We start from the raw sequence: 72,089 nt of genomic DNA, 5'->3' as shown, positions 1-72,089 counted from the left end.
GATACAGATCATGTTTAACCTTCCCCACAATTCCCAAAATTTTGCGCAACTTTTTCAACTCTACTGGCTTCTTGCCTATGATCACATTCATGTCCTCTACCAATCTCTATTGTCCCTCTCTGTACCTCCCTCACCCTGCACCTAGTCACACTTTCGTTCTCTTTACATTTTCGCTCCTTTTCCTTGGAACCAACTCCCACTGCACATAAAACAATAATCTTCACTCACCTGCTTCAATTCCTCCATTAAAACCAACCCTATCTTTTATCCCCTGCCTACTCTACTAATTCTCACTGCTCCAGCCCCTCAGCTACGACCAGGGCTTCCCCAACCCCTACCACTACCCCTATTAATACCTCAACCCCTACCACTGCCCCTATTAATACCCCTACCCCAACCCCTCATTAACCACTCTCACCTGTTATACTTACTTCACCATAACTATACCACCACTTTTAAGAACCCGACTTTTTATTTCAAACACTACTATTTTACGTGTAATTTTATAATTGTTGTAAAGTTGCTAGGAACAAAGTCTTAGAACAAGGTGCTATATAAATAGCGCGGTGTCGTGATGGGTACTGCAAGATTCGACCTTGTCCATCCAGTGCTCGCAGAGCTGCATTGACTTCTGGTTGCCAAACGAATACATTATACGGTTGCACTCATTACCCACAAAGTTATTGCCACAAATTAACCACAATACCTTGTCGTCAAGGAGCATACGCTATCATACAGATTCTAATCATCCTCGCATGAGCATTTGGCTAGCCATTGATCAAGGATGGTCACTGCATCACACGCTTTCAGATGTGCTTCTGCGGCCATCTGGGACAATCTTCATTATAATAGTGTAATGCGAGCGTAAATGGGGTTCGCTGCTGGGCTCTGGCCCAATCATACAGCCCGGGGTATTGGGGGGCGGAGCCCAATATGAGGGCATATGGGAGGGCCTGTCGTTCACCTCGGGTCCAATCGGAAGCGAGGTGAATGGGGGTGGAGCCAGCAGGGCGCTATGGGAAGGCCGGATCTGATGGTCCGGAAGGGGAGGAGACAGGATCACGTGGTAAAGGGGATATAGGTGGGAGCCCGGAAGGGCTCCGGGTCAGTTGTTGGAGTGAAGAAGCTGGACCACGTTGGGTGGCCGGAGGGGATCCGCGCCATCAGCCACGTGGCTGGAGGAGCTTCGGCACACCGTCGGCCAGCGGTGTGCGGAGTGGGGGGGCGGAAGGACTGACGAGGGAGAGCATGCGGGGCGTGCGTGAGGAGATGCTGGTCCACTGTCAGGACCAGCGGGGTGCGAGCAAGAAGCTAAATAAAGAGCAACGGAGACCAGCAGTGTGTGACGAAGTCCTTTATTACATTGGGGTCAGAAGTGCTTCGAGATGTCAAAACATCTCAAGAAGAATAAGTATAACCCGTAAAAACAAAGTTTTTCACTATAAATCCTTTATATGCGTGGCAGCGAACTTAATATAACGGATTTAAAAATATATTCGCCTGTGGAGGACGCGGGGATCGATCCCGCGACCTTTGGCATGGGAAGCGAGGGCGCTACCAACTGCGCTACTCCGTAACCCCTGTGGAGGGGTTACGCTCTGGGCTCTTACACTGTGACGTTCAGCCAAAGCCATGAATGAGTTCTATTTGAATATATGTAAAATAATTTGTTTTTGCCTAAAAAGTGTAAAATTTTGGGAATTTTTTTTTCACGAACATTAATTGTCTCGCACAACGAGTCTGTGTGGAAAATGTCAGCTCGATTGGATCACGGGAAGTGGGTTAAAAAACGACCGAAAGATTTGCACGGTCGTAAGCAAGCAAGCAAGCACGCAAGCAAGCACGCAAGCAAGCAAACTTAATATAAAGGATTTAAAAATCAACCTACGTCTTCTTCAGAGGACGACGAGGACCTTCCTCCAGCGGTGGCGGTCCCGAACACGGAGGGCGCGGGCGGGACGGCGCGAGCGACACGACAGGTGTACAAGTTGTCGTCGCGGGAGCCGGGCCGTCTGCGTCTTCGGGCGCCGAGGACGGCTGGCGGCTCATAGCGGAGCAAATTGATTCGCTACGGGCCGTTTTGCTGGATTTGGTCACTCTGGTTGCGCCAGCAACGATGCCGGGACAACCACGCGTCGGGCCTCTCCGGGGGGAAACTTCGGGTGGGGCCGAGACATCCGCCATTGCGGACTTTGCGAGGCTTCCCGCCTTCCCCAACACGCGGCTGGACGCCGCCATCTTGGGCGCGGCCACGACTGACTGGCGGGAAGCCGCCATCTTGTCATCGCCACGTAGGCTGCCCGCTTCGGGTGACAGCAGCGGGGAGACTCGCAGCCACCGTCTGACGACTATTAAAGAATTTACCGTCGGAGGGGATTGGAGCGCATTCGCTTGGCGCTTTGAATCGGCTGTCCGCTCTGCCAAGTGGACGGATGCCGAGGCCTTGGAGGTTCTGGCAATGCTCCTCGATGACAAGTCCTTAAAATGTTTCCACTCCATCACGGCCGTGAAGAAGGCAACGCTGAAAGGGGCTTTCGACGAGATGGCGGAAGCATACGAGCCTTCGGACGACGCACACCGTAGATTTGTCCAAAGACAACGGGCACCGGAGGAATCACCTGTGGCCTTCCGTGGCGCTGTGGTTGCGCTGGCCATGGCCGCGTATCCCGAGACTGAGCCCGACTTGTTGGAGCCCTTGATACTGGGGAAGATGTTGGAACTGTCCAAGGACCTGGGCATTCCACTGCCCGTGTGCGGCCACGAGCAGCTCACCTCCCGGTTGGCTGCCAAGTGCCTCGATGCGCTGTTTAACTTGCGCCGTTGGGCGCAGATGGCCGCCTGAACAGGCGGTCCGACCATGGAGGGGAAGGCCGTGGGTTGGACACCATCGAAGGCCGTATTCGTCCCGGACGAGGCGGGGCATGGCGATCTCACTGTGGCGGCGGCCCAGTGGGTTCCACGGGGGGGAGCGGTGTCGAGCTCGGGGCCCTCGTCGGTGGATCACCAGGATGCCGGTGGAGCCGGGCGACGGGCCGACATGGCGTGTTATCGCTGCGGACGTCTCGGACATTTCGCACGTGACTACCGGAGTCGCCCTCGTCCACCTCTTCGCCCGAAGTCCCCGACCAGGGATGCGCCATCCACGTCAGACGGTGACCCGTTTCAGGCAAGTCGGTACACATCAGACACCCGGCAAGGCCTGTCATCTCATTCATCATTGTCTGAGTGCGTTCCGGGGGCCTGTTCTAACGGGGGGACTCTAAGTGATCCGCGTCGGACGATGACACAGTGGCGGAAACTGGCTCGCAGGGTCGTTGCGGCCGCCACTGGGTCTTCGACCGTGCCGGGCTCTATACAGGGGATTGACGTGCGAATTTTGATTGATTCAGGCGCGTCCGCCACTATCATCTCGGACGTTATATTCCATCTCCTATCCATTCCGCCGTCGCGGGTATATCCGGTTTTCGATGCGTGTGTTGCCGCTAATGGGGGGAGTATGGGCATCGTGGGTCAGGTGGAAGCACGCATTTCCGTTGGGGATGTGTCGGCTTCGGGGACGGTGTTGATCTCCAGGTCCCTCGCTGTGCCTTGCTTATTGGGGACCGATTTCCTGGCAAAGATGCCGATTCAGATAAGGGTCGATCAGGGTTGCATTGAGTTAACGGCGGGCAGTAAGATTTTCTTTTTGCCGTCGCCATGGGGCCGGTCCACCCCAGACCTCCCGGTACAGGCGCTGTCCGACGTTTCGGTCGACATTCCACCGGGCTCGCAGATGCTCATTCCGCTGCGCTATCGGAAGCCCGTGCCTGGGGTTGAGGGGGCGGCGGGTGTGTTGTTGTCGCCGTCCAACGCTGTTTTGGGCGGCCTGGCGCTGGTCGCAGCCCGGACAATTGTTCGGCCGGGTCAGCCTCCGTTTTAGCAAGTGCTAAACGGAGGCGCGGACAATGTTGTGGTGCCGGCCGGTACGGTCCTGGCCCATGCCACGACCGCTTTCACGGCCCATGATGAAGCGGATCGCCAGGGTCTCGAGGCGGGGGTTTTGGCTTCTACGTCGCAGGACGATCGATGGATCGCCGGGTTGTGTCAGGAAAACACGTCCCTGACTACGTACCAGCGGTCCGCGCTTCGCGCACTGCTGTCCAAATATTCTGACGTCTTTAGCAAAGATTATTTCGATCTGGGACCCACCTCGCTGCTCTCCCATCACATTGATACCGGGGATGCTAGTCCCATTTGTATGAATCTGCATCGGTTGAGCCCAGCGGAGAGGGATCATGTCCGCGGTGCAGTAGATGATATTCTGGCCGCCGACATTATCTCTCCGTCCAACTGCCCATGGGGCACTCCGGTGGTCCTGGTGAAGAAGAAGGATGGTATCCTGCGATTTTGTGTTGATTTTCGGAGGTTAAACAAAGTGTCAGTTGCAGACGCTTACCCCTTTCCGCGTATGGATAATTCCTTCGATGCCTTGTCTGGGGCAAAACATTTTTCGACTCTTGACCTCTCTTCGGGATTCTGGCAGCCCTCCCTGGACGAATCGTCGAGGGAAAAGACGGCTTTCCATACGCCGCAGGGCCTGTTTCAGTTTAATTGTCTCCCCATGGGTTTGAACGCCACTCCTGCTACGTTCCAGAGGTTGATGGAACTCGTGTTGACCGGCCTGCAGTGGGACACGTGCCTGATATATTTGGACGACGTCATTGTTTTCAGCCGCACGTTTGAGGAGCTTCTTCAGAGATTGGATGCTGTTTTTGCTAGGGTGCGTTCCGCTAATTTGAAATTTAAGCCAAAGAAGTGTCACCTTTTGCAACACTCCGTGCGCTATTTGGGTCACATTGTCAGCCCTGATGGTGTGGCCACGGACCCGGACAAAACGGCGTGCGTTCGGGACTGGCCGACTCCGGCCACGGTGGGAGACGTACGTCGATTTGTCGGATTCACGTCCTATTACCGCAGATTCGTTCAAAATTTTGCTAAGATCACTAGGCTGCTACACCTCCTTACGGCATAGAACCAGAGGTTCAGATGGGGGCCGGCGGAGGAGGCAGCGTTTCACGCGATCGCTTGGCATCAGCGCCGACGCTGGATTACCCTGATTTTGCTTTGTTTTTTTATTTTGGATACCGACGCTAGTGACACGGGAATTGGCGCCGGCCTATTGCAGTGTAAAGGAGGCGTCAAGCGCATTGTGGCTTACGGGAGCCGTGTTCTCTCTCCGACGGAGACCCACTATTGCGTCACCCGGCGGAAATTGTTAGCTATTGTGCATTTTGTCCGACAATACTGCCCGTATTTGTATGGCCGGAAATTCATTGTGCACACGGACCATGCGGCTTAACAATATTCCCTGAAAGTTGACCAGCCATCTGGCCAGCTGGCACGATGGCTGGGAACTTTGCAGGAGTTCTCGTTTGATGTTCAATACCGTAAGGGCTCGCGTCACGCTAATGCGGATGAGCTCTCCCGACTGCCGCAGGAGTCCACCTGCGCGTGTGCCTCGGGCACGAATAGGTGCACGCGGGTTCGACAGCCCCCGCGGCCTGTCATGTCCGCTGTGGAGATGCCCGCGGCTTTCACGTGTCCGGAACCGGCTGACGGGGTTTTGAATTTGCCGCGTTCCGTGTGGGTTCGTGAACAATTGCTCGATGACTCGCTTGGGGCCTTGCGGAGTCAGGCTGCGAAGTCGAAGGGGTATCCGTCATCTAATGGGATGCCGGGAGCAGCTCTCCGTGACGGGTTGTTGATGTGGAGAGAGGACTTGCAGGATCGCTGGCGTCTTGTTGTGCCATCGTCGTTGCGATACGAGTTGATTCGGATTCTGCACGCTGAGAAATTGTTACATCTTGGGGTGCAGAAAACCTTGTTGACGTTGCAACGTGATTATTTTTGGCACGTCATGACGACTGACGTCGTCGGGCACATTCGGGCGTGCTCCGACTGTGCCCGGCGGAAGCCGCCCAAACAACCGCATGTTCCCCCAGTGCAGTCAATTAAAGTGACGCGGGTTTACAAATTGGTGGTGTTGGACATTCTGGGGCCCTTTCCCCCGTCCGCTCGGGGGAACACATTTTTGTTGGTCGGGGTCGAATATCTTTCATGAAGGCCAATGGCTTGGCCTTTGCCCGACCAGTCGGCGTCGTCTATCATGGAGGCATTCCTGTTCGGGTACGTGATGGACAAGGGGGCGCCGGAAAGGCTGCTTACGGACCAAGGGCGAAATTTTTCTTCAAACCTATTGCAGAATGTGTGCGACGCACTGGGAACTAAGAAAGTTCGGACCTCTCCCTACCATCCACAAACTGATGGGATGGTTGAACGGTTGAACCGGACCCTGTCGGCCATGCTCTGCCATACGGTTAGCGAGAAGCAGGCTAATTGGGATTTGCATATCCCGGGAGTGCTCTCCACTTACCGGATGGCACCACATGCATCGACGGGGTATTCACCTTTCTTTTTGATGTACGGTCGCAAGAATGTGCTGCCTGTGGAGGTGCAACTTGACACGCGGGCGAAGGGTCCTGTTAAACCCCTCCCCGATTATATTCGCAAATCCGTTCGGCGCGTGGCGGAGGCGCGGGACGCAGCCCGATTGGCTACGGCCAAGACTCAGGCCCGGAACGAACGGTGCGCCCGGCGCTCTCATCGTGGATTCCGTTTCCGCTGCTCCTCAAACTCTGTCGGGACTGCGATCTCCGAGGGCACCGGTTCTCGTGAAGGACGGGCCGGCGACCCGCACCCATTCCAGATCCCTTCCCTTTCGTTGATTGTGTTCGTCGTTATTGTGCTCTCCGTTGTGTCTGTTGTGATTCGTGAATGTGTTGCCGTCGCTCGCATTATTTTATCCTGTTTCAGCCGGGACGGCTGGTCTTTTACATCGGGGGGGGGGGGGGGGGGTCATGTAATGCGAGCGTAAACGGGGTTCGCTGCTTGGCTCTAGCCCAATCATACGGCCCGGGGTATTGGGGGGTGGAGCCCAATATGGGGGCATATGGGAGGGCCCGCCGTTCACCTCGGGTCCAATCAGAAGCGAGGTGAATGGGGGTGTAGCCAGCAAGGCGCTATGGGAAGGCCGGATCTGACGGTCCGGAAGGGGAGGAGACAGGATCACGTGGTAAAGGGGATATAGGTGGGAGCCCGGAAGGGCTCCGGGTCAGTTGTTGGAGTGAAGAAGCTGGACCACGTTGGGTGGCCGGAGGGGATCCGCGCCATCAGCCATGTGGCTGGAGGAGCTTCGGCACACCGTTAGCCAGCGGTGTGCAGGGTGGGGGAGCAGAAGGACTGACGAGGGAGCGCATGTGGGGTGCGCGTGAGGAGACGCTGGTTCGCTGTCAGGACCAGCGGGGTGCGAGCAAGAAGCTAAATAAAGAGCAACGGAGACCAGCAGTGTGTGACAAAGTCATTTATTACAATAGTAAGAAGCAATTGGAGCTATGCACTTTTAACATCGATTGAAAAGCAGTTCTTTATAACTGCTTTTTGTGTTTAGTTTGTCCTTCCCGCGCACTTCTGATTAGCACAGTTGGCTATGTATGGTGCAAAAGATGTTCACCATCTACATATAAAAGTTAGTAGTTCCGTGCGTGTGTCACACGGTACTCCCCTCCAAAATTTAACGCTGTTTCTTTCTGGCCTGTTTTTTGGCCAAAACAATATTTACAATAAGGGATTGGCAGAAACCAATAAAACAGGAAAAATGCATAAAAATCCATTACAACCAAGCATATAAAGCACACAGCAAACGTGGCAGGGGGCATGGAAAGGTGAAATACTTCAGCACATACTGAGTACAGCTTCGGTTTTGCCATCCCCCAGCACCTCACACTAATGTACTGTGGTTACACTTTAATGCTGAGTTTCCCTGATCCTTAACACGTAGCCGGCGTCTTCGGACAATGGCCACGTGCAGTTGAGTGAAATTCGGAATTATAAAAACATAATTGCCCCCCAATACAATACACATCACAATATCTACTGTATACAGCTCAGAAATAATAAACGTGTGTGTAATGTCGTTACATACCCTTACAGTTGTACACAATAAATAATTAGGGTATTTCGAGAAAGTAATAAGTCGTGCCTATCGTCAAAGAAAAGCCACATAGGTGATAATTCGCCTATAGTGAAATAAATTAAAACATTGATGAAGTCAGTTTAACACGTAGGCTTTCGCGACCCAAAAACGTTGATTATGAATGATTATGAATTGATGAAGTGTCAACCATTAATGTTGTGCAACAAAAGTACGATGTGTGAGCATTGCGCATACTCATACGCCCTTTACCACAACGCGGTACAGATACAGTACATGATAAAATGGAGACATGTCGAATCAAATTGTATATTGATCAATCGCTGGACTAAAGAAAAACACACGGTGTATAAAATATCCACTTTCTGCTAATACGCGATTTTAAATGTTGTTTTGGCCAACCAACAGCCAGAAAGAAACAGCGTTACATTTGAGGCGAGTAGCGTATGATAGATGCACACATGCATGCACGCACGAAACTAACGTTTATATATAGATGAGTGCGGTTTATAAAACACACCATTGTAACAAAACACCAGAATTATTTTTACATGAACTATCCAATTGCATACTCACCGTTTGTTTGGAGATCTGATCTTTATTCTCCCGTTCCTTATCTAGGGAAACGTTAAGTTAAGATTAAAAATGACAAAAATCGGAATGCTCACAAGCTCTGTAAAAAATAACCCATTGTGTTGTCAAACTTCATTTGCATGTAATGTAGACGTTTACAACTATTACTTAAATAACTTACTTTTCAGCATTATTTTGCAAAATATTGCCCTAAATTATTATTGTAGTGTTATAATTGTGTTCTTATTTTTTAAAGACGTGGTTGTTTTGCTGTATCAATTAAATTCGTGAAATGTTAATCCATAACATCTATGTGGGGTGAATGGGCGTCCTTCTAGTGTAAACTGAAAACTTAGATGTGTTTTTTTTAAATAATTGTCAGCTTGCAATCACACAATTAAATGTGTGAGCGAGGCTTGCGCTCGGGGCGCTTGCTCGGGGACTGATGAACGACGTGAGGTGGACGACATCGGGGCCGACTACTTCAGATATATACATCTTGTAGACAGATGTGATGCCGTCATAAACACCGTTGTGCTGTACTAATAATCAAATGGCATGGTTACGTGAGAAACCTTACTAATTGGCTGTGTCGGATGGTGGCGGATTTAACAACACATTTATATTTACGCGATATCACCCAATAAACCTCTATTATGGATGATATTGGTCGTGAAAGCCTACGTGTTCAACTGAGGTATACTTGTAACACCTAAATCTCGATGCGAACTAGAATTCAGAAGAATAAAAACCCACCCAAAAAATGTACTTTTGTATGTTCAGAATAAAGTGAAGATTTATTTAACATTTGCATAAAAGGTATGTGGTAAATCGTTGTGTGTTTAGATAAAACAATGCTGCATGCAGTTTGCAAACCTGAATTGATTTCTTTCTTGAGTTGTTGTTTAAGTTCATCAAGTGCAACTGAGTTTCCGTCACAGTTCTTCAGATGATTATATTCATAACACAATTTATATACGGGTATTTTGTTAAATGTATAAATATGTTTTGTGTATTCATGTCCCCAGCATTGTTGAAATACAACAAAGGCAACGATGTTTCCTAAAACAGAATACATTCAAGTCTTATTGTATACATACATATGCAAATATGTGCTGGCTGTAGTTGTAAATAGTTTGAAAACTTTGTCTTGGAAGAAACAGAGAGAATAATGCGTAATTTTGATTCGGAGAGTTAACAGCGTTAACAGGTATACGATTATCATGTAGTTAATGCTTCTGATACTAAACATGGATAAAACATTTCCTGATGTTAAATGCAAAGATAATATAATTCTCTCCTGAAAATGCACTTTAATTGGGCGTGTTACAGCAGAAATATCTTGCAGTCAATATTTTCCCATTGGCAGTATTTTGTTTGAGTTGTCAACTGCAAGCTAAATGGTGATGAATAATTATAAATGTATTATCTATATATTGAAATACATATATTACTAAAAATATGCAGATTTAAAATGTGAACATGGCTGTCCATAGACAATTTTATTCTGAATATTTCACGAGGTTTTTGTTTTGCTTACCATAATTTTGGCTGGCAATTACTAATTCTTCATTATCACGAGAAGATGGATATATGTACACCAATAATTTGAGACTTGTCTGATCGAAGATAATGCCATCATTTTTTAAATCATTTTCAAGCGTATAGTGTGCATTGCCTGATCCTTGAAGAACACCTGGAATCACGAAAAATAAATATTGATGAGTTTAATATTGCCAGCAGATTACAGAAACAACAATCAAAACAAATATTTTCGTAATTCAAAATTCAAGAATAATTTTGAAAAGTATAATGAATTATCCTTATGGCATTTGAATGTATTGTCTGTATACCAGTGCAACATAACATATCAGTCCCTTTAAAATAGTCTTATATGCTTTGGGTCTTTCGGTAAAGTCACGTAAATAGAAAAATAATAAACAATAACACCGTTTCGATCGCAACACAAGCAATCGTTGTCAGGTGAAAAATTACAGCAGGAAAACTGCTGAGGCAGAATAAATATAGCGTGAGAGCTGCTGCTGCAAGAGGTTACATATGTTTGAGATTTGTGCAATCCAAGGGCAAGTGGGCTGGGCGAGACATGGAATTTGCATGTAAATGTAAGATCGGAGAGCCTGATATACCTCACGACTACGGTGCTGAAGAGGCGGCTATTGTATTGCTAAGATTAGCATATCAATGTCAGAGATCCGGGGACAACGAGACATTCCGCCTATTAAACAACAAGATCCACCGCAACATCGAGGAAAAGAGAGCAGCGGTGGCAATATTAGTGATACATTTAGCCTTTTAATGTAAAGGCATTTAACCAGGTAATGTAACTCAGAGAGTCGGAAACATCTGCTAACATTGGCAGGTGCGATAGAAACATCACAGCCAGTTATGACTTTACCTGGTTAATAACATCCTTCCAATGATTGATCAGTTGGTACCCATCTTCTCGGTTGAAATTGTGTCTGCGTTATTATATCTGGATGGCTTCATGAACAAATCTTTGTTGATAGCCAGTGGGTTTGCAGAATACCTTCGTCTTGGAAAAATCCAATTTCGTGTGAGCCCATAGCGTTAATACAATGATCAGCCACGGCCGAGGTTCTGGTCCTACCGTGTTTCAGATCTGCCTTGTGTTCAGGAACACGGTCCGAGACATGTCGCTTAATTTACCCAATGTAACTACTGCCACAGACACAACTTAGTTTGTAGACACCGGGGGATTGCATGTCAGGGATCACATCCTTCACAGATGGGATCAGATCACGAATTTTATGTACTGTGTTGAATCGAACCTGGATCTTGTGTTTGTTCATGATTTTGGAAATATTTTTGGTGACCCTTGCTATGTATGGCAAGGTGATGGTTTTGATTGGGTCCTCAGATGGTTCTCTCCCAACGGTTGGGGTGACAGCTTTACGGATTGTTCAGTCCGAATATCCATTCATCTTGAGGGTTTGGTGTATGTGCTCCAGTTCACTGGCTAGGTGGTGATGGTCGGAAATGCAACGAGCCCTATGGTGTAGAGTTTTGATGAGGGAATTCTTCTGGGCTAGATGGTGGTGGGAGTCAGGTTTTAGATAGGCATCTATGTGGGTGGCTTTCCTGTAGAAAGAGTAATGTGGTGCCAAAGCAACGGTGCAACTCCGTCAGCACTGCCATCCCCTCGCACCCCTCCACACGAACGCACACACCCCCCACTAAACACACACACGCTCCCACGTAGGGTCTCGTGAAGGGTCACCTGGTACCATGGGTTTTTTCCCGAGGGGCCCTAGTGGGGATGTCCCACGGTTTCCCAGTGCCAGGAGATTGGCCGACCCTCCCAGGTCAAATTGCATTGTGGCCCCCGTGAATTAGCTTAAAATTGTATGGGCGCGGCGAAGCTCACCGAGCGAACCGCAATGAGACACTCACAGCACAGGGAGATAGGGCCTCGTGGGCAAACACTCCGCGAGCAGCGCATAAGAGGAGGTGGGAGGGAAATTCCTGGACTGACTGCAGCTATGTATTCCGTGGGACGGCCACCCCGACCAAACCGGTTGTGGCCGGGGTGGGGAGGAAGGGTGCGTAAACAATGGGTGAAGGTGCATTGAAGGGTACCGCTGCGGATAAGGGCGGAGCATCGGTTTAAAATTGAAAGGTAGGCGCCAAATTGGCCATGTAGAATAACACCACGTGACCCTGGATCTTGGGATTCCGAGGGCATAAAAGGAGGGAGGGGAAAAACGTTAGGGGGTTCTCCTCCAGCCGTTCAGCTGCCCGGTCCGACTCCCAGCCGCTTGCAGCTTCCGAGGGACGCTGGCGAGTGCTGCTAGATGTTGCGGTGACTCTTGTTGTTTAATACGCTGAATGTCTCGTTGTGCCGGGATCTCTGACATTGACATGCTAATCTTAGAAATACAATGACCGCCTCTTCAGCACCATAGTCGTGGGGTATATCAGCTCTCCGATCTTACATTGACATGCAAATTCTATCTCTAGCCCAGCCCACTTACCCTAGGGTTGCACCCATCTCAATCCTATATAACCTCTTGCTGCAGCAGCTCTCTCGCTATATTTATCCTGCCTCAGCAGTTCTCCTGCTGTATTTTTTCACCTGAGGGCGATTGCTTGTGTTGCGATCGAAACGTCGTGATTGTTTATTATTTTTCTTTTATTTGACTTCACCGAAAGACCCAAAGAGTATGCATTCCTGCAGTAAGGAAAACTTTAAGTCAAAATAGTCTTAATTAAACATTTGATTTAGCAAATCTGTTAATCTGTCTTAATTAACCCTGTTGTCGAAGTTTTATTCAGTATACTGAGACTTGTTTCATTTCAGTTTTAATTTATTAGGTATAACCCTGTGAGCCATGCGGCGCTTGACTCGGGTGCAACGCACCAAAACAAAAACATGAACAAGAAACATCTTAAAGTGACTACACGCAACAGAAAAATCCTGTAAAAAACCGCAAAGTCTTCCAGAAAAAACACCGTATTTCAACGCTGTGTGCAAAAATCCCAGTGGGATCCAAGTCAAACAATAACAACCATAAGACAATTTAGATTAAAGTTACCAGGCTAACTCTGTACTACAACAAACAAACATGGCTAAACCAAAACGTTTTTAAAATCACCAAAATAAAGCTATAAAAACAATGTAACAGTGATCATAGGAACTGTGATTCAAATTTAACAATAAACGATATACATAACATGTACAACCAAACGTTGCAGCCATAGCTGGCAGCATGAGTCACTCCATAACAGCAGGAGTATCAGTAGCAGAATACACTTTTTTTCAATACACCTTTAAAGATCAGCACACTATAATCAAAACTCAAGATCATACTTTGCAGCGGTCATCCGGAATGATGCATTTGATTTCAGACCATTCTGAATAGCAGTTGCAGCGATGGGTGTACAACTCCTCTAGAGAAGTTTTGAGTGAAGATTTCACAGGTAGTGATCCAAGTTTCAGTTTATTGGTAATAGCGTTCTAGACCCCTGGGGCATCAATAGAAAAGGCCCTTCCTCCAGTATTTGTACAGCAAGAAGGAATGTGAATGTGAACCTTAGGTCACATTTGTTCTTCGAAACAGTGAGGAGATCCAGCAGGTAGTCTGCTTATTTTTTTGTAAGTACATCGTGAATAAATAGGATCTGATGCACAAGCCGTCGATCATTAAGAGAAGTTAACTTTGACCCAATGTAGAGATCGCAGTGGTGGGTCCTGTATGGGCAGTTCAATAAAATCTTAAGGCCGAGTGATAAATTGTGTCAAGCTTTTTCAGTAAAGTACTGCGCGCTGATTTATAAACGATGCCACATTAATCAAGTAGAGGCAGTATAGTAGCTTATATCAATTCCAAGCAGAACATAGGGGGGAAGCAGTGCTTGAGTCGGTACAGAAAACGAATGTTTTATCTTGTCTTTTTACCAATATAATCAATGTGATCTTGAAAATTCAGTTTTGAATCAAAGATGACCCAAAGATACTTATAAATATTGACTTTCTCTATTTGATGATTATTTAAGGAATATAATTGGGGAAAAATAACTTCCTGCTTTAGTCCTGGTCAGAAGCAAATACCTTGGTTTTGGAGGTATTCAGGACTAAATTTCGATTTAAAGCTTTCGTGATTGCAGGGATTCATCTTCTTGGTTCTTTCGGTAAAGTCAGGTAGAAGGGAAATAATAAAATACATTGCTGGGGTCACAAAAAAGATCTCCAAAATCCTGATTAAACACAAGATCCAGGTCCGATTCAACACAGTAAATAAAATCCGTGATCTGGCCCCGTCTGTAAAAGATGTGGTTCCAGACATACAGTACCCTGGCGTCTACAAACTAAGTTGCCTCTGTGGTAGCAGTTACATTGGAGAAACCAAACGACATGTCTCGGAACGCATCCGTGAACATAAAGCAGACCTGAAACACGGTAGGACAAACACCTCAGCCGTGGCAGATCACTGATACAATTCAGTGGGCTCACATGACATTGACTTCTCCAAGATAGAGGTTCTCTGCAAGCCATCTGGCTACCATGAGAGATTCGTTCATGAGGCGATCCACATATACAAACATATACAAACACAGAGACAATTTCAACCGAGAAGATGGATTCTGGCTCAGCAATCATTGGAAGGACGTAATAAACCATTTCGGATCTTAACTGATTGTGTTCACGGTTACAGTGACTTTCAGACCACAGTCCACTCACTGGCATTGACTATATATCTTTCATTATCCGCAGGGAATGGATTCTTTGCTCCGCTGCAAGTCTCCTACCACCACTCTCCCATTGACATATTTCGTTGCTTCCTCTTAGTACCTTTGACGCAACGGTCAATGGTAGAGTGTATAACAGATTGTATAATAATAAATAGTATAAAAGTGCAATGTTTAATATAATGTATAAGGTAATATATAGTATCGTAATTGTATAGTGAATATACAGCAGTGGGGTATACAGTAGGGTGGGTAGAATAATACATAGTGTATAGTAATGCAGTATATTATTTAATGTTGGGTTTGTCTATGGCAGTATATAGTACGGCGCAGACCCGTGTGATGTAAGAGAAAAAAGTTTAGCTGGAGGCATATTATATTTTTGCGACATAGAATTGTAATGTATGACTTACTGTTAGTAGATCAGCTTATTGGAAAGTATATTTAGTATATTGATAATACTGATGTAGTTTATATTTTAGTTCTTTACGTGGTGGTTTAGTTGCTGCAGCCCCTTACTATTAAAATTCCTTCCCTCTATTACTGCTAACCCTACTCCCTCCCTTTGATGCTGCTAATCCTGCATACTGCATAATGCACGGGCATAATATGACTTTGAAACCCCCCTCCCACCTCCTACGCATTCCACAAGTAGTATCTGCATTTCCCATAAATATGCTAAATTCCTCTTGATATGCAAATTCCTTTGTCAAAGCGCCCCTTCCCCCTCTAACCCATCTTAAATATACGCTGCCATGCCTGGTGGTGCCTATTCAGACGCTGTCTTTCCGACAGACCTGTTCTTAACCTGAGGACGGCTGCTTGCGTTGTGGCCGAAACGTCGTGAAAATTATTTTATTATGTTTTATTTTTATTATTTTATTATTTCCCTTCTACGTGACTTTACCGAAAGAACCAAGAAGATATTCAGGACTAGTTTAAGAGCAACTAGCTGATGTTGTAGTTTGTTGAAATGACCCTGGAGCTTAGCAATCATGTCATCCGGAGAGTGGCCAGCAGTAATCAATATCGTGTCATCTGCAAACAGATTTACCCTGGAATGATCCAGGTCAGTGTCCAAGTCATTGACATGAAGAGAGAACAAGAGGGGGCCGAGGATGGAACCCTGTGGAATCCCTGTTGTTATCTTAACACTGTTTGACCTCCAACCATCTGTGAATACAGTTTGGGTGTGAGAAGAGAGGTAATGTTTTTTTACCATTCTACGGCGTGCTTGGAGAAACAGAGGCAACTTAGTTTACTAAGCAGGGGGTTGTGGTCCACTATATCCAAGGCTTTGGACAGGTCAAGAAAAAAACTGGCGCAGTACTGCTTATTATCAAGGCTACTTTAAATGTGATTCAGAGAGTCTAATGCAGCAGATCTGGTGTTGTATTTTTTTCGGAACCCAGATTGGTTTCGATGTAATAGATTGTTGTTGGACAGGAAACGGCAAATTTGGTAATTCAATAATTTTTCAAAAAATTTCATCAATGGGGACAAAATTTAGATAGGTCGGTAGTTATTTGGATCATCTTTAGGGCCCCCTTTGTGAAGTGGACGAACATAGGAATGTTTCCGTTCTAGAGGTACTGATCCTTTTTTGATGGACGGCTATATGTTTGTATTTTAGGTGACCAACAGTTAGCAGAGCAAAGTTGGGAATACTATCCGCTCCGGTAGAGGAGGACCTATTGAGGTAGGACAGTTGTTTCAGAACATTACTTTCGTGGATAGGCTGGAAACTAAATTCGTTTAATGTTTGGACATGGGTGTAGAAAATTGCATGAGCAGAGGTGACTCCCAATACATTATCAAAAAGGTCACCAGCTTCAGAAAAATTAAGGTAAAAATTGTCGACTATTTTTTGAGGCTCTGAAAAATAGTCCCCATTTAGGTTAAGCGTAATGGGCAGATTGTTTTCCAGAAGATCCTGGCATTGCCATGTGATTCCAGGAGAGTGGAGGAAAAGTAAGCATTTTTTGCATGCCATTTATTTTTTGACGTATCTATTCCTTAAAATACTGTATTCTCATGGAGTGCTTCTCAACCGATTTAGGGTGGGCTTTGGGACTGGCTGATGATCTCACCCCAAACATGAAGGAGTGATCATTAAGGTTATTACCCAGAACACCAGTCAGTGTGAAATTGTGAGGGGCATTTGTCAATAGGACGTCAAGCAGAGATGACTGTCTGGGATTTTTTAGGTTGGGTCTTGTGGGGACATTTATTAATTGAAATAGGTTAAATTCATCTGCAAAATTTGTGGCCACGGCCGGCGGGTTTAGCCAATTCCAATTTACATCACCCACTGAACAGTGATTTGGGTACGGGGCACGCAGTTTTTTTGGGCCGATCAGGAGGGTGAGCGTCTGGGACAACAACAGCAGCTTGCTTGCGTGCTTTACGAGCCTAAGTTGGGAATGGAACATCATTATTGTGGTCATCTTGAATCGCCTACGGATAGTATACCAAGTAGAGCATTGGAATCATGTGGATAAGTTAGTGTTATGAAAATAGCAACAATTAATTAGGTCAAAATATAAATCTGTCACCAACAACCAAATGGTTTTTAAAGACTCAGTTTTTTCATTATAGGCAGAATTGTTAATTAAAGGTCCAGTGCTCGTATTTCTCTAATCCTCGCCCTAACTATCTGACCAAGTCTATGGCACGAGACAAAACACGGACAAATAGTTCACTTCTTTAGCCCACCGGTATGTTTAAGAGTGAATCCACAAAATTTAACAATTTGAGTACGACGTTTTGCTGGAAATTGCATCCAGCATCTTCAGGTCAGTAACAATACAGCCATGATTGGAGAGCAGTGGCAAAAAAATGCAATGTACGTTGAACTTATTTCGCACCATTATTCTAGCAAATCGCCCGAAGATGCTGGATGTAATTTCCAGCAAAACGTCGTACTGAAAGATAGAAACTGTTGTGGATTCACTCTTAAACACACCCGTGGGCTAAAGTAGTGAACTATTTGTATTTTGTCAACGTGACACATTTTTGACTGATTGGCCGTGTCGATGGTGGAGGGTTGTGACACATTTATGAATAACGCAATCTAACCAAAATAACCCTTCATTATGAATAATACTGGTCGCGAAAGCCTACGTGTTAAACTAACAAAACACGGAACCATTCGTCATCAGGCTGGGTGCTAGACGGCAACATACTGAAGCTTCGTGTTCAGCTGCTCACAACATTCGTCTTCCGTCTTATTCTACATCAGGAGAACTGATTTTGACGCACCCATAAGGTTTTCTGACTGGCCTTGCGAATCGTGGAAAAATAAATAATTGTTGTGAACATTTTGCTTTTTTTCATACCACGCACCGGTAGACCGCTAATAAGTTAATTTTGATGTTACTATGGGTAACACATTTTTTTCTATCATGGCACTTGCAGTGCAGCAGTTGGCACAGTGGCAAGCACACTGGAGTGTGACCATGTTAAGCTCGTGAGTCACCAGTTGCCCCCACTAATACTGCCCTCCTTTGGCCCGAGTCGGGAAGAACATTTTCTCTGCCAGTAACAATACAGATTGGAGAGCAGTTTCAACAAGATGTAATGTATGTTGAACTTATTTCGCACCATACGTAGCTACCACGCTAAACGGAGGAGTGGGAAATTGATGGACTGGGAAAAGAGCAAGATCGCTAAACCTTCTGCACACTTACAGACTGAACTTTTCCACAGGGGTTTCATCTGAACAACCGATCGAGTGACCTGGCCATTGGTTTTCAATGTGAGAGAGAATTAGCTCAATCTGATGTGAGAGAAAAGCCCTTAAGCCATGTAACCAACCCTTGATAAGTTTAGCATGAGCTCACTTCCATGATAATCTGAGAGCTGTTATAGAAAGTATCATTATATTGTACGATACTTGATGTTGCACGCAAAGTTTTGATGTAGTATCTTTGTTTACCAAAGTCCCAGTACCGAACACCCTAACAATAATTGAGGACTTAGTCCAACATGGATTGAATTCTGATGTACCTGCTCCGGTTAGGCATTGCCTCACCAACACCTATTTTACCTAGAATGGCACATTCTACAAACAGAATGAGGGTACCCCTATGGGCTCCTCCTTGTCACCAGTTATAGCCAACATGTTCATGAAAAAGTTTGAATCAGACGCCATCCAGACATCCACCCTGCGTCCTTCCCTGTGGAAGAGGTATGTGGATGCCACTTTCGTCATCTGGCCACATGGCCTCCCAGCATTGAACCACTTCTTGGACCACATCAATTCAAGACACCCATCCATTAGATTCACCATGGAAGTGGAGAAATATGGTAAACTACCATTCTTGGATATTCTGTTTGAGAGGAGACCTGACGGATCCTTGGGACATTCTGTCTACAGGAAAGCCACCCACACAGATTCCTACTTGAAACCGGATTCCCACCACCACCCATCTCAAAAGAATTCCCTCATCAAAACGCTATACCACAGAGCCCATGGCATTTCTGACCAACACCACCTGGCCGGTGAATTAAGACATGTACATCGGGCCCTCAGGATGAACGGATACTCTGACCGCACCATCCGCCAAGCTGTTTCTCCCACCATACAGAAACAGCCACATGAAACTCCGACCAAAACTATCACGTTACCAGACATAGCAGGCGTGACCAAAAAGATCTCCAAAATTCTAAACAAACATAAGATCCAAGTCCGATTCAGTACAGTGCATAAAAATCCGTGATCTGATTCCATCTGTGAAGGATGTCGTTCCTGACTTACAGTATCCTGGAGTCTACAAATTGAGTTGCAATTGTGGTGATTGCTACATTGGAGAAACGAAACGTCATGTTTCTGATCGTGTCCACGAGCACAAGTCAGATCTGAAACACGGCAGAACTGATTCTTCGGCCGTTGCCGATCATTGCTACAACTCTGTGGGCTCTCATGAAATTGTCTTTTCCGAGACCAAGGTGCTCTGCAAACCTCCTGGCTACCATCAAAGGTTTGTACACGAAGCCATACAAATATACAAACACAGACATAATTTCAACCGTGATGATGGTTACAAACTGAGTAATCACTGGAAAGATGTGATTAACCATGCAAAAAAGATTTAACTACACTTATTTGGACCATCTTATTTGACAGAAAACGATTACAGGTTACTGATAGACAGCCAGTTTTGTTTTACCATGTTTAGCTTTCTACCAGGTTTAGCTTTCTTTTTTCACACTTTTGTTATGTAGGCCAGGCGTAGTCACAAACCGAACCTCTCCATAATAAAGGCTCAGTCCTTTGTTATGCAGTCTATTCATAGTCTCAAGCCGCACCTTTAATCATTGGAAAGATGTGATTAACCATGCAAAAAAGATTTAACTACACTTATTTGGACCATCTTATTTGACAGAAAACTATTGCAGGTTATTGATGGACAGCCAGTTTTGTTTTACCAGGTTTAGCTTTCTACCAGGTTTAGCTTTCTTCTTTTTTCACACTTTTGTTATGTAGGCTAGGCGTAGTCACAAACCGAACCTCTCCATAATAAAGGCTCAGTCTTTTGTTATGCAGTCTATTCATAGTCTCAAGCCGCACCTTACCATAATAATAAAAAGTGGGCCATTCCTGGCCCTTCCCCCCCCCCCCCTTCAACCATTATATATATGGAGTGGTATCTCCTGTAATCTCTCATTTACTTGATACAGCTGTCGGGCTGTGACGGTTCCACCTGAAGACGGAAGCTTGTGTTGCCTCCGAAACGTCGTGATTTTTATTTTATTTTACTTTTATTAATTTAAATTTTTTACCTACGTGACTTTACCGAAAAAACCTAAGAATATGAATCCTTGCAGTCACGAAAGCTTCAAATCTAGTATCATTGATCACTTTAGAGTTCATAAGATGACGACCAGCTTCATTGTGGATGAAGGCAATGTAGGCGATTTCGCCTACACTTTTACCATGTGTGCCAATATCTTCCTCATGGACAGGAAGAGGTCTATGAATGGGAGTGTAGCCTTCATATATAGCAGAATTTTTTTATCGTTGAGAATCCATATCTAGCTTAGCGGAGTTAATCTCCTATATGAGTTATTGGGATTGTGTAGTCTTGTAAGTATCATGGAGAGGGCTAAGTTTCCCCTCTCGAGATTGTATGGGGTACGTAGGGTGCAGTAGCGTGGGGGAGTGGTAAGGGAGCCCCCAGTCACAAAGTACGGGAGGGTAGAGGAAAGGAGTGAAGGGGTCAAAGTACATGACCGCAGAGGTTGGCTGGGGGTGGATGGAGGAGAGTTTGGGAGAGGGGAATGAGGGAGCACTGTAGGTGCAGGGGTGGAGTTGGGAAGATGAGGGCCAAGACCCAGACTATGGGGGTTGGTAGCACCACACCCCCCACAATACGATGGGAGAAGGGCAGAGAACAAGAGGGGGACACAAGCGGTGGTGGGAGGAGGGGGAGAAGGATGTGAGAGCAAGGGAGGAGGAGGTGAGGAGGGACAGCAGGGCATAATCGAAGTGGGGGGGGGGGGGACTTTGGTGCCACGGCCTCGAAGCCACTCTGCAGGCGCCGCGACTCCCCCTGACCCCCACACGGAATATACACACTCTGAACACAGTGCTGTCCTGACGTTGGGTCACCTACCAGTCGGGTTTAAATCCAAATATTCCTCTGGAGAATGTCGAACGGTTTACGTATGCCAGGACATTGGCTCAACCCAGCAGGACAGTTTACATCGCAGTGCTCCTCAATCGGATTAATAGTGTATGGGCGCAAACATATTACTGAATTGGTGCGATACGTCAAACATTCCCGAATACAGCATCAGTATGGCCCAGAGTGAAAAGAGTGGGAAAAGAAAAAAATAGGTCAGGGGCACTACACTACTGCTACTGCAAGTAAACAAGCACGATTGTCCGCGCGGTATCACTTGACCCAGGTCTTTTGAAGTCGAATGTCAAAAGGTGAGACCAGGGAACGAAATTAACATCTCGTTTCCTACATTTTGGCCTAAAAGATCACAGTCAGTTCTCCTCTCTTCGTCGCTGACAGCTTCCGTGAGATACCAGTGACTGCAGCTATGAGTTACCTGTTAAGACACTTGGTTGACAGGGATGGTAGGTAGCATTAGACAAGGCTTGTCTTGCAATACACTCTTCTCGGGTCGTACCGACTAAACAGATTACTTTCAAAGGTTTTTTGCTCCGAAAAAAGAGTATGTGCACAGATTGTATGTGGCGTGGTATTTGCGATTTTCGTGTGGAGCGAACGCGTGTACGTGCTGAATCATTTCTTGCGGTGGTTGACTGCGCAGTGAGGGTGAACAAGAGTGGTGATCGCGCGGTAGCTACCATATATACGTGAGTGTGTTAATTGTGTGGGTGGTTGGTGCGTAGTGGCCATCGTGTCTTGGCCACCACCTATACATCCTCATTAATTGCACAGGTCATAGAGCGTTTCGCCGCGTTTTGCTAGCTGCAGCTGCTGTGTGCGTGGGTGTGTGTTTTGTCTCCGTGCGGAACCGGCCATCAATACAGCATGTCCCCTAGGGACGCCGCTAACAAAGGGGGCCAAGTTACTCGGTCGGTGGGTGCCAGACAAGGGCAGCCCGACGCGGTAGAGGAGGGGGAAGAACGAAGTGGAAGTTGCGCCCCACCTTCCCCGTGAGGGCGACGGGGTGGACGTCGGGCCCCACATACACGTCAGAAGAGGTACGAACCCCCATGCGTCAAAAAATGCGCCCCACCAGCAGGTAGGTGTTTATTGGGCAAGTGATACCATTGTGAAAATCATTTGCCCGGAACCTCACGTATGCAAGAGAGATTAATGGCTGGACAGACACGCAAGCCCTGCAGCAGTTAAACATGCATTTCGATGGGAGGGGAGACGACTTTGTGGAGGCACTATCCACAAGCGCCCAAGCGCATTGGGGTTAGTTAATGCACCGCCTTGGCCAAAGTTTCGGTGCGTGCGACCATGAAGAGGCGATGGCAGCATTATATGCATGCCAACGCCAGACCGACGAGGACCTCCGCAGTTACGCCGAGGACGTGCGCTTGTTAACACAAAGCGCTCACCCGGGGTATGATGATGATCTTGCCGCCGAGAAGGTTCAGCGATACTTGACCAACATGGCGTGGTGACAGCCACATGCAAACTGTCCTCATCCCCCATTTAATACTTTTGTCGAGCGGGCATGTGTGCGAGAGATTCGCTCATGAGCAAGCGCAGTTCCGCGAGTTGGGACTGGAGTGGGCCATCGCAAGCATCCTTCCAGAAGAGGAGAAAGAGGATGAAGCGAGGAGCTCACCAGCGCTCTAAGGAGGGGGACAAGGAGCCCCCGAGATCCAGCGAGGCCAGCCCGGGATAGTTGGCAAGTTTCCAGACCTGGATAGATGTTGCGAGCAATGTGATCCATTTACGCGAGGATGTGACCCAATTATACGGGAATGTGACCAAGCTGCAGTCCACCGTGGAGGTAGTCCAGTCCGAGGTGGGAGAATTACGCTTCATGATTGGGGGGCTAACCGGGCGAGTGTCTCAACTGCAGACAGAACTCGAATAGATGCTCATAGGCAGGGGAAGGGGAAGTGGGCAAGGGGCCTCCTATGGAGCTACCACCCTTCCCCGTGCGTGTGACAGATGGGGGCATCTCGTGCGAGATTGTCCCCAGATCGGCCACACTAATCAAGCACCAGGGTTAAACTACAATGCCCCCTAGATAGTAGACCACCTAGGTGGGAAATTGATGCATTCCCAACACAAGTAGACAATAATACAAATGGCGAGCAAGTGACCCCTACGCAGATTCATAAAACAACACCTGGGAACGTGGTGACTGTGGGCAACTAGCTGCTGCAGCTAGTGGCAGGGATCATGGGGGCCACTTCACTGCTTGAAAGGCAGGTGAACGGGCGAGGTACCCAGATTCTACTGGACACGGGAGCGGTAGCATCACTCATGAGTGAAACACATTGCAGCGTGGTCGGGGTCGACTTGGGCTGCCTACAGGTCCTGGACCACACATTGCACAATGCGAGTGGAGCAGGGATGGGCCTACTGGGTAGAATCACGTTTGAGGTCCGCCTTGTACGACAGGTGTGTAACGAGGAATTCTACGTGTCAAGCGTGTTATGCCACGAGTGCATTGCACGTACTAACCTCCTAGAAAAGTTGGGGCTCAATGTGCAGTCATGCCAGCAATGCGCCACCATGGAGGGTAGTGGGGAGAGGATACCGATTTTGAGACAAGAGCTGGATCACCTCCACTTCGAGCCCACGTCCGCCACCCTGGTGTCGGCCGTTACCATTGACCCCCTATCTGAGATGTTGTTGCCAATGGTGATGGCCCCCACCGACCCCTCTCACTGACCATCAGGTGAGGTAATGTTGACCCGTCACCTGGAGTTAGCAGCACGGTATGGAATCGTGTGGTAGGCCACATTTGTGAACGCTGATGGAGGCCAGCTGTTTCTGAGAGTCTTTAACCTCCATAGCACCCCAGCAAAGTTGCGTTGGCACACCCCAGTGGTAACAGTGCACCCACTACACAGGCGCCACCTGAGCAACTTGGTGTTTGCCCTCTGGGCAGACGACCCTGACCACCCCAAAGACAACCAGGACCTGGCGTGGCAGGTCGGCCCGACCCCCAGAGCTGAGGTCGTACTCCTGCTTGACGCACTCCAGGTACTGTGGCTGGAATTAACCAAGGTGGAGACCAATCAGCAGCGGGGGTTGCTGCGGGAATATGCTGATGTATTTAGTGAGCATGATTTGGATGTTGGCCGGACGGACCTCGTCAAGCACCAAATTGACAAAGGTATGGTTCGACCCACTAAGCTCCCCGCTTACCAAGTGGGTGTGCCTGAGTGGGCCAAAATCAAGGAGGCAGTCGTGGATATACTTCATAATAACTAATCCCGCCCTCATCGAGCCCCTGGTCTGCCCTGGTTGAGCTAATGACAAAAAAAGATGGGTCGACACAGTTCTTTGTCGATTATCGGAAATTGAACGTAGTTACCATCGGAGATGTTTTCCCCAGCCCCCACATCGATAACAGTTTTGACTGCCTCGCGGGGGCACGGAATTTCTACACCCTCGGCAGGTGGAGATGGCAGAGGAGGATTGGCCGAAGACTGCATTCATCATCGAGTTCCGTGTGCTTCTGTTGGGACTTCAGAAGTTAACTGAGTTGGTGATGCGAGGCTCAAAGTGGGAACAGTGTTTGATTTATCTGGATGACGTGATAGTGTTCAGTAAATCCCTGCCCGAACACTGTTCCAGGTTGTGGGAGGTATTCCATTGACTGTGAGCAGCCCATCTCAAGCTCAAACCATGTAAGTGTTATGTTGCACAGCGCGAGGTGGGGAACCCCGGACACTGCGTCAGCAAAGCAGGGGTGTACACCGACCTGGAAAAGTTATACTCCATGGTGGAGTGGCCGCGGCCAAGGAACCTGACAGAAATCGTTCCTGGGACTGGCCGCTTATTATCGTTGGTTTGTGAAGGGATTCAGCAAGATTGCATGTCCCCTAAACCAAATCACTTCTCCAAAGAACCCTTACAGTTGGACAGAGGACTGCCAAACGGCCTTCACCACCCTCAAGGACCACCTCACCCATACCCCCACCTTGTCTTTCCCTGACTTTTCCACAGAATTAATCCTGGACACCAACACCTGCAGCAGCGGGTTGGGAGCCATATTGTCACAGGTGAAGGATGGGGCAGCCAGACTCTGAGTGGGGCCGAGCTGAACTACTTTGTAACCCAGCAGGAACAGTATGCCGTAGTCTTCGCGTGCAAGCAGTTCTGGCCATACATGTGTAGTGTAATAGCGCTGGCTGGTGGACAGCAGTGGCAACTGTGGTGGACAGACAGTACATACACCGGTGAGGCTATGTTGGCAGAGCAGAAGAACTAGGGCAAGGGTTATGAAGGACCCCATCTGGAGGCCCCCGGAATCTGCTAGTGGGTTCGAGAAGGGAGGCGAGGTCAGGGCAGAGCCAGGCCACGCTGGTAGCATAAAAGGAGCCAATAGTGCGAGCTTGAAGCTGCTGGTTCTGGGAGTGGACTCGTCTCGTTGTTGCTGTCGTCTCGTTGCCGTCGTTGCTGCCTTCTGCACTAAATAGTGTGCTATGAAAGGGAGTAGTTAGCTATCTCAGTCAGCGACGTCAGTGTTAGATGGCTAGTGGTGTGTACAAGCTAGGCTAAGCTATCATAAAGAGTGTGTGGACGAGACCATGGAAGTTGTGGTTAATAAAGAAGGTGCCGCCGATTAACTCTGTCTACAAATTGTTAACACTACAACTGGTGTCAGAAGTGTTTGAAAAATTCAACAGGAATTAAGGTGTAACTCGCAATGTAATAGCTGTCCAGGAAGAGGAACCCACCCGTAGTGTCAACGGAGGAAAAGGACGGCGAGACGGTCATCCCTCCGACAGCCCCGGGACCCGGGTTACAAGCCCTGTTGGCGTGGGAGCGGCGGCTGCAGATCAGCGGGAGAGGCGCACCAATCCTGCAGAGTCGCGAGCCAAGGATGGGTGGTACGAGGTGGTTGGCCGCCTTAACCTGCTCCTTGTGACCATCGGCCAGCTGGTTGCACAGCTCTCCGCATCTGCACCTGCCATCCAGGGGATAGTGAGTGGGTTGCGGGGCTCGCCGGAGCTACCACCAGTTGCAGCGGCTCCTGTGGTGGAGACCATGTGGTTGCTGACCGTTGTTTTCACCTGCTGAGGGTAGGGCTTGGCCAGTGGGTGCTGTTGTGAATAGGCCGTGGGGCTCATTGGAGCTGCCACTTGCAGCGGCGATTCCTGCGATGGAGACCACGCAGTTGCCAGGCACCATTTTGCCCACCGAGGACACGGCATGGCCAGCGGGCACCATTTGGAGTGGGATGCGGGATGATGCTCAGGGGGCGCCGCGTCGGGCAGTGCTACAAGGAGCCATGTGCCACCCACGACGGCAGCCTTCCGTTCAGGAGTTTGTGGCGGTGAGAGGCGATTGGACGGAGTTCCGTCATCGCTTTTGGTTGTTTGTCGGGGGGACAGAAGAGGAGGCCCTGTGAGCCCTACTCGACGATGGATTGGCAGCGTTCCGGGCCATCCCGGAAGGTAATCAGTCAACTCTCCAGTGGGCATACGTGCAAATGGTGGAGGTCTTCGACTCATCGCGCAATGCCCGCAGGAGATTTTTGTGGTGGAAGTGAGGGGAGGCCAAGATGCCTCTCGATTTTTGTAGTGTTCTGCTGGCATTTGGGCAGGAGGCATTTCCCCACATGGACCGGACGGCGCTCGATTCCTTAGCAGCTGTTGTTGGCGCAGGAGTTGGGGGTCGTTCTCATGATCACAGATGATGATGAGTTAGCATCCTTAAAGGTGGCCCAGTAGATTCAGGCCCACGAGAACATCCTGCAATGGCCCAAGGTGGCGGATTGGATGGGTGATGCCGAGGCAAGGAGCCCATGTGCCGGGAGGTGGAGATGGTGGCCGCAGTGTATGGACATGGGCCGCGTGGAATGTGCTTCTTCAGAACGCTGACAGGATGCAGTTTGCGAGAGGGGTAGGCCCTTCTGCCCTGGAGTCCCACGGCTAACTGCTTCAGGTGTGGTCGGCCAGGACACGTCAAAAGAGAGTGCTGGAGTACCAGTGGAATGTTGGCAGCGTCACCGACGCTCTCCACCCCGCTGGCATCGGCTCACCAAGCCCCACACGATCCGGGCCTCTGATGCCAGTAAATATGCTCTGCTTGTCCATCCAGTTGCGTTGCTGTGTATCAACCGGGACAGCTCTTTTGTTAAACAAGGGTGGGATGGTGATGTTGCGTAATAGCATTGGCTGGTGGATAGCAGCGGCAACTGTGGTGGACAGACAACATACATGCCAGTGAGGGTGTGTTGGAAGATCAAAGGAAATAGGGCAAGGGTAATGGAGGACTCCTTCTGGAGGCCCCTGGAACCTGCTAGTGGGTTCGAGAAGGGAGGCGCGGTCAGGGTGGAACATGGCCGTGCTGGTAGCATAAAAGTAGCCGAGAGCGGAGTAGACTTGTCTCATCATTGCTTTCATATCATCGCTGTTATCGCCGTTGTCTCTGCGAGATATTGGTCTATGAAAGGTAGTAGTTGGCTATATCAATCAGCGCCATCAGAGTTAGATGGCTAGTGTTGTGTTCAGACTTGGCTATGCTTCCGTGGAGAGTGTGTGGATGAGACCGTGTAAGTTGTGGTTAATAAAAAAGAATCCTCCTATAAACTCTCTCTCTGAATTGTTGACACTACACTTGTATGGCCAGAGGTGTCATGTACGTGCTGACCATTATGCCTTGCAATTCTTCTTCATCTTCAAGGAGCTGTGGGGGCAGATGGCTGGGTGGCTGACGTATCTGCAGGAGTATATCCTGCAGACCGAGTACAGTGCTGGTCAGACATACACGAATGCCGATGCACTGTCAAGGTGACCCGCGGTGTGCCCCGAGACGCAGGCCAAGAAGGCCTGCCCGTGTTATTTTATTTTTGGGGGGGGGGGGTCTGCCGATAGCCGACGGCCCCCTTAGGGGGCCCAGAGACTAAACCCTCTATGCCAAGTGTAAGTGACGTGTGTGTCGCAGAGGTCCCTGCTGAGGAAACCGGGGTCCTGGGGGGTCGCTCTGCGGACATGGATCTCGTACCCATGGGCCCGGTGGGACACCCTGCCCAACCCAGCTGGTGCCAAGAGGATATCGGCTACACGTTCCTTGGCTTGGATAACGAGCAACTACAACATGCACAACAGCAGGACCCACACCTGGTGGCTGTCAAGACGGCCCTTTGGGAGAAGGAGGCAACCTTACAGGGACCCTGGAGTGGGTTGTACTCACGGTTGTGCGTGGTAGATGGGGTGGTACGGCCACTAGACGAAGCCGGGCAGCCGAGGTGTATGTGTTCCCACCCAGGTGCGACCCCACTTTCTGCAGCTGGTGCATGACCACCCGCTTGGGGGCCATGATGGATAACGGTGTACTCGGGAGACCCTGCGTCGCCAATACCTTTGGCCCAAACTAACCCAAGACATGTCCGCCTGGGTACAGGGCTGTTGCGCTTGTCAAAAGTGTGGGCAGAAGCCGGCACTATATCAGGTACCCTTGAGGCCGTTTTGCATAAGCCGAGCTAACCAGCTGGTCGGAGTCAAGCTACAGGTGCCATTCCTGCGATCCCAACGAGGCAACTGATACTTACTGTGGAATATTTCACTCGTCACCCGGTGGCCAACCTTGATAAGTAGGCCCTTGTGGTCACACGGGCGTTTATTGAGCATTATGTGCTCAAACATGGGATTCTCTAACGAGTTATTACAGAACAGGGTAGTGAATTTGAGGCATAGCTATTTGAGGCACTGTGCTGGGAGGTCAGAATCCAGAAGGACCGATCCACAGCATACCACCCCCAGGCAAATGGTATGGTGAAGCGCATGGCAGCAGCCAATCATCAGGGTTGGGATGAACACCTCCCATACACCCTGTTTGTCTACAACATTATGGTAAAAACTCTACTAGGCATACCACGTTCCCAATCATGTTCGGTCATGAGGCTTGCCTACCTGCAGACCTGTTGTTTGGCATTCCCCCGCCGCAGCTGGAGCCAGCCTATGGAGCACCTGATGGAGACCTTGCACGTGGCCTATGGCCGGGCCTACCAGCAGGGGGATGCCACCCACCAGCGGCAAGAGCAGGGCACCCATCTCTGTGTGGAGCCCCCCATCTACAAGGCCAGCTCTAAGGTGTGGCTGCATACCCCACGTGTAGGGACTGGACAGGTGAGGAAGCTGACCACCTACTGGCGAGGACCCTGTACTGGGGTGCGGCAGATCTCCCCCTGGACGCTGCTGATTCAAGGTGGGGAGAGGGATGGGGAGATGATTGTAAACTTCCACCAATAGAAACCCTGGAAGTCGATCTCTGCCAGAGAGGCGTCCGCCTCTCGGGTGCCTCAAAACCTTGAACCCCACATGCCCCCCATATATGATGGCTTCACCCCATACATGGGGCCTGCTAGGCCCGAGCCACCAGCCAGCCCAGGCCCAGCAAGGAGGCGGCGGGCACGGCGGAAACTAAACCCCACCGTACCGGAGTTTGTCCCCCAGACAGGTGACATCGGAGGGCAGGAGGAGCCTCTGGAATGTAGCCGGTGACCACCGCTGGGGCCTAGTGAAGATGAGCTGCCACCCACTAGACCAGCAATGAGAACTGGGACTTCGCGACGCTACCTGGTTGGAGCAACCCAGGCGAGGTGTTCCAGTCAGCCCGGGACGGGGATGGGCACCTCAGGGAGCTATGTGGTGCCATCGCCTCGAAGCTACTCTGCAGGCGCCACGACCCCCGCCCCCCGACCACCACACGGAAGATACACACATCACACACATAGGGTTCTGATGTTGGGTAGCTTGGCAGTTGGATTTTAATCAAATTATTCCTCTGGGGAATGTCCAACGGTTTCCAGATGCCAGGACATTGGCTCGACCCTTCAGGACAGTTTACATCGTAGTACCCCTCAATTGGCTTAATAGTGTATGGCCCAAAAATATTACTGAATCAGCACAATGAGTCAAACATTCCTGAATACAGCATCAGGGTGTGCCAGAGAGAAAATGTGGGAAAAGAAAACAATAGGTTAGGGGCACTAAACTACTGCATTTGGCTCTGTGCCCCATGAACTCCTGTGGTCTGCCTTCAGATTTTTCCACATACCGGACACCATCACAACCCTGGTGAAGTCGTACTTTCAGGATCTGCAGTTCTGCTTCACCACCTCAGAGTTCACCACCTCATGGCAATGCCTGAATGTAGGTATAATGGCGGGATGTACCATTTCTCCATTGGCATTCATAATGGCAATGGAGGTTATCATCAGATCCTCAAAATGGGTTGCTGGTGGACAGCGAGTCGACTCTGGTTTTCGCCTCCCTCCACTCAGAGCCTACATGGACGACATTACAACATTGACCACCACTGTCCCATGCACCAGGAGACTGCTCAGAAAACTCGAAGAGAACATCAGCTGGGCCCGTATGAAGATTAAACCATCCAAGTCACGCAGCATCTCGATTGTGAAGGGAGTACTCTGTGACCTGAAATTCTTCATCGGAGATGACCAAATTCCAACAGTGTCTGAGCAGCCGGTAAAAAGCCTTGGAAGGTGGTATGATGCAAGCCTGAAGGACAAAGACCAGGTGCAACAGCTGCGCAAAGACATCAGTAGTAGCCTACAGTCCATCGACAACACCCAGCTACCTGGAAAGTTAAAGGCCTGGTGTCTGCAGTTTGGTCTCCTACCCCGGGTGTTGTGGCCCCTAGCAGTGTATGAGGTTCCAATCTCAACAGCGGAGAAGATGGAAAGAGGAGTCACAGGCAACTTAAAGAAGTGGCTCGGAGTTCCACGATGCCTTACCACCATAGGCCACTATGGAGATGGTGTCCTCAAGCTGCCCCTCACCAGTCTAACCGAGGAATTCAAGTGTGCAAAAACCAGGCTCCAGATGACACTGAATGAATCTCGAGACCCAGTGGTGAGCAACAACGCGCCGACCTTGGCAACTGGGCGCAAATGGAGGCCAGGAAAAGCAGTCCAGGAGGCAACAGCAGCCCTCAGACATGCTGACATTGTGGGTCATGTTCAGCAAGGGAGAGGAGGCCTTGGGCTAACTAGCCGTGCTGCTTGGAGTAAGACCACTGCACCAGAGCGGCGGAAGATGGTAGTGCAGGAAGTACGCCATCAGGAGGAGGCTGCAAGGTGGGCCAAGGCAGTCTCTCTTGCCAAACAAGGACAGTGGACTCGATGGGACAGTGTGGAGAAGAGGAAGATCAGCTGGAAGGATCTGTGGGCCATGGAAGCGAGGCGGTTGAGCTTTTCCATCAGAGCAACATATGACATCCTTCCAACACCAGTTAATCTTCACCAATGGTATGGTGAAGATCCGGACTGTGCCCTCTGTTCCATGCCAGCCAACCTCAGGCACATTCTCACAGGGTGTAAAACAAGCCTCACCCAAGGACGCTACACTTGGCGTCACAACCAAGTCCTTAAAAACCTTGCGTCCGCCCTGGAGGACAAGCGAGCTGCCACCAACTCCCTACCACCCCCAGCAGCATCACACCCCTTACGGACGACCTTTGTCCGCGAAGGGGCTAAACCACCGAAGAGCGACTCTACACCAATAGAGCGAGACCAGCTGCGCTTGGCCCGCGACTGGAAAATGCTAGCTGACATTGGCCGGCAACTTGTGTTTCCTCCGGAGATCGCAACCACCACCCTAAGACCTGACATGGTGCTCTGGTCCCCTTCGCTCAAGAAGGTCTTCATCATTGAGCTCACAGTACCCTGGGAGGACTCAGTAGATGAGGCTTATGAGCGAAAACATCTGCGCTATGCCGATCTAGCTGCCGAAGCACGGCATCATGGCTGGAACACAGAAGTCCGACCAGTGGAGGTGGGCTGTAGAGGTTTTGAGGCAACATCTACAACCAGACTGCTTAGAGACCTGGGAATTAAGGGCCAGAGCCAGCGTTCGGCAATCAGAGCTGTATCGGAGGCGGCAGAAGGCAGCAGTCAGTGGCTCTGGATGAAGAGGAAAGACCCCAGCTGGGCCCCAAAGTGAGAGGGCCAGGAGGTATGCAGTCAACAATGCTTGACTCAGGGAGGAGGACGCCCCTGCCATGCATAGTCCCATGGGATGTTGGCTATCAACAACAAGGCAACTCCTATGACTAATTGGGAATGGGACGCAAGCGTAGGATTGATCACCCTGTCGCTGGCCGCCTTTGGGGAGGGTGTATAGTATGAAAGGCCGAAACACCCTAGGAACCAAAGGGTCACTACTGACGATGCGCTCCCCAAATTTCACCAGGCTCACTGTTCATGAACTCTTGGAAGTGCTTGCACAAAGGATAGTAACATCTCATCCTGTGTTCTTTGGAATCTGAATAATACTACAAGGAAACAAATACGATTGCCACGTGGTATCACATGACCCAGGTCCTTTGAAGTCGGATGTAAAGTTCAAAGTCAGTGATGTTGCATATATGCCTTTTCTCTAAATTAATATTAACAGTGACATTGCCTATTTTTAATGTAATCGTTTTTTTCATATGTCTGAATTTAGCGTGTAAAAAAAAATGCAGTAACGGAGGCCTCATCCCTCGAAACAACAAAGGCCAAAGGAGCACCCCCTGCTGCCTCGCCCCCACACACAAAAATACATCTGGAGGTTAATTATTCGCAAGTTTTGGCTTGGGACAGTTGTAAAGTTGGATTGATCACCACCTCATAGGAATATTTTCAACATCATGGGATTAAAAGTTTACTTGATAGAATGTTTTGTTATATGATTATGTAGCTCAAGAGGTTTTGAATACGACTAGTTACGTGTTTATTAACACCCACCTATCTATACATAATTGCCTTGAGATCTGGGTTTGGCATATCAACTTAATAACGAATTATGGAAGTTTTGTATTGAAGTGTAAACCAAATGTTCACTCAGAAGATATACAATATGAAGTATGTCAATTCTCCACGACCAAATTAATATGTATTCCAGGGGTATAACCAGAGCCTGCCCGACTGCCTTTGTTCTCCCAGTGGCTGTAATTGTATTGTGCAGCAGGAATCCATCTATAAGGATGAGCCGACCTAAAGAGGGGAGAAGGACATTTCACAATAAACAAGGCTGCAGACACTACAATTAGGGGCAATTAAGAACATCTGCGTCCACAAGCTTTGAGATGACCTCCGGAGGAAGGGGGAAATATGGATATCCAGGCAGCCAGATAAAAAGGTCCATTTAAAAAAACACCACATGTGCAAAGGTGAGAGAAGTTTCGGGTCTTGATGTGGCTTAGCAAACTAATTACATAAACTAGAACAGACACACCTGAGAGGAACATCTGCGGTTTTATGAGAGAGAGAAAAATCTAAATGTCAGCAACAGAACAATGATGACTGCGGAGGAGCCGTGATGAGCGGCTCAAAGCATGAGCCCTCCTGAGGGAGGGGGGGCACCAAGGGTGCTCGTGCGAAGCGGGCAGCAGATATTCTGCGAACGTGCAGCGCAGCAACTAATGGCTAACCACGAGTGTGCTGACTCGTAAGCTCAATCACTCTCAAGCGTGGGTCGAGCATGATACGCAAACAACAGTGTCTGGTGCCAAGGGGGGTGACGCGCTGCCGCCCGGCGGACGAGCTGTGAGCGCTACCTGGCAATGTGGCCACAGTTCACACCGCTGCGGACTAAACCTGACCCATCGACCCCCTGCCAATGAGGGCGCCGCAGTCAGCGGTGAGCCGCCAGCGTGCCGATTCAACAGCCACTCCAGCTGTCGACGGAGCCTGACGGACACGCAGCCCGAGTGGATCACACGCCATGTGCCAACACACATCCTCCGATCCATCGCCCCCTGCTGGGGACCTGAGGTATTTTCAGTATGAAGAAATGTCTATCGCAAGCCGCCCACCACTCCTAGGACCCCAGAGCCACAATTGGTAACGCGAACCATGTGGAGAGATCGTATGTGGACGAACTCAAACCATACTACCCGCTATTAACACGTTCCTTCGGAGTGGGCAGGTAGGAACTTGGTTGGACAGCGCATTCGTGCGATCCGTGTTGGATACCGTAGTCGTGTTGGAGGTTGTAGCTGTTACTATTGCATCTGATGATGATTGTTGATTTATTGGTGTAGGTCTTTAAGTTCATGTAGCTGTTGCAGCAGGTCGCGCCTGTGCTGTGACGCCGCCTCCTGCGTATACCACGCGCGCCAATCCACCTGACCTGGTCCTTGAACGGCCACGATGTTGTCGTAATGGCGCACCAGGTGCATGATGTTGAGCAGGGCGTAGACGCCGCAGTCGTAGCCGTTCGATTGCTGCGGCACAAGCACCGTGGTGATTGCCACGGTGGTGATCGCCACCGGCGTGCTCACCGATTCGGCGCGCACGACCCGGTCCACCACCGTGCTGGCGAAGGCCGCGATGTTTTTGGCGTTGCGCGACTGCCCGCACGCTGCCATTGAGTCTGACAGCATGGCAGTCGACCTTGGTGAGCACGTGGCGTTGACGATGACCAAGATCTGCCAGTGCGACTGGTCGTGGATCGGTATGATCCACACCGGCCTGGAAGACACGCCATCGAAGACGCAATTCAAGTCGTCGAGATGGCCCGCCAAGAACTTTGTGTACAGGAACGTGTTGAACAGGTGGACGTATGCCGCTCACGGCAGGCAGTAGAACTGCCCGAACAGGTTGATGATGGTGTCGTTCAACCACTGGCCAGGTTGTAAGCAGCGGAAGTCGTTCGGGAACAGTGTTCCGTACCCCGGAACGAAGACAACGTGTTCGACCGAGACAGGGGGCGGACAACGTGGAGTGACGCCGGGCGGAGGCAGGCTTGGTCGCCGCTTCACCGCCACAGCAGACTCTTGCTGCGTCGGAGCTGGCTCCTCTGGCCGCGACCGTTTTCTGCGCAGAATGAGCTGATCGGGCGGAGGCGGGCTTGGTTTGGACCTCTGCCACTTCACTGCCACAGCAGACTCTTGCAGCGTTGGCTCCTCCGGCCGCGACCGTTTCCCGCGCGGGACGAGTGGCTTGCGAGCCTGTGGTCCCGCGCGTGGTTGCCACATGCCGTTTTTGCCAATGTCCATTCGCCATTTCGTCGAATGTATATTTGGCCGCAACGTCTTGAGGTGCGCCTTCCGGAACGAGAGTGCCAAAGGAAAACAACGGAATCGACACGTCTGACGCACGCGGCTGAACATCACGTACAGCAACTCGAATGACAGATTCGGGCTGGCGCGACTTGGCTCCAGCAGGGCGATGATGTACGCAAAGGTCGTGCTCTGGCATTTCCATGTGGTGATTGTGAATGACAGGTCGACCGCGTGCATCTCGTAGGCGACCGTGACCTTGCCGATCCGGATCGTCTTCGGCTTGCGTTTGATCAGTCCGATCGGGATGTGGACCGCGTCGACACCACCGTCAGCATCGCGCGGGGCGACGTTGAGATGACGCGGCCATGCGGCCACATCGACCCCATGCATGGAGACGATGATATGGTCAGGCGGCATCGGCACATCAATGACACGACGGATGCCATCGTCGCCGCTGTCGCTTTGAGCACGTATGGCGGCGATGGTGGCGCGGCGTTTGTCTGCATTGTCCCACGCGATGGATACCAACGTGCAGGGCGTGCCATTCGCGACATTGTAGACGACGTTGCCGTTGCCATTGTTGAGGATCTGGGCAGGGCAGCCAGCGACCAAGTACCCGAACAGCTCGGGATTGTCTTTCTACTGGTAGAGCAGTGACTGCAGCGAGACAGGAACGTCGCGTTTCAGGCGCCGACGCCACCGCAGAACGTGTCGACCCGTGGCGACGCCGACATGTACAGCACATGCAGCATTGATGACGGCCCGATCGCGATTGCTTGTCGTCAGGCACGTGGATTCCGTGAGCCAAGCCGGATCTGCGGCGATCTCGGTCTTGGTAATCGGTGCCGTCAGGCCATCGATTATATCGTCGGTGATGGGGCGGAAGGCGCAGTCGGCATCCGTCTAGCGGGTCCCTGTCGGGTAACGCCGCGGTAGCGCCCGCATCCCCTGGAGGCGCCGGCAATGATCCGGACAGCCAGCGGCCCGGAGCTGCTCAGTCATCTCGAATACATGGAATCGCTCAAATAGGGAGTCTTCCGACAACACGGCGCCGTACATGACGCGATATAAATCGCGCCCGCATGTAACCGGAAATGGTATGAAGTCGCCCACCAGGAGGATGGAGATGCCCCCGAAAACCACGCGTGGATTGTACATTGAGCGCAGGCGCTGGTCCAACAGCACGAGGAAGGCAGCCGGAAGCATGCTGACCTCGTCGATGACGACGAGGCGCAAACTGTCGCCGCCGATGACGTTGAAAATCAAGTCCACCAGCTGGCCGGCGTTCAGGTCCTTAACGAACGACTTCCACATGGCGGCAAAAGTCTGCCCCTGGGGCAGCGGGCAGGTGTCGCGGGTCCGTTATGCCCACGCAGGCTCCCATCGTTGAAGACAAAGGCGTCAGGATGGTTTGCGCACAAGTGGAAGTACAGCAGCGCCAGACGCGGATCCTTCGCAAAATTTTGCAACTTCGCCAGGAACCTGACGGTCTCCTCACTAAGGTCCTGCTCGGCGAGAGCGGTCTCGTCCAGAGACGCCAGCATAGCGTCCTCAGTATCGACGCTGACGCGTCGCTTCTCAGCCTTCGCGACGTGCGCGCGCTCCTGTCGGGCAGCACGCTCTTCGGGCGTCTGGGGCGCGGCACGTCGGGCAGCCAACGAGACGCGCGTGCGCTCCAGTCGGGCAGCACGCTCTTCGGGCATCTCGTCCTTTATTATGCGCCGCCGCCGTACTGTGGCCAGACGTCGCCGATGGTTGCGAACATCCCCACTTTCTCCACACCGCCGATGGTTGCACTGAATGTCGGCGATCGCGCCAGAAAACTTTTGCAGTAAAGCAAACTGCAATATGCCAAGACAGTCACAGTCACTGAACTGCGCAGAGGGCACGACATACAAATATGCACGACAGACAGCCAAATCATCCTTGGTGGGAAGTGTGGAACCTGTTGTTTCTCCCTGTATAAGATTCAAATACTGTCAATAATAGCTGTATAATAATAAAATACTGTCAATTATCCGTTTTCACACTCACGATGTATGTATCATGTCAGAATAATTTATAAATAAGAAATTCCAAACCTATTTTTTTCAAATTAAGAAATGGCAACCTCGTGTCTTACCCACAAATGTAGCAACTACCCAAAGCGTTGAGTAGGCACGTAAAATAAATTCATCAACTGAAATTGATTATGCTCCTGACAAATAAACAAGTCACGTGAGATTAGATCATTTACAATGCATGTACATTACATGCCAATGTTCATCATCATCATCAGCCATGCTCAATCTACTGCTGGAAGAAAAGGTTCCCCAATATTTTCCCCGATATTGTCACCATCCCTCATGATCTTGTGATCCACCCAGCTCATGCGCATGAGATGATCTCATTGCTTCATCTCTGTGGTGGTTATTTTCTCACACGTGTTTTCTCCATCGGTTGACATTCCATCACAAGTTCTGTCCACTTGCTATTATCCCTTTTAGTCACGATGTGTCTTGGCCAAGCCTAATTAAAACTCTACTTGCATTTTTGCACGGTTGCATTGAGGAGAAAGTAAAGTAACCAAAAAATAACTGTATGAATTAAAATAGAGATGGTCAAAATGAAAAAAATAATAATGAAATAATGACTGTAAATCTATCACAATTAATTGAAAAACTGGAAAGTGTGCTGGGAGTGGGGGGGGGACTCCAGTTGAATCGTAAACATGGCCACAGGCAGCCATTGCCACCATGCACACATGTCCAGTTAGGGATGTTCATTGAATTTTTAAAGGTGTTGCGATAATTGCATGCACAAAAGCCTATTAAAAAAAAGCATTACCAATCTTCAGCACACCCACAATGAGTGAAATATGGTCAAAACAAGCTCAATGACTGACATGGCGTGGTTAGGCCTTCATCTAGCAGTGGCTTGACCAAGTGGTGTACGTTTATTATATTGTTTATATTGTATCTATAATAATCAGAACAATGACATTGCAACATGCGTCTGTAAAAATGCGTGCCATGCGCCAAGCAGTTTGATCAAGTACTCAAAAAGTAGAAGATTATAGATTCCATGACTTAGGAATCAATACAATATTCCATAAGCAAACGGTACAAATCGATAATAAAAGTGCAGGAGATACAAAACACTGAGTACGCTTCGCCAGTACTCTAACTTACAATACGATATTATATGTGCATAGGCAGCTTATTCTGCGTCAAGAGATACGAGAAAAAAGCTTATCAATATACTCATGGTGTTTTTAGTGATAAAGCAAATATCTGTGGAGTCACGTACCGCCTTGAAGACTCTTAATAGAAGACTCTTAATATTTACGTTGAAGCCTATTCGCCATTGTTTGAAGCACCATCGGTGGGGGAGGGAGAGAGCACAGAGGTGGTGGGGTGGGAAAGGACTGGCACCAAGATGGCCTCGGGTGGCATGGGAGAGTTAACGCAGCGAATAAGATGCACGACAGACAGACAAATAATCCCTGGTGGGCAGTGTGGAACCTGTTGTTCCTACCTGTATGTATAAAAGATAACTTGACTTTAGGTAGCCAGGCAGACAGCCCCCTTAACTATCGCCCCCCCCCTCCCTTAGGCCCCTCCCCTGAACACCCCCCCCCCCATATCCTTAGGCCCCTCCCCTGACCCTCCTCCCTTAGGCACCTCCCCTCTCCGTACCCGGAAGTAGGTCTCCACCAATCAAAGAGCTGTTTATGTTATATATTTATTTATGCACGACAAACAAACAGACAGTCAGACAGACAGACAATAAATCCCTGGTGGGCAGTGTGGAACATTGTTCCTACCTGTATTATTGGACCTCGTGGTGACTGCCCCTCCAACACACACACACAACGCACATATTTCGGTACGAATAAGGTTAGATTTTAAGTTTTCGTGACAGCAAGGGTCCATACTCTTTAGTTTTTTCGGTAAAGTCACGTAGGTAAAAAATAAGTTAAAAATTTAATTAAATCACGACGTTTCGGAGGCAACACCAGCTTTCGTCTTCAGGTGGCACCATCACAGCAAAATTACTGTATCAAGTGGAGAGAACTCTAGGAGACACGAGGCTATATATAGGTTAAGGGGGGGGAGGAGCCAGGATGGGCCGTGGGGGAGGGTTAAGTTAAGCCTCCTTTTGTTATGCTGCAGGGGGCTAGGGGAGAGCATCTATTTTCCCAATCTATACACTCGCATGAAAACTATTGTTTTGCGATTTTTTTTATTGCATAATCTTACCAATTAATTCGTTAATGCCCCTTTTGCCATCGGGCACACATTACTTTAGCATATTACCTTATGACTATTTCAAATTTTATGGGTTTCCTATCGTTGTGTATTGTCGCGTTACATAAGAAGTTATTCTATTATTTTACTACCCTGTTCAACAACACATCACAACTAATTACTAATCTACAACTGATTATTAATCATAACAATTAACTGATTACTAATCTATTATATAATTACAATACCCCCCCTCCGCCTCTGATCTCTGCACCTGATTTGGTTAAATGATGACGTCACCCTGCTGCTCTATTTAAAACTGGGAGCAGGTGGAGGGCTTCACTTGCTCGATGATGCTGAATGTAATTACCAGCGAAACGTCGTACTGAATTTTTTTTAAATGTTGTGGATTCACTCCTTAACAGACTGGTGGGCTAAAGTAGTTAACTATTTGTCTTTTTCAACGTGACACATTTTTATTGATTGGCCATGTCGGGTGGTGGAGGGTTGCGAAACATAAATAACGCGATCTAACCCAAACACCTTTATTATGAACAGTGATGATATTGTTGGTTTTTGTAACCAGGTAGTTGGTGGGATCTCTTGATTTATTTATTTTTCAATGTTATCTTTATTATTTTATTGTTCTATCTACGTGACTTTACCGAAAGACCCAAAGAATACTATTCTATATATATATTAACTTTACAACCGATTGACTACAGATGAAAGACAAAGTTTCTGATTATCAACAAATATCAACACCTTAATCAGAAACCTATTAACAGCTTCTCTCCAACACATAGCACAAAATAAGTATCCAGCCATGTAACATTCATGAGTTGTAATGAGTCAATGAGCCTCAGATAATGCTCTGTCAAGCAGGGTGCATGGTAACTGAGCTTGCAGTACTGGGACAAAGGCCAGTCTTTTAGCCCTGGCCTGAGTCTCCGAATTTGCGGCAACTTTAAATCAGTTTATCCGTTGATAATAGGGTTTTCCCCTTTTTTCTGGTAACAACACAGGTGTTAAGATCTTGACTTAAAGATTCCGTGACTGCAAGAATTAATGTAGAAAAAAATAATAAAAATCACGAAGTTTCGATCACAACACAAGCAATCGTCTTCAGGTGAAAAAGAGAGATGTAATCAGCTAAGGCAGGCTGTTTATAAAGGTTTAAAGATGGGCGGGGCAGCTAATGCCAATGTAGGAGCGAGCGAGGGGAAGAGAGCAATTTGAGGAGAGAGAAATTTGCTTGTAAATGTAAGATATCGTTGTATTTCCAACCATCACCACCTAGCTAGTGAACTGGAACACATATGTAATAAAGGACTCTTTCACTGTGTCTGTCTCCGTTGTCCTTTATTTGGGTTCGTACAACTTCGCCCCGCACGGCGCCTCGCTCAGAGCCTTCTCCACCTCCCGCTCGGCAGCCCTTCTGCTGCCGTCGCTCACATAGCCTTTTCTGCTGGCTCCCGATGCAGCTCCGCTGCTGGCTCTCCTCTCAGCCTCTCCGCCCGATCTGCAGCCTCTCGGCTGCTCTCTCTGCAGCCCCACCGCTGCTCTCCGTCTCCCCCGTGCCCGGACACCGCTGGCCAACGGTGCCGAGTCCCGTCCTGTGGTGATCACGCCACTTTCCACCTCCTGCCCTGCGTGGCCTCCTCCTGTTTTTATTCCCACACTCTCCTCCCGTCTCTTCCGGTTCCCACCCTTAAGAGCTCTCCCTTCTCCCCACGTGACCCAACTCCTCCCCCCGTTACGTCATATCCGCGAGGCCGTTTACGCCCGCATTACACCACCCTCCCCCGTGGAGAAAATTCCAGCTGTCCTCGGCTGAAACAACCAAGTAATGCGAGCGACCACCAACCATCAGACATGAACGGACAACGGAGAATACAACGAATATAACAATAATAACAAGAACAATATTAATCAACGAAAAGTAAGGGACTTCGATCGCTTGTGGGTCGCCGGCCCGTCCCGGACGAGCGGCGGCCCTCCTGCAGACCAAGAACGTGACGGGGTTTTAGGAGCGACAGGATCAAAACTGCCTGTCGCTATTGGAGGCCCGCCAATGCCACGGTCCCGTTTCCCCAAAGGACCAGAGTCCGGGGTGTCCCGCAATCGTGTCTGTGGTGGGGTTGGAAGGGCGGCGGGGCCCGGTGTCCCCACAGCCGTGATAGGCCCATCCAGAGCAAAGTCCCCTGTCTCCTGCGGTGTCACGGCCGGTTTGTCTGTAAAAGGCACGACAGGCGCTCTTGCAGGGTCAACAGGCACAGGCAAGGGTGCGTCGGCAGCAACAGACACCGGCAAGGCAACATCAGGAGATGACGCATCCGTTCGAGGGGCCACGTATGGTTTTAAGCGAGACGTATGGACGTACCAGCGCCGAGATCCGAACCGAACGCGTGCGGACTGCGGGTTGGGAACCTTGATGAGCCTAACAGGCCCTTGCCATGGTTTATGTAATTTAGGGGAGGTCCCTGCCCGCACCTGCGGGCAATGCAGCCAGGCCATGTCCCCCACCTTCCAGGGGCATTTCTCCTTCGAGCGTCGAGCGCACCGTTCGTTCCGGGCCTGGGTTTTGGCCATAGCCATGCGAGCCCCCTCCCGCGCCTCAGTGACATGGCGAACGGCGTCCTGAATGTAATCAGGGAGAGGCTTAGTAGGTCCCCTCACTCCTGTTCCCAACTGCACATCCATCGGCGGCACGTTTTCGCGACCGTACATAAGAAAAAACGGCGAATATCCTGTAGACGCATGAGGCGTCATCCGGTATGCCGAGAGTACCCCAGGGATATGCAAATCCCAATCCGCTTGTTTTTCATTTACCGTGTGACACAGCATGGCGGACAGAGTCCGATTCAGCTGTTCAACCATGCCATCCGTCTGCAGGTGGTAGGGAGATGTCCGGATCTTTTAGTTCCCAGAGCCGCGCACACCTCTCCCAACAACTTTGAAGAAAAATGTCGGCCCTGATCCGTGAGCAGCCTCTCCGGCGCCCCCTTGTCCATGACGTATCCGAATAGAAAGGCGTCCGTAATGGACGCCGCCGACTGGTCGGGCAAGGGCCAGGCCATTGGCCAGCGGGAGAGGTACTCCACCCCAACTAGCAAGTATTTATTTCCCTTAGCGGATGGCGGGAAGGGTCCCAAAATATCCAACGCCACCAACTCGTTAACCCGAGACACTTGAATAGACTGTATTGGCGGCACATATGGGTGTTTAGGCGGCTTCCGCCGGGCACATTCGGGACACGCGCGAACGTGCCCGACGACATCCGTCGTCATGCTGTGCCAAAAGTAATCTCGCTGCATCGTCAATAAGGTCTTCTGCACCCCCAGGTGTAACAGCGTGTCGCAATGCAGAGTCCTAATAAATTCGTACCGCAATGACGCCGGTACAACAAGACGCCAGCGTTCCTGTAACCCCTCCCACCACATCAGCAGTCCGTCGTGGAGAGCGGTCCCCGGCGTCCCTGCGGAAACCAGTCCCCCCCCCCCCTTCACAGCCCGACTCCGCAGGGTCCCCAACGAGTCGTCCAGCATTTGTTCACGAATACATACAGCCCGTGGAAGGTTCAAAATCCCATCGGCCGGTCCCGGCCACACTGGAGCCTCAGGCACCTCGACCGCCAATGCAACAGGCCGAGGGGGCTGCTGGATCGGCGTACACCTATGCGTCCCCGACGCGCACGCGCAAGGGGATCGCTGCGGCAACCTAGAGAGCGCGTCGGCATTCGCGTGATGCACCCCCTTCCGATGTTGAATTTGGAAGGAAAACTCCTGCAGCGTGTCCAACCATCGTGCCAGCTGGCCAGATGGTTGGTCCACCTTCAGGGCATATTGCAAAGCCGCATGATCCATGCGCACAATAAACGAACGGCCGTAGAGATACGGTCGAAATTGGCGAAGAAAATAGACAATAGCCAAAAGTTCCCGGCGAGTGACGCAGTAGCGGGTTTCGGCGGGGGACAGAACCTGGCTACCGTACGCCACCACGCGTTCCACACCGCCTTTGGATTGTGACAGCACGGCCCCAATGCCCGTGTCACTCGCGTCCGTATCCAGAATGAAGGGGTGATCAAAATCGGGATAGTCCAACGTCGGCGCCGTAGCCAACCGATCACGCAGGCCCTTAAACGCCACCTCCTCCAGCGGTCCCCAATCAAATTTCCGTCCTTTACCCGTAAGGAGGTGCAGAGGCCTCGCGATCGTTGCGAAATTGGGAACGAACCTACGATAATATGAGGCAAACCCCAAAAAGCGACGCACATCCCCCACCGTGGCCGGGGTTGGCCAGTCATGGACGCACGCCGTCTTCTCCGGATCCGTGGCAACCCCGTCGGCACTGACTATATGTCCCAAATAGCGCACGGACCGTTGCAGTAGGTGACATTTCTTAGGTTTAAATTTCAGATTGGCGGAGCGCATTCTGGCGAACACCGCCTCCAACCTCAGAAAATGTTTGTCAAATGTGCGGCTGAAGACGATAATATCGTCTAAATATATCAGACATGTCTCCCACTGCAACCCCGTTAATACCAGTTCCATCAACCTCTGAAATGTGGCGGGGGCAGCATTCAACCCCATCGGAAGACAATTAAATTGAAATAAACCCTGCGGCGTACGGAAAGTAGTCTTTTCCCGCGAGGACTCATTGAGGGGAAGCTGCCAGAATCCCGAAGAGAGATCCAGCGTCGAAAAGAACTTTGCCCCCGACAAGGCATCGAGGGAATCGTCCATACGCGGCAGGGGGTACGCATCCGCCACGGACACTTTATTTAATTTGCGAAAATCAACGCAAAATCGCAATTTCCCGTCTTTCTTTTTAACCAAGACTACAGGCGCGCCCCATGGGCTGTTAGATGGAGGTATTATGTCTGCAGCCAACATGTTATCCACTGCTTCTCGCTCCGCCGGGCTCATCCGCTGCGAGTTCAACTGAATGGGAGCAGCGTCCCCTGTGTCAATATGATGGGAAAGCAGGGAGGTGCGTCCCAAGTCCAGATCGTCGGAGCTAAACACATTGGAATAACTCAACAATAGCGCGCGAAGCGCGGAAAGCTGTTCCCCGGAAAGGGAAGAATTTTCCCCGCACAATTCGGCGATCCAGCGATTATCTGGGGCCGCAGGGCCCGAAACACCGGCAACCATATCCCGGCGGCCCAGATGGTCCTGGGCCGTAAACGCCGTAGTGGCATGGGCCACGACCATTCCGGCCGGCACGCAAACATTTTCCGTACTCCCATTAAGCACCTGCAAAAATGGCTGCTGGTCCGGCCGGACAATAGTTTGTGCCCCGACGAGCGCCGATCCGCCCGTTATGGTAGCGGACGGCGATAACAAAACCCCAGTTGCTCCCTCCCTCCCAGGCACAGGTTTCCGATATCGCAAGGGAATAAGCATCTGTGAGCCAGGTGGAATGTCAACAGATACCTCGGACAGCGCCTGCACCTGGCAGACCGGAGCAGGTCGCCCCCAGGGCGACGGCAGAAATGTAATTTTTCGACCCCCCGGTAATTCGATACAATTTTGATTAACTCTTATTAGAATGGGCATTTTGGCCAGAAAATCCGTTCCCAACAAACACGGAACCGCAAGGGACCTCGAGATTAACACAATTCCCGAGGCCGACACTCCCCCGATAGATATATTGGCGTCCACCTGGCCCACAATGCCCATACTTCCACCGTTCGCCACAACGCAAGAATCGTAAACCGGACGCACAGCTGTTGTATATGTTGGAGTTATGAAATTTTGATGAAAATAATAAAAATTAATAATTTCCGAAAAATGCGCAAATCGCATTAATTATGTTAATGTGTGTATTAACATGCATACATTATGATAGTGTGAGTAATTATATGCATAAATTATGATAATCACGGAGATAATCGTAGTAATTTATGCGGATGCTTGCGATTATGTTAATGTGTGCAGTTATGATAATTAGGCTCAGCTTCGTTTATCCAGTGTTATATCAATCGGGATAACACGATTATCATCGATTAAACGTTTACCGATTATCCTAGTGTGTGTTATGATATTTAAGGTCTCCATTTTCATCTCTCATCACAGGATACAGTTATCAAGAATAAGATAGTTTTGCATGGACTTGGAAGGAACACTCGATATGCTTCTGTGATAACAATTTTATTCTAAACAAACATGTGACATTCTATCATGCAGGTCAAGCATGCGTCAATAATTCATGAGCAAGATTATGCAATGAACTAATATGACTGAATAACTCTCATGCATTTGCGAGACTTATGCATTAACTAATATGAATGAATAACACTTATGCATTTAACGAACTGAGAACAAAAAAAAAACCTCCTAACAGTTGTAACCTCTACCTTTCCACCAGGCATCTCATTAGTTCGTTTTCGTATCGATCACAATCGGCGACTGGCCGAGTTTGAAAACAAGCATGACACACTTCATTTTGCGGTAATAAAAAGCACTTATTGTATCCCAGAGGCGAAAGTGTATGTATATACTGGTGGGTGAGGGCGTGTTGCGGGAGAGCTAATCTGGCTCTGTTTTAATTAATTCTTCGGCGAGACTCTAACAAAGAAACCGGTTTGACAAGATTTCCTCTGTGTTTCCTTGAGTCTGTATGTGGGAAGCGATACGACCTCTCTGCTGTCTGTGCAAGCGTCAGCTGAGACTTCCTCCGCTGTGAGGTGAGCGGTGGCGCTCGTTCAGAAGACTTTGACTCTTTTTCTCCACGGCGGGATGACGAGTCGGTTTTGGTTGATGCGGGTCGATCTGGGTGTCGCTCGTTGTCGCTCGGTGGCGCGCGGTGGCGCGCGGTGGCGCTCGCTTGGCGCACGCTTGGCGCAAGGTGGTGCAAGGTGGTGCACGGGGGCGCAAGGTGGCGCACGGTGTCGCTCATTCAGCGATCTCCGCCTTTCCTGCGGGTTGTTCGCGGGTCGTCACTCTGACGAGGAGCGATGCTTCGTTCGTGGCAGGGTGGACGTTGGCGTCTTTGTTGGCATCACTCGCAGCTCTGCGACTCAGGGTAGCGATTCTTCTCAGTTGGTGCAGACCTTGGCTTGTAGCGGCACGTCGCTAACCCGCGAACCTCGTCATTCTGGATGACGAAAACTTCTTCGTTGTCGGCGTTGAGATGAGATGGGGCCCGTGGCCCGGACGATGTGGTGGGGCCCGTGGCCCGGACGATCCGTGATGGGGCCAGAGGCCCTGACGATCTGTGTTGAATGGATTTTTCCCCGGCTTATATTGAGAAAATCCACTCAGTTTCCCGAGTTGTTCAAAGTCTGTCATAAAACCTTCCTGTGGGTGGGACCATCTGCATCCGTGTGTGTGTGTGTGTCGTGTGTGTGTCTGTCCGTGTGTTTAGCGTGTGTGTTTGTCCGTGTGTTTATTAGCTTTGAAGACACAGCTGTGTGTCGTTCTGGAGGAAAGAGGTGGGGTGGGGGCCTCGTGACGGCGTCACCGAAGCTATTCATTAGCCAGACCGATGGTTCGCGTCGAGTTATATATAAAAAAATATTCGAATCCATGTTTTTGTTACTGAATAATATTTGTCGCGAAAACCTACGCGTTAAGCGAGCTTAATTATTCCCTCCCTCGCTCGGGGATCATATCTTTTGTCTCACACAGCTTAAGTTGTTTTGGTTTGGAAGTTGAAATGCGACTTATTTGCTGCTTGGTTCCATCTGCATAGTTATGCCGAAACCGTGTTCACGATGTTTCATCGTGACCCGATCTCTCATGGAAATGTTATTTCCTCGCGTGTGCAATTTTTCTGTCCGTGTTGTGGGAAGACAAAGACGGCTGTTTCCACGGTGGAAGCACCCGGCGCATGCGCTTATTTATTTATTTCCCAGAGCGTGTTAATTTCCTTTGAGCCATTGCCCGGGAGTTTTATTGGTGTCATTTCCTCGCTTTTGTGCCTGCGTGTGGAGATCCTCTCGGAAAGACAAAGATGGCCGTGATTACCCTCTTTCATGCCCTCTTTCCTTTGAAATGAGGTGTGCGCACATCTGTGTTAGTGTGTGGGGGCCTCTGTGGGAGTGTGAGGGCGTGTTCGTTCCCACGTTGCCACGTCTATTAAAAAAAACGATATTATCTATGTTGGCAGAATAATTCTTAAAAATTTTTTTTTAAAAAATTAAAAAGGGGGGCATATACCCAACACAGCCCCCGGTGGGATGCCCAACAGATGGAAAATGACATCAGATAAAATGGTCGTGGACGCACCGGAGTCCACTAAAATGCGCACGTCAACCCCTTGTATAGAACCCGGTACAGTAGACGAACCAGTAGCGGCCGCGACAACCCGCCGTGCCAATTTACGCCACTGCGTTACCGAGCGACATGGCCCAGTCGGTGGCCTCCCGTTATTAACAACACCCAGATCGCGCGGCAATGGTGATGAATGAGGTGTCAAGCCTTGCCGGGTGTCTGGTGCGCACCGACTTGCCTGTCCAGGAGGGTCCTTCCGCGGCACGTCTGCTGTCGAGGCCTCCTTCTGGGGCTGTCCTGGGATACGGGCCCAGCAGTCCCTGGCGTAATGGCCCTTGCGACCGCAGCGGAAGCACTCAACGTCATTACGACGCACCGCAGTCCCCCCATCCCGACGCTCCCGCATCGGCGGCGCAGATCGTGGCCCCGGTCCACCGTGGGCAGCCACTGCGCAGAGGCGGCTGTCAGCTCCTGCGGGCCCCCCCTGTCAGGAACGTACACCGCCTTCTTGGGATCCCAACCCACAGCACCTCCTTCGATGATGGGCCCCCCCCGTCCACGCTGTCACTTGCTTCCAGCGGCGTAGATTAAACTGGGCATCCAGACACTTTGCGGCCGCCCGGGACGTCAGCTTCTCATGGCCACACACCGGCATAGGGATCCCCAAATCCCTGGACAGCTCGAGCATCTTGCCCAAAATCAGGGGTTCCAGTAGGTCAGGCTCCGTCTCTGGGTATGCGGCCATGGCTAATTCCAAGACAGCACCCCTGTATGCCACCGGCGACTCTTCGGGTGCCCGCTGGCGTTGAACGAATCGGCGGTGAGCATCGTCCGGTGGCTCGTACGCATCCGCCATCTCGTCAAAAACTCCTCTCAGTGTCTTCTTTTTCTCGGCCTTGATGGAACGGAAGAATCGGACCGACTCGTCGTCGAGAAGAGTTGGCAGAACTTCCAGGGCCTCTGCGTCAGTCCATCTGGCGGAGCGCACCACCGCTAAAAATCTGCAGGCGAAAGCGCTCCAGTCGCCACCGATGGAGAATTCTTTAACAGTTGTCAAGTGACGGCTGCGACTCCTCGCTGCGCCGTCCTCCGCAGGCGACTCATTGCGTGGCATATTCAAGATGGCGTCGCACCGCAACGTGTCAAAGATGGCGGCCCCGCGCCGCGGAGGGCGCAAGATGGCGGCTTCCCGCGGTTCTTCCCCTGCCACGCCCAAGATGGCGTCTTCATGCCGCATGGCAGAGGGCGCTGGCAGCGCAGGCAAGGCCGCGGCCTGCCGATCACCCCCGGGCCTCCCCGACGCCGTCGCCGGCGTGACGAGGTCGCACAATTGCGCCAATATGGTCTTCAAGGTCTCCAGCTGTGCCGCCATCTGCCTCCATCGTTGGTCAGCGTCCTCCGGCGCGGGCGGATCCACCGACGCGGCGACATCTTGCACTCCCGGACCAGCACTCGTTCCCGCTCGGATTTCCTCCTCCATCGCAGGCAGGTCCACTGCCTGAGGAAGGTCGTCGTCGTCGGAAGATGTAGCAGACGATGGTGCAGGGATATTCTTTCTTCTGAGCTGTTTTGACATGCTGTTTCACTTCTGACACCAGTGTAATAAAGGACTCTTTCACTGTGTCTGTCTCCGTTGTCCTTTATTTGGGTTCGTACAACTTCGCCCCACACGGCGCCTCGCTCAGAGCCTTCTCCACCTCCCGCTCGGCAGCCCTTCTGCTGCCGTCGCTCACGTAGCCTTTTCTGCTGGCTCCCGATGCAGCTCCACTGCTGGCTCTCCTCTCAGCCTCTCCGCCCGATCTGCAGCCTCTCGGCTGTTCTCTCTGCAGCCCCACCGCTGCTCTCCATCTCCCCCGTGCCCGGACACCGCTGGCCAATGGTGCCGAGTCCCGTCCTGTGGTGATCACACCACTTTCCACCTCCTGCCCTGCGTGGCCTCCTCCCGTCTTTATTCTTACACTCTCCTCCCGTCTCTTCCGGTTCCCATCCTTAAGAGCTCTCCCTTCTCCCCACGTGACCCAACTCCTCCCCCCGTTACGTCATATCCGCGAGGCCGTTTACGCCCGCATTACACATACACCAAGCCCTCAAAAAGACTGGATATTCAGACTACACAGTCCGTAAAGCTATCACCCCAACCGTTGGGAAATAACTATTTGAGGACCCAATCAAAACCATTACCTTGCTATACATAGCAGGGGTCACCAAAAAGATTTCCAAAATCATGAGCAAATACAAGATCCAGGTACAGTTCAACAGAGTACGTAAAATTCGTGATTTCATCCCATCTGTGAAGGATGTGATCCCTGAAATGCAATACCCCGGTGTCTACAAACTAAGCTGTCTGCGGCAGCAGTTACATTGGGGAAACTAAGCAACACGTCTTGGACCGGGTCCGTGAACACAAGGCAGATCTGAAACACGGTAAATCCAATACCTCGACCGTGGCTGATCATTGGTTTAATGCTGTGGGCACACATGAAATTGATTTTGCCAAGACGAAGGTATTCTGCAAACCCACTGGCTATCAACAAAGATTCGTTAATGAAGCCATGCAGATATATAAACACAGACACAATTTCAACCGAGAAGATGGGTACAAACTGAGCAATCACTGGAAGGACGTTATTAACCAGTTTAGGTCATAGCTGGCTGTGCTGTTTTTATCCTACCTACCTATGTTAGCAGTTATTTTCGACTCTCTGAGTCACATTCACTAATCCAGCCAACCTTTAGGTGTCTTAGTAAATAGCAGCTTGCCACCTCGTCTCGGCCCTCTCCGATCTTACATTTACAAGCAAATTTATCTCTCCTCAAAATTCTCTATTTCCCTCACTCGCTCCTACATTGGCATTAGCTGCCCCGCCCATCTCTATGTTAGTGAATGACGCCAAACACCGTTTGAGACGAGGCTCAAAAGAAATCTGTCTTTGGTGTGGACCAATCAGTTTCAAAGACAATGCATATATTATAAGAATATGTTTTTTTAGCATTCTGACCACAAGCATTGTGGGGAATGCAGACATGATTCCTTGTCAAAGGTTTCAGTTGGGTGTTTTTACATCTTAACACCTGTTTTGTTGCCAGAAAAAAGTGGGAAAACCTATGATCATATTTTGGTACTGGCAAAAGAGGTCCCATGATTTTATCCGTTCTTTAAAGGGTATGCCTGTTATAGTAAATTGTTAAGTTGATATTGGATGATCTTTTCAGAGTAATCATATCCCTCCCCACTTTCAGACAGAAGGACATAGGAAGGCAGAAAGACAGATAGAGATAATGAATTAACGTTGTAAGTATTTGTTAAAAAGTATTCAAAAGGCGAGTCGAACACAAACTACACATTTTATTTCCTAACGAGGACATTTTTTCGTAAGTTGATTCATATTTCTGCATTATACCTATGTCATTTTTTGTGATAAGGAACGTACCCATTTTATTGTGGGAAATTGTTCCACTGATATGTTTAAAAATAACATAGACTAAGAAAGATCCCTTCCAAAACGCATTGTTCAATCTCTGCATGTCTAAATGTAGTTTTCATGTCAAAATCATAAGTGGAAGCCGTTCTAAATACCACAGAGCAATATCTAACGATAGCAGCAGTTTATATAGTTACAAACATATACATGTACTTGCAGCACCTTTTTATACGTAAAAATGCACACATTTAACAACAACAAAAAACTTTACTTGATTATGTTTTCTCTTATGCAGTTAATCAATTTGTATGACAACAGTAATATGTTTTTTATTTGTATAATATGTTTTAATCCTTTAAGTAAAAATAAATACTTACTCTTCATTGTGAGAGGGTAGATTTTATTTCCTTTTATATAATTTTGAAACCGATTTTATGATTTTTGCTTGAATACATCAATTCTAAAAGCACATACTATAATGCTCTAGTGTATTTCCTAATATAGCATATGTTTTGTAAAGGACTCTCCTTGTTCCTTCTCGAAATGCGAGTGTTGCATCTGGTACACCACCCTAAGAATGCCGTGAGGGAGGGGCAACCCAAAGTTATGCATGTATTGCCCAATAGTCTGACGTCATAGCTTACACATAGCATGTATGTAATACTATTAGTGTACTATAATGCAATCTGTGACCTATTAACGCAATCTGTGACCTATGTTTACACCTGTAGTGTAGGGAAATTATATAATTAAAATACAACAGTCGTGAGTGAAAGCTGAATGTATCAACATCAGCTATGATAAATACACTGCTAAATGAAGGGATCCACAAATCATCACCATCCGAACCACTAAGTGCCTGGGTACAAGCAAATATCTCTCCATAGTTAATGTCCTACAGAGCACATACCCTCATTTGGCTGACACTAAATAAGTATTCTTGATCACGGACCATCATCGTGTTCTTTGACGTGCCCTGTCCCAAGCCCATTTTTTTCACAATCATAACTGTGTTGTTTGCCGGCATATTTTCTGTAATCCATGTTTTTGACTCTCTCTCTCTCGCCCCCGCTAAATGTAATTTGAAGCATGTACATTGTCATAATTCTTTATGTACTTGATTTGTTTGATCCATCTTCAGTAGTATTGCTTCTAATAAACACATCATGACAGGTAATTTTGTATTGATTAAAAGGTTATTTACGAACATTGGAATGATTTTCATTATCAGGTTAGGTATTTCATAAATGTGATTTTAGTCTGTCTTCAATAATTATCATGGGTACACAAATGTTGCTGTATTTCCCAGTGTTGTTCCTCAGAATGGCAGTTCATAACTATTTTTGGGAAAAGCGAAAATGTGAATGTTTTCTATATGTATGCCTTTGTTTCATCGAGTTCAACTTCATAAAAAATATATTCTATTGTCGTTGTGGATAACATTGCCAAATGCACACCACATTGACTCAGCCGCATTCGAATGTATATTTATTTATTCGTACTTACAGTAAAAAAATAACTCGACTGACCGACGAGCATCTTAAGTTATTTAACAAGAAAGTTGATTACATATTCAAAAATAAATTATCCACTATTGATTTAATTAGTGTAATAATAAAAGGCTATATGTTTTCCTCGAACCTCCGATTAGCACCCAGAACATCCGCTTAGCACGGTTGGCTATGCGCGAAGCAATTTCAACATACATAAATACATTCAACAAACACCAGAGGTCGCAATTATTCAGCAGGAGAAGGCCCATTACAATTGTAATTACGTATACTGTATACACGTATACTAAGCGTTATTAGGTGTTATTTAAAAAAAAAACATGCTATAGTTATCTTTAAATCAGTTATTGATGTACATATTTACGAGGACAATATTTCAAACGTATATTTATATAGCATTGAAACTAGACGGCATCACAAGATGCTGTACGTAGTATATGTATGTTGAACTTCTTTCGCACCATACGTAGCCAACCGTGCTAATCGGAGGTACGGGAAATCAGAGGTATGGGGGGAAAGGGCATATTTTATAGAGGCTGTCCATCACAGGCATAGAGAGTCCCTACATGATACCTTCCAAACCTTTTTAAAGCCCAATAAATCGATGACTACCCCTGTGTCCTCGGCTACCAGCCAAGTAGATCGAGACAGTGGACACAAATCACACCAGCAAACATCGAATGCGATGCCGTGCTGACTTGGGTGTACCACAAACAACAGAATAAATTTTCTTTTAACCTACCACTCTCCTCCGATTCCCACCATCGAATTCCCTTATTTCTCCATCATTCTTGTATCATCTGCGAAAACATCCGACAGATGATTGGAACAGATGAAAATTTGAGTGTCTGAATTTAAAATGTGCTCCCCCCCTGACCTTTTTGAACTCCTTGAACGACCGACCGTTTTTGGCCATGAATCTGCAACAATAGGGAGTTGTCAAAATCCGGACGAGAGATCTAGTGTACTACAGAAATGTTGCACCTGCTAATGCATTTGTAATGTAGTAACTCGGCGGGAGACGACTTCACGGGTAGCACACTCTTTATTTCACCAAACTCGTTCACAGGTGACTAATAACCACTTAGTATCTCGGGTGACAAACACCCACTTAGCTACTCTGGCGACTAACGCCCACTGAGCTACTCGGGTGACCAACACCCACTTAGCTACTCTGGCGACTAACGCCCACTGAGCTACTCGGGTGACCAACACCCACTTAGCTACTCTGGCGACTAACGCCACTGAGCTACTCGGGTGACCAACACCCACTTAGCTACTCTGGCGACTAACGCCACTGAGCTACTCGGGTGACCAACACCCACTTAGCTACTCTGGCGACTAACGCCCACTGAGCTACTCTGGACACTCCCTGCCCGGGGTGTCCGTCTTGACTGTGGGTCCCCAGCCCGACCCACGTGGGCGTCGGACCCCGGGTCCCACAGTCTCGCCTCCGAGCCACACAGGGCCCCGGTCCCTACAAGGACGGCGGGACTAGGGGTCTCGGGGCACTAGGTCTTCAACTCCATCTTCGATCTTCAACTGGATAACTCTCCCTGAGTGCTCTCGCGCGTCCCCCTTTATACCCCACCTGCGGACGTCGCTGCGAGCACCCATCCTATTCGACCAATCACTGGGCGCTGGCTACGATCCTGTTTTCCCACATCTCAGCGTGCCTCACCACCCACGCCGCGCCGCCCCGTCATCTGTCACTCCCGGCGCGCGCGTCCATACCACGCCCACAACGCGTGCCCAACCCCGCACCCCGTGCCGCCACGTGATCCATCACTGTCACAGTCGGCGCACGTCAACACCACCACTACATCACCCCCTACCACATAGCTCGCAGCCGACCCGGCTGCTATAAAAATATACAGAACCCCCCTTCCCCCTGTGTGCCCCGTAACACAACAACAACAACAAGAACAACAACTAACGTAACAACACAACACAACGCGAACACTACCATCCGCAACCATCAACCAATGCCACCACAACAACAGAACAATATATACAATCCGGCGAGTGACAATACCAATGTGTATGCAGAAAGAAAAATAAATGTATTTTTTTTTTTTCTTTTTTCGACTCGTGCAGCGTCCCATTCTTTCCGAGCGTCCCTAGAACGGGACATTACCCCGGCCGAGGGGAACACCGGGCGAGCTCGGTGTTGAAAAAAAATGTCTTCATGAAAATTGTTGTGCCCTAGCCCGAGTCCGCCTTGCCGGTCCGTCGTACGGCACCAGACGCGGTTGACCGTCCGGTGGTGCCGGCAGTTCAGGAAGACATTGGCCAGGCATCGGGGACCCGCGCGTGCCGCGGGGTTCCGGTTCCCGACGGTCAGCAGCAGTCAAGCCCGAGACACCTGGGGGTGGGTCAGGTGGAGACACGTGAGGATCGGCCTGCGACACATCCCTCCCCAAGTCGACGGTCACATCACACGCCCGGTCGTTACGGCACAGAACGGGGTCACACGGTGCCGCATAGGGCTTCAGTCGGGAGGGGTGCACGTACCAACGGCGTTTTTCCCATTTAATCTGTATACTCTGGGGTCGTGCAACCCGCACAATTTCCACCGGTCCCCTCCAAGGTCTTAACAATTTGGGGGACGTAGCCAACGGTGCATGTGGACAATGCAGCCAGGCCTTATCGCCTGGTTTCCAATCGTGCGTATGCACCCTCCGCCCATGCAATCTCTCGTTCGCGATTTGCCGAGACCGCGAATTCAACCTCGCCGCCTCCCGCGCTTCAGTCAATTTGGCGATATTAAATTTGATGTGGTCTGCCAATTTTGATTTTGCACGTGGCTGGGAAATCCCCAGTTGGACGTCCATGGCCGGATCGGCCTCCCGCCCATACATAAGAAAAAATGGGGAAAACCCCGTCGCCGCATGAGGGGCCATTCGATAGGCCGCGAGTACCCCCGGCACCTGTAAGTCCCAATCAACCTGATCGTCGCAGACCTGTTGGCACAGCATAGACGTAATCGTCCTGTTCAGACGCTCAACCATCCCGTCAGTCTGCGGGTGGTAGGGGGAAGTACGCACTTTCTTTGTACCCAACAGGTCGCACACCTCGCGCAACAAAACGCTCGAAAAATTCTTTCCTTGATCCGTCAGCAAGCGTTCGGGGGCGCCCTTGTCCAAAACATAACCCTGGACGAAGGCGTCCGCCACCGCTGCAGCCGACTGGTTGGCGAGTGGCCATGCCATGGGCCATCGGGTGAAGTATTCTATGCCAACCAGCAGGAACCTATTTCCCCTCGGTGTAGCAGGAAAGGGCCCCAAGATGTCCAACGCAACCAATTCGTTTGTGCGCGAAACTTGAATGGATTGCAGCGGTGGATTAGCTGCCAATGGTGGCGGTTTTCTTTTGGCACACCCTACACATCCCTTAAGAATGTTCGCCACGTCGTTACCCATCCCCGGCCAATAATAGTCTCACTGGATTAGGGCGAGCGTTTTGTGAAAACCCAGATGCATGAGCCGTTCATGAGCTGCCAGAACGACCCTACCCCGCATAGCAACAGGCACAACGAGCACGTGACGCCGGGACATGTTGTCCCACTTCATCAAAAGGCCCTGTCTGCACACCCAGGAACCGACCCGCGCATCCCCTACCTCGGGAGCGCCAACTTTTCGACGTAGCGTAAGTAGGGAGCTGTCGGACATTTGGAGACGGCCCCACTCAATGAGGGGCAACGACAACAGCGAATCCCTCCCCGTGGGAGCGTCGACTCCCGGGGTGTCAGTGGCGGCGAGCGCAACTCCCGGGGTGTCGGCGACCGGGGGTTTGCACCGCGCCGATCCCAACAAACATGCGCAGTCCGTGCGCGGTGGCAACCGCGACAAGGCGTCCGCATTTGAGTGTCGTAATCCCTTGCGGTAAATCGTCGTGAATTGGTAGTCCTGAAGGACCTCCAACCATCGGGACAATTGGCCCGATGGCTGTGCCACGCGCATAGCGTATTGTAGAGCCGCATGGTCCGTACGGACCGTAAAATGACGGCCGTAAAGATACGGCCTGAATTGCTGTGTAAAAAACACAATCGCTAACAATTCACGGCGAGTCACGCAATAGCGTTGTTCGGCGGGGGAAAGAACTCTACTACCGTAGGCGACCACCCGTTCAACCCCCCCGACCACCTGTGAGAGCACCCCCCCGATACCCGTGTTGCTGGCATCTGTGTCAAGCAAAAACGGTTGTGTGAAATCGGGGTAACACAAGGGGGGAGCCTGCACCAAGGCGTCACGAAGGGAGCAGAACGCAGCCTCCTCTTCCGCCCCCCAGTGAAACCCCACACCATTAGCCGTCAACGCGTGCAGGGGCCTGGCTATGGTGGCAAACTGCTTGACAAAACGACGGTAATAGGAGGCGAAACCAATAAAACTGCGAACCTCCGTGACCGAGGTTGGCGTTGGTCATGAGCTGACGCAGTGCGTCTTAGCAGGGTCTGTCGAGATCCCTGAACGACTCACGATATGGCCCAAATACCTGACCGATTCCCGAAGCAGAAAACATTTAGCCGGTTTAAATTTAAGCTTAGCGGAACGCATCCTGAGAAACACCGCTCTCAGTCGCTGGAGGTGCTCCTCAAAAGTCCGACTGAAAACGATGATATCGTCGAGATAAATCAAACAGGTGTCCCATTGGAGGCCCGACAAAACCAATTCCATGAGTCTCTGGAACGTGGCGGGAGCGGAATGTAAGCCCATGGGCAAACGGTTGAATTCAAATAGGCCACCAGGTGTCCGGAAAGCGGTTTTAGGTTTAGATTCGTTATCGAGTGGCAATTGCCAAAATCCGGAAAGCAGATCGAGTGTGGAAAAAAACTGTGCTCCCGCCAAGGCATCCAGCGACTCATCCATCCTGGGGAGCGGATACGCATCCGCCATCGAGATTTTGTTTAAGCGGCGGAAATCGACACAAAACCGCAAGGACCCGTCCTGTTTTTTAAATAGGACAATAGGAGCACCCCACGGACTAGAAGAGGGCGAAATGATATCGGCCGCCAACATATCATTAACCGCCGATTGCACATGCTCCTTCTCGGCTGGGCTGAGCCGGAAGGGATTCTGTCGAATAGGGGCCGCGTCCCCTGTAGCTATGTGGTGGCGCAACAGGTCCGTGCAGCCAATATCGTACTTATGTTTGCTGAAGACGTCAGCAAACTCGAGTAGCAAACCCCTCAATGCTCCCAATTGCACTTTGGACAAGTTAGCAGAACCGGCACACAACGAGTCCAACCACTCTGTCCCCTCATCACTTGGAGGATGCGACTCGACAGTGAAATCTGCTTGAGCCACGAGCCGTTCCTCAACGGGTAGCGGCGCGGCGTGAGCCAGCACCGTTCCCTGCGCAATTACGGCCGGCCGCGACCCCGTATTCAGGACCATTACGAACGGCTCACTGTCCCCTCTCACCATGGTTTGAGCAACCGCTAAGTCGAGGCCCCTTCTGGCCCTGTTAGACGGCCCCAACAGCACTCCCTGTGCCTCCGCACCCACCCCGAGTGGTTTCCTCAACCGAAGGGGTACCAACATTTGCGATCCCGGGGGCACCCGTACAGTCTGAGTTGCCAGCGCCTGCACCGTCGCACAAACCGTGCGTATTTTGGTAGGGCTCGTCAAGAACGCAACCCGCCGACCCGACGGAAGCTCAATGCAGGCCTGATCTATAAGAATTTTGATGGGCATTTTGGACAAAAAGTCCGTACCTAGCAAACAGGGAACGGCCAGCGATGATGATACAAAAATAGGGCCCGCCAATTTGATGTCACCAATGCAAATAGTCGCCCGAATCTGGCCGATGATCCCCAGGGATCCCCCATTCGCCGCATAAAATGGCACGTCCACAGGCAGAAGGGGTCTACTTTGGACGGGAAGAATGTTATAAATAAGGTCCGAAATGATAGTGGCCGACGCACCCGTGTCCACAAGCACCCGGACCTCAACCCCGTCAATAAACCCCGTTACCACGGACGACCCGGCCGACGCAGCCACCATCCTGTGGGCCAATTCGGACCATTCGACTGCTTGCGGGCCGTGTACGGACCCCCCTCGCCGAAGTGAACCCCCGGCACCCAGCCGCGAACCCCCCACCGCCAAGCGGCGACCCGAACGTGCCGTGTATGTGGACCGAGCGTGTGAGGTGCCGCGACTTGCCGGGTTTTGTTGGGATGACTTGTGGGCCTGGTCGTCGTCCCGACGTGGTCCCGTGGCGCGCTGACGCGGGGCCCGGCACCCGGCTGCGACGTGACCCCGAAGGCCGCAGTTGTAGCAGACGACGAGGGACGTCGTAGGTTTCGGTTGCTCCAGCTTGCGGGATGAACGTGTGGGCGAACGACCTCCCGTTCTCCACTCCCCCGGACGCGATGCAGCGAAGGCCTGCTCCTGATCCGCAGCTGGCTGAGGTTCGGCGATCGTGGCGGCCAGTGCCGCGTTCCCCACCAATTTGCAGCCGACCGTCGGCTTGCGCTTGAGGACCTCGTACGCGTGAATGCTCGTGGCGATCGCCAGGGAGCAGATATCCATTTCGTCCGCCACATTGATGGGGACCCCCAACTCGTGGGCCAACGCCAGCAGCTGCTCCGTCACCATGGCGTCCTTCCCCTCCTTGTCCATGCGGGGAAAAGCTGCGTCCGCCAAGGCGAGCAGCGCCGTGCGATAGGCGAGCGTCGTTTCTCCAGCCACCTTTCGCCGATCGTAGAACTGGTGGCGACAGGTGGAGGGCGGCCCGAACACCTTCGCCATCAGGTGTAGTGCGGCCTGGAGCGTAGAGCGGGACGACCTTGCAGCAGATGTGAAGGCTGCAAGCGCGTCGTCGTCGAGCATCGCTGGCAACGCACGCAGGGCAGTGGTGTCGGACCACCCCGACATTTCCTGATTTGCGAGGAACCTTCGTTGGAAGGCTCCCCAGTCGCCCCCATCCTCCTTGAACGCCGACAGCGCGGGCAATCTTTGCTGGAGGACCCGATCGTCGTCGACGTCGGAGAGATTTTCCCGCGCTCCGCTGTAGTTGTGTAAAATGTCGGCTCGGTCGTCAGGCGCAAAATGGAGAGCTCCGGCGCGTGCTGATGACGTGGGCTGCGCTGAGCGGAGGTCTCCGGGCACGTGGTGTCCGTGCTTCCCGCCAATCGATGCCGGCCCCTCAAAAACGGCGGCAACTTCAAGACTTTTGGCGCGAAGCGCCTTTTGGCGGAATCCCTCCAAGCTCGCTTTCTCCACCAACCCCGCAGCCGTTTTTTCGCTCGCCGGAACGGAGATGTCCGCCAAGATAGCGGCGGCGGCGAGTAGCAACTCCGCCAAACGGGAGTGTGCGTCTTGGAGGCTAGTGTCGGAGGCGAGCGGAGCATCGGCCATCACCGCGAAGTGCTGCATCGGCGGCAACTCGTCGTCCTCTCCTCCCGAGGTTGGTGTCCCCGGTACGCCGTCGTCTTCCCGACCTCGCCCGTGGGTACGGGTAGTCTTTCTCGTGTCCATTCTTCTTGAAGACAGGTTTACTTCTGACGCCAGTTGTAATGTAGTAACTCGGCGGGAGACGACTTCACGGGTAGCACACTCTTTATTTCACCAAACTCGTTCACAGGTGACTAATAACCACTTAGTATCTCGGGTGACAAACACCCACTTAGCTACTCTGGCGACTAACGCCCACTGAGCTACTCGGGTGACCAACACCCACTTAGCTACTCTGGCGACTAACGCCCACTGAGCTACTCGGGTGACCAACACCCACTTAGCTACTCTGGCGACTAACGCCACTGAGCTACTCGGGTGACCAACACCCACTTAGCTACTCTGGCGACTAACGCCACTGAGCTACTCGGGTGACCAACACCCACTTAGCTACTCTGGCGACTAACGCCCACTGAGCTACTCTGGACACTCCCTGCCCGGGGTGTCCGTCTTGACTGTGGGTCCCCAGCCCGACCCACGTGGGCGTCGGACCCCGGGTCCCACAGTCTCGCCTCCGAGCCACACAGGGCCCCGGTCCCTACAAGGACGGCGGGACTAGGGGTCTCGGGGCACTAGGTCTTCAACTCCGTCTTCGATCTTCAACTGGATAACTCTCCCTGAGTGCTCTCGCGCGTCCCCCTTTATACCCCACCTGCGGACGTCGCTGCGAGCACCCATCCTATTCGACCAATCACTGGGCGCTGGCTACGATCCTGTTTTCCCACATCTCAGCGTGCCTCACCACCCACGCCGCGCCGCCCCGTCATCTGTCACTCCCGGCGCGCGCGTCCATACCACGCCCACAACGCGTGCCCAACCCCGCACCCCATGCCGCCACGTGATCCATCACTGTCACAGTCGGCGCACGTCAACACCACCACTACACATTCAACCAGTCATCAGTACATGGCGTTGGCAAAAGTGACTTTATTTCAGCGTATATAGCCTATATATATAACACTTTTACCTTTCACTCATATTCATCACTTTTTCTGCCTCTGTCATTGGATGCATGGGGACCACGATTATTAGCAATTATAGTATAAAGTAAAAATGCGCAATAGAGAGTTCAGATAGGGATTACTGCGAGGCTGAGAACAAAGCTGGCAGCCTAGGGGATTTGCCTAATCCTAACGGACGGTTTCAAATGTAAAATTCTGCGTGCAACTTCCCAGTGTCAGTGGTCTCGCACGTACACACACGAATACTGGAGTCTAGCGGGTCGTGAATTATGAATTATTACACATTTAGTAACTCGCGCATATGCACAACTCACAAATGCATAACTCGCACATAGTGAGGGTTTACTGTATAGTACCCACTTGTATTTTCTTGAAATAAAAGAGAGGGGATGGTACAGTATACGGTTAGACGGGGTTGGGGAACGGGAGGGGTAAAGCAGAATTATGTCCCATCAACAAGCAAGTTAGGGTCCCACACGTGGGCTGCATATAATAAGTGGAAGAGACAACCAACTCCCGAGGAGGAATGGGTCGGTTGGACACTGGGTTCTGCAGATATTTAATTCATAAGGACAGTAAACTCTATGTATTAAGGGCGGGTGTATTGCAGTAAATCTGAAACTTTCAAGCGAAAAGCAGACTATGACTTGATATTCATTGCATCCATTCGTGTGCAATTTGTAATGGCGCGGTGCCACAGGCCTATTTCTTTTCATGGTTGAAAATCCCTTGTTCATCATGACGTCCTTTTTACTTTTATGTCTCAATAGCGTTACGGAGAGCGCGTGACGTGAGGATTCTGCCTTTGTAGTGAGGGTTGTAAGTTGACGCCGAGGAGGGGAGAGGAGGCGCCTTGGTCCCCCATGTGGATTGACGTCACCTGCTCATGATAATTATTAATTAGGGGGAGGGTGCTCCATGTGGAGTGGCGTCACCTCATGATTATTAAAGAGGGGGGAGGGTGCTCCATAAGTAACGTCACCTGTTCATGATTATTAATGAGGGGGGCTGTTCGATGTGTAGTGACGTCACCTACTCATGATAAATAATGAGGGGGGGGGGGGGTCCATGTGGAGGACGTAACCTGCTCATGATTATTAATGAGGGGGGCTGGTTGACGTGGAGTGACGTCCTGAGCGATGCACACATACATTCTTGGCTCATTATAGTAGGTAATAATAGTGGTGGGGGTGTCCATTTGGAGGATGTCCCCTGCTCATGATTATTAATGAGGGGGGCCATTCGATGTTGATTGACGTCACCCGCTCATGATTAATGAGGAGGGGTGGGGGGTGTCCATCTGGAGGACGTCACCTGCTCATTAATTGTAATAAGGGGGGGGCTGGTCGATGTGGAGTGACGTCACGAGCGTTAAGGACATTTCTGGGTGATTATAGTAGATATGATAACAATGTAACACCCACAATAACTAACCCGATAAACCAATTAACACTTAACTAGAATCACAATCTCATTACAACTCCAGCTTTATTACTCACACAAATAACTTTATTACAATTAACGATAGTAAATGACGAAAAAAATGAAAGGTTAACCCTTTCTGGCATGAGTACAGGTGTTAATAATTTCAAACACCAAATGTACACCTTTTAAAAGGCATCTGGTCTCCAGTAACGACACATACTTTTGGTAAGAATGAATAAAATCGGTTTTAAGAAAAGTGCATACATTTTCAAAACATGTGTTTGCATTGTTTTTATTATCAATAAGAGTATATAAACAATTGGAGAGATAATGTTAACAATAAAAAAGTAAAAAAATAGTGTACTTACCAGGTAAAGCCTACTAGATTATTAGCTCATTTTTAGAATCGACCTGGCCACAAATGATAGGTCAACGATGTGGCTAATGTGGAAATGTATATCAGCCAAATCATCTAAAGTAATGTTTCTAACTCGAGAAGGAAAAAAAACGGAGGACTCTGAGAAAAATCCATGCGACCGCGGGGAGAGCATGCAAACTCAAAATATACAATCATCAGGTGGATACCACTACACAGAGATAGAAATGCAAGAGTCCCCACAGATGCGTTCACGATTCCACTCAGTATATTGTGAACTGTGCCCCCCCCCCCACTCCGATGCCCAGCAGGCTTTTGAGGTTTTTTTTTACAAGTTTTAATGTTCAATCTAAACAGAACACACCCCAGAGGATGTTACTGTGGAGACAGAATCCTGAGATACATTATTTGTAGAAGCTCATGAAATGTCTGATCACAAGACCACGTGGGATGGTGATTACACGGAGACGTTTTTATCCAGAATTGTATACATCATGACTGCTTATGATAATGAGTGTAAATCACAAAATGGCGTTTAACTGCTAATGCAGAACGCATGGTGTTGCCGATACCACCAACCTGATGACGACCGCTTGTGTTGCGATCGAAGCGTCGTAGTTTTTTGTTATTTTCTTTGGCTTTGTCTATGTGACTTTACCCAAGACCCAAAGAATACTATACCAGAAGTTAGCTCCTCCCCACCAGCCCTACCCCCGCACCACCAATTCCTGGGTTAAATGGTGCTGCATGCAAAGCTTATTAATTTGTGGACGCATTTTCCATAAACATCTAAGTCAATGCAAATGGGAAATTCTGCTTCCAGCCCAGCTGCTCCGCAAGGTATGTGTACTTGAACATATTTAAACGTTTCAATAAAAAGCATTTCACAATGTACTTATACATATTTAGATGCTGCGTGGAGATGACGTGAAAATACACGTATAGTAATAGATAAGGATATATAGGATTGCGTGTATAATTAAGAAGGGAGAAACAAGGATTATATTGTTGAGCTGGAAAATATGCAGACGTTGAATGTCCGCTCAATTATAAGCTTTCCTGTCCATATAACGCAACATAACTTTTGTTATGGTGAATATAAGTAACACAATACACACGTGAAAAACGTCTCTTTCATTTATATCCTACAACTTAGAAAGTTTTTTTTTTTATCGCAAGGCCTTTTGAGGTGAATTATTCAGAAGCATGTATTCAATATAACTACACTATGAACCGGTTAAGCATAGTGTCTCTTCAGCAAAGTCAGGCTTGCTTTGTGCTGTTGATGGTGAACCGCAAATAGGTATAAGCAAGGATCCTGATTTTAAGGAATGGGTCACAGTAGTAATGCAAAGTTAAATAAAAGGAAATACGAAAGGAGCCATTTATATTGTTGTGGAGAATAGAAATAAGCACAACGTGACTGCTTTATACATCTCCTTCACATGAACCACAAGTTGTCCCCTCCATACATATGTAATGCGGGCGTAAGCGACCTTCCGGATGTGACGTCACGGGGAGGCGGAGCCAGGTGACGTGGGTGAAAGGTTGGGGGTCCTTAAGCGGGAAAACCGGAAAGAGAAGTCAGTCGGGGTGTGAATGGAAAGGAGTGGGGCCACGGGGGCGTACAAGAGGAGGGGGCACCGTTGGAGCGGGAGCCAACCCCGGGAACAGTAGGGAGCTACTAGGAGGTGTAAAGCTGCAGATAGTAAAGCCAGTAAGGTTGTGTGTGAGAGGCAGCAGTGTGGCTGCCAAGAGTCGCAGGAGCGACGAGGAGGAGAGACAGCACGAGGCTGTCAGAGCTGCGGAGTAGCAGAGAGGGAGAGAAGAGCTGCGGCAAGAACAGCCAAGGGGGCTCTGTGAGATAACAGCAGCGGAGCTGCTGTGGGGCTACGAGTGCGACAAGGATCAGCAGCGGGGCTGCTGATGGTGACTGGAGCAACATCGGAGCCAGCACTGTGGGGACTGAACGAATAAGAGAGACAGCCGTGTGGGAATACAGTACGGACCAAATAAAGGACACTGAGCCAGAGATCGTGGTCAAGTCTTTTATTACACTGGTGTCAGAAGTGAAACGGCATGTCTAAGCAAGTAAGGAAGAAAATTCCTCCGGCGCCAGCATCGGCTTCTTCGTCCGACGACGACGAATTCCCTCCGACCATGGATTCTGCTGGGGTGGTGGAGGAGAGCCCTGCTGAGGCGAGCACGGGGACGGGCGTGGAAGATGTCGGCGCGATGGCGGGTCCGTCAACAACATCGGACGCTGATCAAAGATGGCAACAGGTGGCAGAACTGGAGACACTCAAGGACGTCCTGGAGCATCTATGTCACCTCGTCACGCCAAGGACGACGGCGGAAGGAGAAGGTGCTCCACGGGCCGCCACGTTGCCTGCCCTGCCCCCGCCATTGGCCACGCGGCAAGAGGACGCCATCTTGCGCGCTTCGCGGCGCCAAACCGCCATCTTGGCCACGCCGCGGGCCGACGCCATTTTGAATTTGCCTCCAGAACAACCATCATTGGAAGACGGCATAAAGAGGAGTCGGAGTCGCCACCTTACTACAGTTAAGGAATTCTCTATCGGGGGCGATTGGAGCGCTTTCGCCTGCCGATTTTTGGCGGCGGTTCGTTCAGCAAGATGGACCGATGCGGAGGCTTTGGAAGTGTTGCCGACTCTACTGGACGACGAATCTGTTCGATTTTTCCGTTCCATAACGGCCGATAAGAAGAAGACTTTGTGGAGTTTTTGAGGAAATGGCCGACGCCTATGAGCCACCTGACGACGCGCATCGGCGATTCGCTCAACGACAACGAGCACCCGAAGAATCGCCCGTGGCGTTCAGGGGTGCGGTGTTGGAGCTGGCCATGGCAGCATATCCTGAGACGCCACAGGATCTGCTCGAGCCTCTCATATTGGGAAAAATGCTGGAGCTGTCTCGGGATCTGGGGATCCCCATGCCTGTGTGTGGGCATGAGAAGCTCACGTCCCGGGCGGCAGCAAAGTGTCTGGATGCGCAGTTTAATCTTCGTTGCTGGAAGCAAGTGGCGGCATGGACGGGTGGGCCCGTCAAGGAAGGAGGCGCGATGGGGTGGGACCCCACAAAGGCGATCTATGTGCCGGATGAGCGGGGTCCTCGGGAGCTGACGGCCGCCTCCTCTCCATGGTCGGGACGCGGAAGGCCGGGGCCGCGCGCTACGCCATCGGAACGGGGCCGTCGGGATGCAAGACCTGCGCTTCGGCGCAACGATGCCGATTGCTTCCGCTGCGGCCGGAGGGGCCATTACGCCAAGGATTGCTGGGCCCGCTTCCCGGGTCCGCCGCAGCAGGAGGCCACAACACCGGACAAGCCGACCAAGGAACCTCCGAAACAGGCATGTTGGCACGCACCAGACACCCGGCAAGGCTTTACACCTCACCCACCACCTTTGTTGCGCGATCCTATTGTTGTTGTTAAAGGGCCATCAACGGGGCCTTGTCGTTCAGTTACGCAGTGGCGCAAATTGGCACGGAGAGTTGTCGCGGCCGCTACGGGTTCGTCCACTGTACCGGGGTCTATACAAGGTGTGGACGTGCGCATTTTGGTCGACTCGGGAGCGTCTGCGACTATTATATCGAATGTCATTTTCCATCTGTTGGGCATTCCGCCGGGGGCTGTGCGTCCGGTTTATGGGTCGTGCGTCGCTGCGAACGGGGGTAGTGTGGGTATCGTGGGCCAGGTGGATGCTAAGATATCTATTGGGGATGTGTCGGCTTCGGGCGTTGTGTTAATATCAAGATCTTTGGCGGTTCCTTGCTTACTAGGCACTTATTTTTTGGCTAAGATGCCCATTTTGATTAAAATAAATGAGAATTGTATTGAATTGCCGGGGGGCCGTCGAATCTCGTTTCTGCCGTCGCCCTGGAGGCGACCTGCTTCGGCCGTACAGGTGCAGGCGCTGTCCGTCGCATCTGTGGACATCCCACCTGGTTCACAGATGCTTATACCCTTGCGGTATCGGAAGCCCCTGCCTAATCGGCTAGGAGCAGTAGGGGTCTTGTTGTCGCCATCCGCCACGATAACAACAGGGTTGGCGTTAGTTGGGGAACAGACCATCGTCCGGCCGGATCAACTACCGTTTTTACAGGTGCTTAATGCGGGGGTGGAAAACATCCGTGTTCCGGCCGGTACGGTTGTGGCACATGCCACTACGGCGTTTGCGACGCACGATTGTCCGCATAGCCGGGGAGTGGTCGCTGGTGTTTCCGAGCCAAGGGGTTCGGATAATCGTTGGATCGCTAACTTATGTGACGAAAATTCTTCCCTGTCCGTTGGGCAACGTGATGCGCTGCGTAAATTGTTGCTGACGTATTCGGATGTGTTCAGCTCCGATGATTTGGATTTGGGCCGCACATCGTTGCTTTCCCATCACATTGAGACGGGCGACGCTGCCCCTATTCGATTAAATTCGCATCGGATGAGCCCAGCGGAGCGAGAACACGTTCGGGGGGCGGTGGAAGACATGTTAGCTGCGGACATTATATCGCCATCTAACAGCCCATGGGGCGCTCCTGTGGTCTTGGTTAAGAAAAAGGATGGCAACTTGCGATTTTGTGTTGATTTCCGGAAATTGAATAAAATATCGGTGGCAGATGCGTACCCCCTGCCGCGTATGGACGACTCCCTTGACGCATTGTCAGGGGCTAAGTTCTTTTCCACACTGGACCTCTCTTCGGGATTTTGGCAGCTCCCCCTTGACGAGTCCTCACGGGAGAAAACCGCTTTCCGTACGCCGCAGGGGTTATTTCAATTTAACTGCCTCCCGATGGGATTGAATGCAGCCCCTGCCACATTTCAAAGATTGATGGAGCTCGTTTTGACGGGGTTGCAGTGGGAGACATGCCTTATATATTTGGACGATATCATTGTCTTCAGCCGCACATTTGAGGAACATTTAACACGGCTGGAGACAGTGTTCACGAGGATGCGCTCTGCGAATTTAAAATTTAAACCAAAGAAATGCCACCTACTGCAACGGTCCGTCCGTTATCTGGGGCACATTGTGAGTGCTGAGGGGGTGTCCACGGATCCTGAAAAGACGGCGTGCGTCCGGGATTGGCCGACTCCGGCCTCCGTGGGGGATGTTCGGCGGTTTTTGGGATTTTCCTCGTATTACCGAAGATTTGTGCCGGGTTTTGCGACGATTGCGAGGCCCTTGCATCTCCTTACGGGTAAAGGACGGAAATTTGTTTGGGGACAGCCAGAAGAGGCGGCCTTTCGGAGTCTGCGTGATCTATTGGCTATGGCCCCGACATTGGATTATCCCGATTTTGATCGCCCTTTCATTCTTGATACGGACGCGAGTGACACAGGTATTGGGGCGGTATTATCACAGTCTAAAGGGGGCGTAGAGCGCGTCGTGGCGTATGGTAGCCAAGTCTTGTCGCCTGCGGAAACACGCTACTGTGTCACTCGTAGAGAACTTTTGGCGGTTGTTTTTTTCCTACGGCAATTTCGACCGTACCTTTACGGTCGTTCTTTTATTGTGCGTACGGATCATGCGGCCTTGCAATATGCACTTAAAATGAACCAGCCATCGGGACAGTGGGCACGTTGGTTGGACACGCTACAGGAATTTTCCTTCCAAATTCAACATCGGAAGGGAGTGCGCCATGCGAACGCTGACGCACTTTCCAGATTACCAGGGCGCGCCCATTGTAAATGTGCGTCGGGGACGCATAGGTGTTCGCCGATTCTAAACCCCCCTCAGCCGCTTACGTTGGCCGTCGAGAAGTCGGATACTCCGATGGAACCGGGACCGACTGACGGGGTTTTGAATCTGCCGCGGTCTGTCTGGATTCGGGAACAGATGATGGATGAGTCGTTGTTGTCCTTGCGGAAGCGGTCTATGAGGGACAATGAGAGTCCGAGTTCGGCTGTGGGGCCGCGAACCGCTCTCCGAGATGGTCTGCTTATGTGGCGAAAAGGGTTCCAGCAAAGCTGGCGTGTGGTGGTACCAACGTCCTTGCGATTCGAGTTGATTAGAACTCTCCATTGTGACACACTTTTGCATTTAGGGGTGCAGAAGACTTTGTTGACGTTGCAACGTCATTATTTTTGGCACGGCATGGCGACAGATGTCGTAGGGCACGTGCGCGCGTGCCCTGAGTGCGCCCGACGTAAGCCGCCTAAATATCCTTACGTGCCGCCTCTCCAGTCGATTCAGGTGTCTCGAGTCAATGAATTGGTGGCACTGGACATATTGGGACCCTTTCCACCATCGGCTAGGGGAAATAAATATTTGCTGGTAGGGGTTGAGTACCTCTCCCGTTGGCCGATGGCCTGGCCGTTGCCCGATCAATCGGCCGCAGCCATCACCGACGCCTTTTTGTTTGGGTACATTATGGACAAGGGGGCGCCTGAGAGACTCCTCACGGACCAGGGCCGAAATTTCTCTTCTAAATTATTGGCTGAAGTGTGCACGGGCCTTGGGACTAAGAAAATACGGACATCCCCATACCATCCGCAGACGGATGGTATGGTTGAGCGGCTGAACAGGACATTGTCTGCTATGCTTTGCCATACTGTGAGTGAACAGCAATCAGATTGGGATCTGCACATCCCCGGAGTGCTTTCGGCGTACAGGATGACGCCTCATGCTGCTACAGGGTATTCGCCGTTTTACCTTATGTATGGTCGGGAAAACGTGCCTCCGGTGGATGTTCAATTGGGTACTGGGGTGAAGGGACCTCGTAAACCACTCCCTGAATACATTCAGGACACGGTTCGCCGGGTCACGGAGGCGCGGGAAAACGCCCGCGTGGCTACGGCCAAAGCCCAGGCCCGGAACGAGCGGTATGCTCGGCGGTCCGAGGGGGAGTGCCCCTGGAAGGTTGGAGACCTGGCCTGGCTCCATTGTCCGCAGGTGCGGCCGGGAACCTCTCCTAAATTGCACAAACCTTGGCATGGTCCTGTGCGCCTCATTGAGGTTCCCAATCCACAGTCGGCGCGCGTTCAGATTGGTTCTCGCCGTTGGTTTGTTCATACGTCGCGGTTGAAACCATATGTTGCTCCCCTACGTGATGCGTCATCTCCCAATGTTGCCTTGCCGGGGTCTGTTGCTGCTGACTCTAACTCTTCCCCGCGTGCGTCCATTGATCTTGCTAGAGCGCCTGTCGTACCTGTTCCAGACAGGCCGACCGTGACACAGCGGGGGAGGAGTGGCCCTGCTCGGAGGGCGCCTGCCAGGTCTGCGGGACCTTCGAGCCCTGCAACCCTTCCGACCCCGCTGCAGGCGCATTCGCGGAACACGACCAAGACTGATTCGTCAGGGACACGAGACGTCGGTGGACTTCCAATCGCAGCAGGGGAATTACCCCCTGTCATTCCTCGTGTTCCATCGCGTCCCCGTTCTACAAGTGGGCCGCCGACAGTCCGGGACGGGCCGGCGACCCGCACTCGTTCCAAATCGCTTACGTTTCGTTGATTGTATGTTGTTATTGTTCTTGTTCTTACCGTCGTATTTATCGCATGCTTTCGTACGTTTGTCGATGTTACTTGTGTTGTTGTTCTTGTTGTTATATTGCATGCTTAGTGTCCTTTAAGGGGGAAGGTCGGTTCACCGCATTACGCTTTGGTATTGTTCAGCCGAGGTCGGCTGGGTTTTTTCTACGGGGGAGGGTGGTGTAATGCGGGCGTAAGCGACCTTCCGGATGTGACGTCACGGGGAGGCGGAGCCAGGTGACGTGGGTGAAAGGTTGGGGGTCCTTAAGCGGGAAAACCGGAAAGAGAAGTCAATCGGAGTGTGAATGGAAAGGAGTGGGGCCACGGGGGTGTACAAGAGGAGGGGGCACCGTTGGCGCGGGAGCCAACCCCGGGAACAGTAGGGAGCTACTAGGAGGTGTAAAGCTGCAGATAGTAAAGCCAGTAAGGCTGTGTGTGAGAGGCAGCGGTGTGGCTGCCAAGAGTCGCAGGAGCGACGAGGAGGAGAGACAGCACGAGGCTGTCAGAGCTGCGGAGTAGCAGAGAGGGAGAGAAGAGCTGCGGCAAGAACAGCCAAGGGGGCTGTGTGAGATAACAGAAGCGGAGCTGCTGTGGGGCTACGAGTGCGACAAGGATCAGCAGCGGGGCTGCTGATGGTGACTGGAGCAACATCGGAGCCAGCACTGTGGGGACTGAACGAATAAGAGAGACAGCCGTGTGGGAATACAGTACGGACCAAATAAAGGACACTGAGCCAGAGATCGTGGTCAAGTCTTTTATTACACATGCCATGCAGCGCAACTGTTTTTTGTTAATCTCAATAACACTTGCCATATTGCCTTCCAGTATCTGTGTTGGTTTTCCTGTTTGGCTGCAAGAGTCTGACAATACATCGCTGACATCTGTACTCCTTGAAAACAACGACTTCTTGAATCACTCCAGAGTCCAGCTCTCTGATCATTACAGTAACACAGATAGTGCCCCCAACTCACATGTCGTTTTTCTTTACACTCAAACTTACCTCTTTCATTTCCGACAAAGAGGCCACCCATGACCCTTACAAAACGACCTTCTAAAGCAATGCGCCTTCATCAACCCCCTGGATTACGGACTTTAATGCCTGAGTATGGTACTCTACCATATAAACCTTTATTCACATACCAGGACTTGTGATCATATTAAAGCATATTCGTTTAAACTACTAACATTAACAATTTCCTTCCAACTTTCTTGTTGAGAGTAGCTCTGTGTGTGGTTGGATGTTTGGTATGTGTGTATGAGTGTACATGAATGTATAATTATAAATAAGCAAACATCAATGTATAATGATAAGTTATGGGTCTGCATCTATATCTATATATAAATATATTTAAGTGAATGACTTATGTTAAATATTGTGTCACAGGGGTTATTGGGTGCCTGAAAGTTGTGGGTGCTTGTGCCTATTCCCACCGCGATAATATATCAATCACTATCAATCTTCAACCGGTGAGGTGGTTGTCACTGGAATCACTTAGGCAGACCCATCACATGTGAAATAAACCACTGCGACGACGAT

Source organism: Lampetra fluviatilis, chromosome 80, assembly GCF_964198595.1.
Source record: "Lampetra fluviatilis chromosome 80, kcLamFluv1.1, whole genome shotgun sequence".
NCBI classification, from domain to species: Eukaryota; Metazoa; Chordata; class Hyperoartia; order Petromyzontiformes; family Petromyzontidae; genus Lampetra; species Lampetra fluviatilis.
This window is presented reverse-complemented; position numbering follows the sequence as displayed.